The following is a 72,089-nucleotide window of genomic DNA, read 5'->3' as shown; positions in this document are numbered from 1 at the left end:
AGAACAAAATGGATCTCTTACATAACAATTGTATGAAAGGCATCAGAAGTTTTCATTCCTTAAACTTGTTACGTTTCACATCCCCTAGGAAATGTCTTCTAAGTGACAAAGGTCACTTCTTTTCTAGAATGTTATTTAAAATATTAGCATTTTTATAAAAGCTCATTTGAATTGGCAGTATTTCTTCATGAAATGTAATATAATCAAATTGCTTATCCAGATCCACACTTCATCACTCTTTTTATAATGGTGCGATAGCTGCATTCATTAGAGTTATACTAGTACAAAGGCTAGACAAAAACAGTGAGGAATCAGGACCCTATCCTCTATTAACAGATCAGGTTTTGCTGGAAACAAAGCCTGAATGTTTTCTACTTTGCATATTTTAAATTATCTGTACCAAAAAAGGGAATAATGTCTATTGCCAAGACCTATACACACTATTCATTATGTCAGGAAAGAGAGGACAGGCTTAGTTCATTAAAAAGTTGTTAAATTTTTTATTAGGCCCTGGCTAGTTAATCCATAAAAATGAAAAAAACATTTTTTCTCAAAGTTTAATAGCTTGCTTGTATCATGCTGTGAAAAACGTAAGAAGGTGCACAAGAGACAGCTCAAGTTTTGAAAAGTTTTATCTTTCCATACAGTTGCTTATCATATGAAACAGATGTAAATATATAGTAGTCTTGCTTAAGACACAGGAGTATTTTTAATGAATAACTTTTATTATGTTTAGTGTCTTTTATATATTATTTTGATCTATGATTTGTTCTGAGTGCCCTCTACTGAAAAGTAAGATGAAGTGATTAATTATTTAGCACCCAAAGATACAATGCCTACAAAACACATTAGACAGTTGTACATTATTAAAAGGCATATGTAGCGATATATGAAAGGCTTTAGAGCAAATTTACTATTTCAAAGATTAGTGCTTTGTGCATATGTGTACATACATACACTAAAAAAGTAATGTTTGTTCCTTCTGCTTCCAATTTTCTAAAAATATTTTTAAAATTATTTAGGATTATATAACAGCAGAAATCAAGTACATTTGTTGAGTAACAGGCATTTCTTGAGAGCTTGCTCCAAAAGCCCCGGAAGTCCGTAAGAATCTTCTCATTAGTTCAAGTGGCTTTGGATTGGTCCTGAGTAGGTATTGTATAATATTAATCAGTTACACAGACAACTTCAGGACTGTTCTGCTACTACAATAATACATTAAAGAAAGCAAAAGCAGCAGGTGGTTGAAATTAGGACACTGAGAAACCAGTTATAGATACATATATGGATGTTATGTGTACATATATATAAAATATGCATATATCTCTCTCTACAAGAGTTAAAATGAGATGTTCATCTTGAATGTTAATTGAATTCTTACTATTCATCAAGACTCCCATCAACTATGAACTGTCGTGGTTCCACTCAATCAAGAGTAAACAAAATTCATACTTTAAAGTGTTGTATTACTGTATTTTCTTAAGTGTTGAATGCATCATTTTGTATAGTGTTTACTTCAGTATTTTTAAAAAACTCTCAAAACCTATAGGCATATACAATGTTTTATTGGGATAGTATAGATATGCATTCCCAGTACGTGTTTTAAAGGAGCCAAGTCATCTATGATACAGCCTAACATTGCTCCCAGCCAAAGGACACACAGATTTTTGGTTGAAATGATTGATAAAACTGCGAATTATGGTGCTTCCTCAGCCTACTGTTTACTAAGTGTGGGTAAGAGTCAAAGCTATCTGGTACTGCCAATCACAATGAATGGGCTAGAGATCCTCTGCCAACAGAACGTAATCCCAAACTCTCTCCATCATACTGTAATAATTATGACATGTTACCAGCTCTTGAATCAAAACTAAATGCCTCTGAACCTTATCAGCCAACTTCATTAATTCTCTCTCTACTCAATACACTGTTCACCGATACGTGGTGTCAATTTCAGCCTCCTGTTCTAGCCAGCTTTTATACTTTAGCTCCTGTATTATAATTACCTTTTAAGCAAAGTCTGCTGCTTATTTTGGTGTTTTGGGTTTTTTACTAGTCAGAGCAGGCATAACTTCATGCATTCATTTATCTTTTATTTCCCCAGTTTACATACCTTTTCTTTGATTCTATCATTTCAAATGTTTTTTTCTTAGTTCCCCTAAAGAACTTCTTCTGGTTGGTAATTCTCACTTAAGTAGATGATTGACTGCAACTCATATTCATGCCTGTCTTTTTTCTATTTTACACTTTATTTTAATTAGATTTTAATTTTATTTGCCAAATATCACATAAGTATTGGGTATTGCAATTTTTTCTAAATATTTTATAATAGAAACTTCAAATGTCAGTCTCCATTACATCTGCATGCTGGTGTTTCCATGAAAACCACTTTCAGTTCATGAGTTTCAGCATCACTTCCACAAAAAAAGCCAGTCTAAAATGATTAGTCCACTAACTCCCAGTCTTACTGTTCTCTCTAATGAGCTCAAATTACGTTACTATTTAGAATTTATATAATGTTATCTTATTTATGATGTGGAAAAATTGCTACAAAGATAATTACTGTTTTTTTCCTCATACACAACATGTATCATATATATATAAATGCATTTGAAGTGTGCAGATACATTTGTTTTATTCTTTTATTAAGGCTGTTCCAGTCCAGCCTATTCCAGTTCATTCTTTGAACAGAGTTACCGCTTCTTAGAGGGCATCTCCATATTAATTATAAGTAATTCCACATAACCACACAGCAATACCAGCTGGATACATGGATATGCTTTGTGGGTCAGATTCTCACCTTCAGTCCGAACTGTCTGTTATTCAGGTAGCTTAACAGACTATGGAATTTCTGGTTCTTTCTAATTGCCCTAACACACTGCCATGTAAGACCATGCAACACTTAGAATAGGTTCAGGGAAAAGAACAGGCTCCCAAAGAAGATTTGCCATGCAATTACAAAGCAATGAATGGTAGGCACTCTACACATCTCAGAGCTTCCAATGTTAACATGTGCTGCCCACAGGGGCCTATGCATATGCAGGAAATTATTACTTATTGACTGTAGGCTCATGAGATCTGCATGAATCAACTGTTCATCACATAGACAGCTATTCATTGCCAGGGAGCTTTAGAAGGTTTGTGGTCTCAGTCATGTTTTGTAAGAGACCAAACCCTGGTCGTGTATGACAGATCTACCAGAGCATGTTTCCTCTTACATTAGCTCTCTCAAGCAACTTAGAGTGTGTCTGTTTCCTGGTGAGGATGGGCAGTATGCAAATACCATGTCAGGACTTAATAATCTAGTTGCTGTGTCAATCTTATGACCCACAATGTAGTCTCTGCATATTCTTTTGAGTCCCAGTCACACCCTCCTGGACTGAGGTATGGCTGCTTCAGGGGAGGGGAAGTTAGATAAAGAAAACATAAATGGTTTTAGTCCTCCCTCCCAAATCAGTCCCATTCCTACCCCATTTCCAGCCCTACCACCAATCTGCTATTCTGCCTTTCTATGGCGGTCTGCCAAAGCAGACATTGCGTGCAGAAGGTGACTGGAAGTGTTCTAGCTTCCCAGAAGATGAGTAGCTGAAGGAGGAGGTTGTGCAAGGGGCTTTAGAACTATGTTGGCCTGTGGCTTCCATCACAGGAGATGTTTATCAGGGAACAAATCCAAGCATTTCCATGAGATCAGACTGTGTGAAAAACCAGGATGCTAGTGAAAGGGAAATTGTTTTCCCCAGAACCTGTTGGCTATATAGTTTCATGGAATACTGCAACATCTTGATGCTTTCTACAGGTGCCGTTATCTTAAAAGACTGAAATTCTAAATCACTGCATTGGACTTATTGTCCTGCACTGGAATTCATATGTCTGTCTGACCAGGTCATTCCTTCACCATCAGTGGAGAAGAATAGGTATGCTAAGGGACAAATTTATCTCATCTTGAGATAAAAAAGAAGGCACAGATAAACTACAGTATGGTACCCACTTCTGTCCGTAAGCTATAAACAGATGACAGTTGACATGCATCTATACTACAGCTATCTAAATACAGGTAAGATGAACCCTACCCATAAATTCTCCTACAGTCTTCTTTTACAGGCCTAGGTCTTAAGCATTCACGAGCTGTGATTTCTATCTTTAGGTGATGGACTGGCACAATGGAGTCACAGTCTGTTAATGTATTTTTAAAAAGCTTTTAGGCTGCTCTGAAATAGACCAACCTCAAAACCTCACGAAAACCTGAACAGAGTACCGGTCTCACAACTAGACCTACAAGCAAATTATTTGCAGGCTTCTTTCCATTAAATCAAGCGATGACTAGATACAGAGAAGAGTTTGGCCATATTTTTATCTTTATATCTTTTACTGATGTCTACAGTGGCAGACTCAGAATTTGTGTAGAAGCTTTTAAGTTTATGAAAAAGCTTGCTTTTAACTTTTTCTCCTTTTGCTTTAAAACCTGAATTTTTAAAGTTCATCTTCTGAGAGTTTTCTCCCCAAGGGCATCATTCACTGTTAAGAAAGGAACACTAAACACTCAGCTTCACAGTTACTTGGCAGTGATTGTACCCTAAAACTGTGGCTTGATTTCTGAATTTTACAGTGAATGGGAGGATGCTGTAATTAGAGTACTCCAGAGGTTTTTTTCTCAGTCAGTTAATATACGACTGATTCAAATCATCATTACATTGTTTTATCATTATATTTATTGCCTTTGAGTGTGTGCATTGTAAACCACCTGGGAAAAACTTACATTTTTAAGATAAAAAGTACTAGTGACAACTAATTTGGAAAAAATGTAGGAGTCCTCTACACCCTCTGCAACTCTGTCATGTTCCTTCTGAAATAGGTATTTTGTGAATGAAATACATATTACGAAACCTTCCTGTAAGGACACAGAGACCAGATATTAGGAGAAGCTGCTTGTACAGGTTAGTGAACCACATGTTTCAGAGGCTCAGAATGTTTGGCTCTGCTCCCACCCTTTTAAATATATGCCTCACCATATATGTTCCTATATATGCACAGTGATTGAATGACAAGCTTGAAATCCTGATATGAAGTCTTTATAAGAATATTCATGATTCAGCCACATCTGAAACATGTTGGTTTACATGCTTGAATTGTTACTATGGGTATACTGTCCTATATCCTGGTCCATTCCGACATTTGCGTATGCATCACCAGACTCCATCCGTGTCATGGACTAGTGTAACAGTGTATTCAAACAAGCTGAAAAAATCAAATTTTTCCATAAATATAAAAAAAAACAAAAAACCATAGTGCATGTAAAATAAAATAGCCTTGATAAAGCCTTCACAATTACTAATAGCTGTGACCCATAGGCAGGTTCTGCTGCTGTCAGTGTCCTCAGTGCTCACACACTAGATCAAGAAATTTTAAAATATTGTACATTGCAACATGATAGTTAATTCAAGATGGGTAACCAGAGTTTTGGGTGGGATGGAAGAAATCAGCATTCCTGTCATTTATTTATGCCACTTGCAAAACCTCAGCTGGTGTATAAGGAGGAGTCCACTATGAAATCTGACTCCTCTCAGGCCAGGTGAAAGAGAAAACACAACCCTTCAAAGAGGTGCAGCGCACTTCTTCCAGTGCACCAAGCTTGCCCGTTTTGTCAGTGCTGGAAGAAAAACTGATACCATGGCCCTACCTGCTCTCTTCCCATCCCTTCTGGGAACCCACGTGCACTGCCAGCCCCCATCCCTACCAAAGCCTTCAGTCACTAGCAACTGTACCCTGCTTGCTAATGAAAGACCCTATAAACAGGTCTCTGCATGTCTTTGAGCATTATTTCTGGCTTATCCCCCTGACTGTAAACTAAAGGGAGAGCAGTGATTAAGGGTTAGGAAGAAATCCCTGAAATGAATGATTACACAAAAATGAAGTTGTGTCAATTAGAATTACCAGAGATTAGTTCTTTTCTCTCACTGAAAATAATTAAATTACAAACTATTAGAGAATAGAAAACATCCTTCTGAGCCTAATAGAATTTATTTACCATTACCTAGGTGGAAAACAGGCTGTCTCAGAATCAGCACATGATATATCACTTTAGGGTTAGGCACATTACTACGGTCCCATGGTCTAGCCAAGTATAATGCAGCAGTTGTTAAAGCACAAAAGATTTTAACAACACAGCAGGGAAAATCTGATTAATTTCAATTGCTTAAGGGGACCATTTTTGTTGATGATGGCCAAGGAGTACTGCATGTCTGCAACCACCTCCAGAACTTCAAAGAGCATACCCCACTATGCAAATAGCAAACCTGGTTTGTAGGATGTGTCAGACACCCTGTTAGGGTAGCTCTCCTTTTTCCCCAGAAGAATAAGGGCAGGTGGCAAGGAGAGGAGGAAAACAGCAGGGTGAAACTGATCCACAGTGGTGTATTGAATGGCACCCTCTCGTAAAAATTGTTTTTCTGAGTTCATTTTCCAGCATCTGTTGTGAACAGGAAAGTAAATCGTGAGCCACTGGTTAAAAGCTGAGAATTAAGCTCAGTTCTGACACAAATGGACACAATTTCTGTTGTGAGTAAATGGCATTGTACCCACTGAAGTCAAAGCTGAATTTGGCCAGTAACATATACCACGCTCAGAACTAGTGATGACAGAGATAATTAAGAAATAATGACAATGGAATAGAACAATGTCACAGGATAAAGGTCTCCTGCACTCAACAAATGCTGAAATGAGGCTCATTTGTCACAAATGTATGTCGAGGCAGAGCTGGTGTCTTTTAAAGGCACGAAGCTTTACTCTTTTGACAAGGCTGAGTAGTAATTATTTGTTTCTATTATGTGGAACTAAATGATTGATATAGATGTAATAATTTTATTCAGTGGCTATTGATAGTGTAGATGAACAGGTGTTCATTTCATAAATAGTTGATCTATTTTATTCTAATTAGCTTAGGAGATGTAGCAAGAGAGTGCGGTCCTTCAAAACAAATGTGTTTGCTGTATTTGCACTACCACAATTTATTTCAGTGAGTTTTGTACTGCTCCATTAGGACCTAATCATAAATTCATCAAATAGTGTTGCTGTCAGAGGGGGATACAACATAATGGGCCACAAAATCCTTAATTTATTAGGCTTTATAATGAAATATTTTGGAAGCAAAATTTGGAGCTGTTATAGGAGGCACTCTACCATGAAACGATCAAGTACAGAGGAACAAAACTGAAACAAAAATTATCATCAACAAACAAACTACTTCTGTCTGGGTTCAGGTTGATAATAGGTTTTGGAAATCAATAAGGCTCGTAGCCATCTCACTAGAAGGCACACAGAGGCATAAATTCATTAGATGCAGGTGAACAGCCCAAATTCATCAGTAAAATCCGGCTGCATTGAGCTATTCTAGTAGCAAAACATACCTTGTTTCACCAAAGCTTATGGTTGGCTTGTATTACCAGAAACAGAGTATTCTGAAGAAGCTGGCTTTCAGGAAAAAATCTGAAAAGTCTGCCGAGAAAGAAAAAAATCATTATTCTATTATTCTGAGTTTGTCAAACCCACCTATTTCGCAAATCATGAAATTATTTCAGCATGACTTCTTACCCACAGTTGAAGAAACCTCTCTAATGCTAGTCACAACCTCATTCCTCAGTAAGTGAAGCTAAGAGAAAGAAGTGAAGGTATTAGGAAGACAAAAGGCAACAGAGATTGTTAACTTGCTACCATTCGATAGAGTATGTCCTTTTGAGGCACAATGTCACACACACATGCTCAAGCACTTTGCTTCTCTGGGACCTTGCCTTTCTTCTGTTTCAACAAGTAGGTGAAAAATGATAAAAATGAGAGGCTATGTGATGCAGGTAATACAGCCAGCTGTCACAGAGTGGTGACAAGGAAGCCCTTCAACCGAGGAATGGCAGATATAAAAGGCTTATTAGCCTCAGAAATACTTTATTTGGTAAAAAACAATATCAGAGGAGGAAACTCTCCAGACCACTCTTCTCACCTTATCCAACATGTAATTAGCCCTCACACAACAGGAGTCACTGCTACCTTTCTGCACTGTCTGTCACCAACCCGGAGCCACCTCCTCACAGCTCAAAACATCTCCAACCACTGTCTCACCCCATTTAGGACTGAAGATTAGCCTGATGAGGTTTTCTAAGCACCCTCTACTTCTGTCTATTAATAATTATGACCTTTTATGACCAACTTGTCAGGGCCCCAAAGGTACTTCCAGGACAGACCACCCCATCATGCTCTGGAGATCCCCTCACCCTGCCCATGGCCCAGGACCCCATCTCAGCCCCCCAGGCTGTCATCCCATGCCCATCTCCAGCTCCCCAGAGCCCTGCCCTACCTGGCCATGGGCCACACAAGCTGGGCCCTGCTGTGGGGCCGTGTCCTGGCCAGGCCTCAAACCATCCCCGTCCCCAGGGAGGTGCCGTATACCCAGGTCTGGGGCTGCCCCCAGTGCCCCCCACCTGCCCTCCTCCTGACTGGGGACTGGGACAGGCCTTGGCTTTCAGGCCCTGCCCTGCTGCCACCCACATCCAGAGCCACCATCACTCCTGGCTCCATGGTCCTCAGGGAGATGCTGACCCTTCCCACAGCCTGGCAGCTGCACACTAGTTCATTTTCTGGCCATTAATCAACGAATGTTCCCAGCTCCTTTGCACTTAACTGGTTAGGTAGGCCTAAAAAGCATCATAGGGAACAAATGGTGTGCCAGGCCATCCCCAGACAGCCAAGATGAACACTCAGGATCTGCTGGCTTCCTGACCAAGTGCTTCACTATTCCGCTGAAATAGCCACAGAAAAGATCATACCACATATTTATGACTTTGCGGGGGGGTGGGGTGAGGAAGAAGTATGTTATTTAATTACCAGCTGGTAGCTGAAAAGAAAATAATTCACAGTTGATTCAGGACTCCGAGACATCAAAAACTTTCCCATTCCTCACATCACTTACAAAGCATTAGTTGGAATAAAATAGAATAGTAATCGCTTTGTTCTCTGTCCCTAATCAATTATTCTTGAGGAATTCTAACATATCTTCATAAATTATTCCATTCTATACATCTTTCAAAAAATATTTCCACAAAACTGCAAATGTTATTTGCCACTGACTCTCAGAAGTTGCTTCAGCTATCTGTGCAGGTCCTGTAGGACTCTTTTTGCTCAAATTTGTAGTCTTAAGTATCAACTACACCAAATTAAGTGTGTGTGGGGAAAAGTAATGGTTACTCACTTTTCTGATAATCATGGAAACATCTGTTTGGACCAAATGTGGGGGGCTTTCTTTACATTTTTTATTCATAGTGAATTAGAAGTAGGAAAAAGCAACCCAGATGAGGGTTCCATTGTACCAGGTACTATGAAAGTATGGAATTGAGAAGAGCAAATTGAGAAGAATGGGGAAATTTAAACTTTTTTGTCTTACTTCTAAAACTAAGAAGGTGTTCCCATTCATGCGGCCAAACCTTACGTAGGCAAGAGAAGTAAAGAATACCAGAAAGTGTTACTGTCCTCATGTTATAGTTTGTAACTCAGAGAAGTTAAAGGTCTCCATCAAAGTCACAGGGACAGCCTGAAGACTGTTGGAAAATGAAAAGGGCCCTTCATTGCTGTAGCCATGAGGCCTCAGTCATCTTCCAAGGAGGCAGTTCTGAATATTCAAAAAGCTGGAAGCTCTCTCTCAGCCTATTCAATATTCGCTCTGTTGACAAAATTGTGCCAAGCATTTACCTTTTCACGTTACAAGAGGGAAGGGTGTGATTTAATGCATTAGCCTTTCACCTCATGAGTGGAGGCCCAGTTCCGAACAATATGATCTCATCTTCATTCATTCAGAATGCAAAGAACAGCAGCATTCCCATATCCAGCTGACATAATGTTTCAGTCTGTTATTACAGGCACCTTTACATAGCTCATGGCACCCTTCCTCTCTAATTTGCTGGTTAGGAATGTTCCTCCTTGACTGTCTCCTGGATTGCTGTATAACTGTAATAATGCCTGTCAGACAGCTCTTTTTTTCTTCTTTTTTTTTTTTTTTTTTTTTTTTTTTTTGTTACATTAGAAGTGAAAGGCACTTCTTACTCAAAATTAGAGGGTTAAAAATATGCAGCTAGAGTAAAGCAATCTTTAATGTTTCCAGATTTATTTTGCTGTTTAAAATGGATTTTAATGTTAAGGAGATGCTATCAGGGAAAAAATGTATTTCTAACTGTTACAAACAAAACCTGGTTAGGCCTACCTAACCAGTTACATGCAAAGGAGCTGTGAACATTCGTTGATTTGTATTTGTAATTTGTTTCCAAAAGCTGAATGCTGAAATGTTTCTTTTCCCCTACCTCTGTTGGGTTTTTTTTGTATCCTTATTTAATTCTAAATCAAGACACCAAGGCAAAACTCTCAGCTGAAGTAAAAAGAAATACTTGAAAGTTCCACCTAAGACTAGGGTGCCACTTTACTAGAAATAGAGTAAGTGCTTATGAAAAAAAGTGAACAGGTACAATGTACAAGAAGCACAGAGGGGAGCTGTAGAAGACTGCGCAAGTGAAGAGCAAATCATGGTTCTCCCTGGGGATACCTACAAAGCCTCCATTTGGCCATGCCCAGCAGTACCCTCAGAGCCAGTCTCTCCTTGCAAGCATGGCTACAGAGACTATTTTCTTTCACAGACATCTTGGCATTGTACATTGCCACTCTAGCTGAATTTCAGACAGAAATTCACTTCAGAAAGTGGTCAAAACCTATGAACTGTGCAGTATACCATTACTACAGCTGTTCTTACACCTGCTTATCAACACCTGCAGCAAAGAGTACTTTTGACTCCATAGTCACAAGACCATCCCTTCCTCTTTTGCAAATTACTAGGTCTTCACTCATTTACATCACATAGTTTGTGGCCTTACACTTAGTAATGCAGCTTAACTCTGAAAGACATCTGAACCTTGTCTGCCTTTAGGCTATCCATATTGACTAAACTTCAGAAATCCTAACACAGCATTTGTTAAAGAATACATGTTACAAAACCAGGTATTTATCCCATGTTTTCCCAGTCCAAAGAGTAGTACCCTAATCACTGGTTGGATATTGCACAGACAATATGAGCATGTGAATACATGCAATGAATGTGAAAAAGGAAATTTTCTCCCTTAGTCAACATGAATCAAGAAAAAGCAGTCAAGCCAGTTTGAACTTGGTAATGACCAGCAGTCAGCAGAGCAAGTGTGGGTAAGCTCTGGTGTGGTCCCAGCAGCTGGAACCCACGAGGCATGAGTCTGCTGTGTCCTAACAGAACACATGCAGTGAGATAGCCTGAGAGCACTTCCAAAGGGGAAATGGTCTTTGTGGATAAAAGGGCACATGATGCAACTGCATATTCATTTAAAAACTGCCAGGCCATTGAAAATCCAGGCAGTAGGAGAAGAAGCTAGGAAAAAAACCTTTAATATCCTTTCATATGCAGAAAAAGTAGTTTTCCACTGAAAGAACACATTGGATTCTGAATTCACATTTCAGACCAAACTCCTCAAAAAAAAAAAAAAAAAAAAAAAAAAGTGAAGAATTTCCTTCATCAATAACTTGACCCCAGCAACAAAAGATATATCTGGATCTGGTTTTGGACAGAATTGTCAGCATATCTCACCAGCAGAATCATTAATCTCCTAGTGAAACTCATCTCACTGTACTTAGGATGAGAAAAAACATTCTTGTTGATGAATTAAAGTTTATATCCATGCCACTTACTGAAGAACAGGGTGATGGTGATGCATTTGATGAAGATTCAGTGATACTGCTCACTGTGGCTGGTATTTTTTGTATACCTAAAACCATTTTTTAAAGTACTCAGGACAGCTAAGAGAGATACAACCTGGGTACCTGTCTCCAGACATCTACCTGAAAATCTCAGTCTTCAATTATTTATTTTTTATTATTATTAATGTAGAATATATCTGTTTGTGCTTTTCTATGTCTATGTACTCATCAATACTATCAATAATAATATCAATAAGGTTGCATGATCTTCACTGAACTGAAGTTCTTGTGTGCAAAGGTGGCCAGTATAAGAATGCACCAAAGTCTTACTACGTAAGTAAACAAGCAGGGTAGCAAACTGATTTATGTGTAGAACTTTGACTTTTATAATAAATGGCAAAACTGCCAGTAACTTCAGAGACAAAAAGAAAAAAACTCACTCATGGACTGCATGACACATCCATGGGCACAAAGACAGTCTGTAGGAAGGTTCAGAAATAGAAGAGCTTAGGTCTTAGCCTTTAAATGAAGGCCTCACTTTCATTAAAATTAATTTCTGTTTAAGATCCTTCCTTCATCAGTCTGTACATGTATCTCCTGTTAGCTTCTGCTAGAGCTCTGAGTGTCTCAAAGATAAACAGACCGCTTAATTATTAGTTGGTGGTGCATGACAGAATTTTGGGAACAGGACTGTAAATGTCACACAAACAGTAAATATGTTCATATTTTGAAGTTTGGAAGTAAGCATCAGTAGCCTTCACTGTAAGGAAAATATGTACATACCTTTTTATTGCTAGCAAGCCTAATTTTATGAGATCATTATACAGATTTAAGTCCCTGTGAGGGTTAAATGAGTCTTCCAACAGTACTACAACACAGCTGTGTGCCCTGACTAGTTACAGTCTAAACATTCTAGGATGTGTCAGAATATTTTGCAGAAATAACACAGTTTTGACAATGCAAGTCTCAGGAAATGCACTGAATAGTGTATGATTTCTTTGGTAGCATCTTATGTTTCTGAAATACCTGCTGTATCTGTGAAAAACCTTTATGGAACACAATGTCTGTTGATGTTACAGTTTGTATACAAGAGTCTATTACTTTCCTAAGATTCTAAAAAATACATGTGCATGAATTCACATGCATAAATGCATGAGCTTTCAAAATGCCAAGAGGATGCTTTTTAGAACTATCATCTTGTGTTTTTTACAAGCATCTATACCATATGAAGTATCTAACTTCAGAATTAAAACTGGGATAAACATTTCTGTATTATTTCATAATTTACAGGTATTGATTGATGGTTACAAAGTTTTCAAATGTTCAATTTTGTGGTTTGTTAGAGAGTTATTAATTTTCAGGTAACAGATAAAAAATTCGAAATCTGGAGGAAAAAAAGCACAGCACTACACAAGTTAACTTCTCATGCTTATGAAACCAAGACACCCTGGCAGCAGACTACAGGCAGCGCTGTTAAGCAAACTGCTAGCAGACTGCCTTTCAACTATGTCTAATTAGAATGAAGCATTGGAAGACATACATATGCTGTAAAAGTAGATGCATTTTTCTTCACAAACATGAAAATGTATCAGAATTTCAGTAGGTATACGAACAAAGCAACAGCTTAAGTCTTGCTCGGCTATGCAGCTGACAATTGAAACAACCACTAGCAGTAGCATACACTACACTGAAATTTAGAAGTATGTTCACGCACACGCAGTACCCGTAAGTTTTCTATCTCAGAAAATAACCAACAAAAAACTCCAAACCAAACAAAACCAACTTTAGAGAACTTGTTGAGGAAACAGACCGGACAGTTGTAAGGTTACTCTAAGGCCTGTACAATTTACAGAAATACTCGAGGTAAACTACTCCCTAACTCCTGCGGAAAGGTGCAGTGGGGACGGTGGTTTGGCTAACGGAGTTATCCGACGTTGCTCGGCAGACCCGTACTGAAGATTGCACTGCCCAGGTCACCTCAGGAACCACGTTCCGGGAAGAACGACCGGAGCGGTGGGGAATAAACCCTGCTCCGTGCCTCCGGCGCGGTGAGCGAGCGGTGAGCCCCGCACGGAGCGCACCGCTGCTCAGCGGGGCGCGGGGCTCCTGCCGGGGGCGGAGGGCAGGACCCCGCCGGCCGGCACCCGCGCAGTCCCCGCTCTGCCTCGCTCGCCCCCGAGCAGCCCCCGACCGAGGCCGCCGCGCCGCGCTCCCGGCGGGGCCCTCACCCCGGGAGCCGTCCCGGCGCCGCCGCCCCTCGCCCGGCCGCGGGGCGGGGGAAGGAAAAGTTTCCCCGGGGGACGCGAGTCGTCTGTCCCCCCCGCGCCCGCTGCCATTGGCCGAGCCGCCTACCGAAGCCCGCTAGGCACAAAAGGCGTTGCTAAGTGGATGCTTATATCCCCCCCCCCCTTTTTTATTTTCTCCCCTCCCCCCCCCCTTTTTTGTCTTCCCCCCCCCCCCCTCCCCCTTCACTACTTCTGCGGTTCACTCGCACCGCGCCGCCGCTCCGCCCCGCTCCGCTCCCCGCGGGAGGCTGCGCGGGTCGGGCGCGGAGCCGTCCCGCGCCGGCCATGGCCTAGCGGGCGGCCGGGGCAGAAGATGAGTTTCCCCGCGGAGGACGGCGTGGGCAGCCTCTGCCACAAGGCGCTGCAGATCATCTCGGAGCTCTGCCTGGGCGGGCAGGTGGAGCGGGAGAAGTGCGCCGGCATCTTCCCCCTGGAGACCGCCCGCCAGGGCATCGGCGGCACAGGTACCGACCCCGGCCCCGCCGCCGCGGGGCTCGTCCTGCCGCCGCCGCGGGGCGGACAGCGCCGTCGTGGGCGGCCGGAGAGCGCAACTTTTTCCTTTGCCTTCCCTGCGTGCGGAGGGGGCGGAGGGGGGGCAGTCACGCAGCCCGCTTTAATATCCTCTCCCTCGCAGCCCGCGCAGGCTCCCGGGAAGCAGCGAGGGAAGCGCCGGGACCGCCGAGCCGCCGCCTGGGGTGGGGGTCAGCGAGCCGGGGGCGACGGGGCGAAACGTGGGGCCGCGGGCGGGGGTGCAGGAGTGGGGACGGGGAGATCCGGGAGGCGCCGAGGGGAGAGGAGTCGCCGCCGACGTGCGAGCTCTGCCATCGGCTGGAGCCGCGCCGCCGGAGCCGGCCCCGTTCCCCCGCTGCTCGCGCGTTTGCCCCCCGCAGCCCCGCTCCGACAAAGTTGTCCCCGCGGTGGTAGTTCTTCTGTATGCAACGCGCGGACCCCTGCTGTTGCATGCGTCTGTGGGGCCGTGCGTGCGGCGAGCGGGGCAGAGGGTTGTGCGTGGTAGTCTTGTCACGGGTGGGCAGCATTTCCGCGCGACGGGTGGCCCACGCGTGGGCTGCGCCGGCCGCCCCTCGGCTTCCCCCGGCCGCCCCAGCGCGCGGCCGGCGGGGCCGCGGCAACAGGTTGCGCGGAGGCGCGGGCGGCTCCGCGGGGGGCGGTGGGGCCGGCGGGGGGCTGCTGGGGGGCGGCCGCCGCTGCTCGGGGCGCAGCCCGGGCTCGGGGCGCAGGTCACCGAGCCCCAGGTCCGAGCAGCCCGACGATGGAACCTGACGGAGCGCCCGGCGCTCCCTGAGCAGGATTTGCGGCGTTCCGCATCCCCTCCGCTGATGCCTACGGCGGCGGGAGAGCGCTCTGCCGGGCGGTGGGAACTTGTAGAGTCAGGGCAGCCGTCCGGTCCAGGACCGTCCGGGAAAATTGCATGTGTCTCTGTGTGTGTGTGTGTGGAGTCGAAACCAAGATTTTGACTCCTAACGGTGGTACCTTTGGTCTGTGATTCCTGGCTTGTCTGGATTTCGGAACCGGCGCTGCGCCTCGGCGGAACTCGTACGGCACTCTGCACTCTTCGCTCTCCGTGGTACTTGTTTTTAGGACGGGGCTTGAAAATTAGTCCAGGTTCAGTGCTTAATTTCTGCCAGAAGGGATTGGTAGCCTGTTCTGTCTGCCCATAAATACAAATGGACAGCTTGCATTATGGCCAACAAAGAAATACCAAGCGTACAGTGCAAATTAAATACATTAACACCAAGTCCTGAAAAGCCGCAGGTCCTCAGCATGGGACCCAGCGGCGCTGTAGCTGTTGCCGCAGCTGCTGCGTTTTTTTCTTTTCCCTTTCTTCCAATGTCCACAGATGTTACGGCAAATTCCGGGTTACTTGTAGTACCTTAGAACAAAAACCTGTTGTCTGAAAGGGGAGCGATTTTTCTTTCAGACCCGGGTACCCGCACGGTTCTGCCAGGGCTTTGCGCTTGAGGCCGGAGCCGAGTTTGCAGCCGGTAAAGGCGGGCGCGGCCCGGGGCGGCAGGGCGGGGGGGAGGGGGGGGGCGGCCAGGGGGGCTCGGTCCGCCGCGGGCGCCGCTTGCCCCGCGTCCCCGCCGCCAGCGCAGACGGGGGGCGCGGGGTTTGCAGCCTGCTCCCACCGGAACGGGTCGCGGGTTTGTAAATGACGGCTACGGGGGACGTTCCGACCGCGTTGGTTGGCTTGGTCCGAATCGTAAAAGGTTGCATAGAAATAAATTGCCCTACGGAGCCTGAAAATTTGGCTCCGAAAAGATTAGTTTACCTGATTTTTAGGGAGTACTGTACAGGGAGTCAGTATTAGGTGTCATATAAAACCAAAGTTGATGTATAAGCACGTGAGGTGTGTAGGATACAGAAGAGTCCCACGAGGTAAACGAAAGTTTGCTGTTTAGAAAATGTGAATCTTCAGCACTTGCCTTGCACCATGTACAGTAACGGGAGCTTCTTTTTAAACATTTCTTCAGTCAACAATCATCTTGGTTTATTTGTAAACCCTAACGACCTTGCAATTGTTGGATTAGAAAAAAACCTGATAGTTAACAGACCGGGGGCTTGAACCACTGCATCCCACATCTCAGCTGAGTTCCTAAATCTCACTGTTTTCCCCCTTAAAAGGAAACCATTCTTAGATGACGCATGTCAACTTCATCAGCACACTCATATTAAACATTGTCTCATTAGTAACACTGCTAATAAGCATATATTAATGCTTTCTGATTCTGGAGGAAGAACACACTGTCATTGTTGATAATTTACAATATTTTAATATGTAAACACTTGGATAAACAAGATATAAATATCACTTGCCTTAATTTTATGAACTGAAAGACTGTAAATACTGTTTAGGTCGAGAGAAATGTGGTCATTGAAAGGTGAACTGTGCCATGTCTCTTCTGCTCTTCTTTTGTTCTTCAAATGCACATAGAGTTCATTTTAACATCTCTATGAATAATGTGGTCCACAGTGTTGAACATCCATAGTCCCTGTTTATCAATGGTAGAAATTTTAAGTGCTCTTCATCATCATTCTGAGTATGAAGCTACAAATGTTTGTGTTTTTCTGAAATATGTGTCTCATATGTAGGGTGGTAGTATTTGGCATGAGAATCCATGTCATGTAGCCGTATCCTTCTATGACTGAGTAAATTCTGCAAAGTTGTGGCATCGTGAAGCTGTAGCTGTATTGTAGAGAGGAGGAATGGCTAATTTAGCCCTATTGGTTCTGCTGTGTGTCCCAAACAATGATGCGGAAAGCATATGCCTACACTGGGTGATACGCATCATGGAACCAGTTCGGTTATTTCTCCCTGGGGCTCCAGCCATAGAAGTGTGCTGGGAATGAGTTCCTGCAACAAGCTCTGAAGAGTGTGAAGAAAAAACTACTGTAGTAAGTGTAAGAAGAAACTTGAGTTGTGAGGAGGACTTCTGGAAGATGTGGAGAAGCTAAAAGATTGTGAGTGGGCTATTACAGAGTAATGGTTGATCATTGTATCTTGTTATGTTGCAGAATGACAGCTAAACTTCCAATGAAAATCTAAACAGCAAATAGTCCAGGAGGCAGTATAAAGAGGAGAGAAAAGACAAAAAAAAAAAAAAAAAAGTTGACTATATAATGATAGCGTATTCTCTCTTTAAATGGTGGGTTCATTCAGTACCTAAAAGCGCCACAAAGGTAGCATAGGTAAAAATCATTATTGAGATTTCATTGGAGGAAAGACATCTAAAATATGAGGAGACCCATATTTGGAAAGGAAAGAATACCGCATGAAAAAAAATCAGAAAATAAAAGAGTATATGGTAAAAAGGAAAGCAGACCAGTTTTATTTAATATAAGAATAAAAATATGCCCTAGAAGTTGAAAACAGTAACAAGGGCAACTAAAACTGCCTGTGATGTGGTTATACTGGTGGGTGTGATGATTGCTTTCTGTTCAGCTAGACTGTGAAAAGCAGCCAAGCTTCTCAGAGGAATCAACTACTTGAGACAAAAGATGCACCACCCAGTCACAGGCTTAATGCAAAATATGAGGCAATATTGACCTTGTGACCCAAGAAGTTTCACTGGCAAGCAGAGAAGCTGGGTACTGATTTTTTTGATAGTGTCCATGTCTAGGTATGAGAATGAAGTATATATAACAAGGACAACAGAATCAAACACAAAGAAGAGGGAGCCAGAAACACAGAACAAAAAATGGAGAGCATGGCTTTGGGAAGGCAGAATGCAACAAAATGAAACAATAAAGCAGAAAGGAGAGCTTTTCAGATTTGCTGCTAACAAAATAACAACAAAAAACCCCAACCCTCCATGTGTTTGATTACTCTTATTCTCAGAGAAATTAAGAGTTTGGACATTCTTTGTGGAAAAACAGTATTACATCAAAGAAATGGCTGATTATTCAATAATTTTTTCCTTCTCAGTGTCAGTGCTGTCACCTTAGGACCCTCAATTACTGCTCACTGCTTAGGTCGAGAAGGGGTAATCATAGTTAGTGTAATGGATAATTAATCTATGGAACTCAAGCAAAGAATCTTAGTGAGGTGAACAATTTCATAAATTTCTAAGAGCTTTAGACAATTAGTGAAGATAGACATCTGCTGTTATTTTCTGTCCTGGTAATTATAAGGACTATTAATTCTCTCTTCTCAGAAGAATGCTCAAGTGAAAAGATTAGGAAGCTGTTTACATTTATGGTACCTTTATATAGTTAGATGACTATGCAAGCCTTCTTTTGAAGGGCATAACATTTATGGCAAAATGCTGAATCAGATGTGCAACTGTTGTTTCTTTTTTATTTTACACCTCCTTTATTTCCAGCAGATTTGGGCGAAATGATTAAGATGTTTGTCAACTAATAGGAAGAGTGCAGGTGGAAAATAAATGGGAGCTGGATGTGCAAGATTGCACCTAACAATTTATCTCTAATCCAAGTAAATTATTTTCTAGAAGTGTCCAAAATTCATATATGCAGCTTCGTTATACCTCTATTTTGAATCAGGTTATCTGATTAATAAATGACTCTTAATTCATTTCTGCCAGTTAAGCATCCCTCCTCATTTTCAAAGGAACCAAGCACATCAAAGTCCCAGTTGCGAGCATTTCTGAACATTAAGTGAATTGCATAAAGTGTAGTGAGAGGGTGAGAGGAGGTTTGGCATCCTGCCCTAGGGACACGTTTAAAATTCATTGCATGTCCTCTGCAAATGGTGGGCACTTTCTGCTGTCTTTGCGGGTTTTTTTAGTCCTGCTGGTCCTGCAGAACTGCACTCTCTCATTGTCAGTTCTGATGGGGAACCAGTGTTTCCAACAGAGCTGGTGTTGCTTCCCTGGCAGGAGGGTGTATTTTAGCTGTCTAGAGTGGGTAGAAAGTTCTAGAGAGTGATGTTTGCTCTTGCTCTTTTGCTTGTCAGGCAATGATTATTTTTGAAGTTGACCATGAAAAGAACATCAGCTTCTACAGGATCGTTTGTTATTCATCTAAATATTCTACTCAAATTTATTTTATTATCAAAAAAGTGTAATGTACCAAGTTTCTTACCCTACCCCTGATTGACAGTTTGCTTTAGAAGTATAGGGGTAGTAAGAAGACACTGGAGCATCCTGCACATGGCCATTCTATAATACAGTCACATTGTTCCCTGAAGAGCAATGTCTTGGGTCCTCCTGACATAGCTGGCATGAATCTACTGTTGGCTGTCAGCTGCTTTCCTGATACCTCTCAACCTGCTGGTGGTGGCTGATGGTTTACGTTTAGTCCTGGTTCCTTTAAACATGCATGTGTGCATGCACATATCACATACACACGCATGCAAACACACACACACAGAATATAACCTGCATACATTCAGGCGGGAGAAAGAACAGATTTACCCAGTAGTGTGCTTGCAAATGCTTCTCAGCTGTGCCAAAGCAAGCATGAAAGGGACCAGAAATGGCTTGAACGAATGTGAAGATTATTGTGGTCAGTGTAGGACTGTCATACAGGAAAGGACCATTTTTCTTCATGAGAAAGTATCTGCTGTGTGAAACAATCGAATGTTCTGTTACAGAGAAGTGATAAAATTAAATAATAAACATTTGAACAGTTAACAGACCAATCCAATTATTAATGTTAAAGATTATCACCTGGTCAGAACAAATTTATTATCAGAGAGAAATATGGTTTAAGAGGAAAAAGTACAGATTTACTGAAAAATATGCTTTACAAAATCAGTGTTAACGAGCTGTGAAAACCAGAAATGCATCTAATTCAGAAGTGTAAATGCAGAACAGAGGGGCAGACATACCACAGAGACCAGATTTATTTACAGTAAATGTGAACGCAGTCACAATAATGCAGAAGTGCTCAACATACAGACAGCAGCAATAACAGTAAAAAGGAGTTTTATGAAAGAATCTTCCTCCATACGCATTTTGCAAAGAAATACAGAAGAAAAATACAGAAACTTTTATAACAGCTGGAGGGCAAACCTGTAATGATGAAGATAAGGAGACACAGTGTTTTGCTGGGTCTCGTCATATGTGTGAGGTGTTCATTATATGATGCTGAGTAAGAATAAACATAACCATGACAGTTCAAAAATGATACTTGAGCTGCTTTAACTTTGTTACAGCTATGGTATGCATATGATTAATGACAGTCCAGTGGGCTTATGATATTTTAATTTTGTTTTCTTGTCTGAAAGAGGGTAATGAGGGTTTCTTGCAGATGCTCACAAAGACATCCTTGCAAGTGTGAGAGTAGTATGGGACCAAAGTTAGTTTTATGTTTAATAGAAGGCAAGGCAGGCAGACATGGGTTGAGCAGAGGTGGGAGTTACCTCCTGTTGAGGTTAAGTGAGAGTTAACAAGTAGAAAAGTAGGTAGGCTAGAAAAAGCCTTGAAAGTAGAGACAGTTTACATTTGGTGTGTTAGAAAGGAGGGGCCAATGTTCAGTGCAAAATCTTTTGCTTCCTACACTGCAGGCAAAACACAATGACCCAGTCAGGCAAAAGTGAGAGCCATCTCCTCTGGTTACATACAGCACACAAATCATGTACTAAGGCTCATGAAGAGACAGCTGTTGTGGCAAATTCCTTCTGATTTCTGGAAAGCAGAAAGTAATGTGGGCTAGGAGAAGGCTAATAAGCTTTTGGAAAATACCCTGTATCTGCTGTATGTCATGTAATCTAAAGTCCTGTACATGGCGTTTGAAATGGCAAAAGAGGGCATTCCATTTGTGGTTGGACAGATACAGATTGACAGAGGTATTGATAGATAATAATTAAGATAAAATGATTTTGAGAGATTAATATTTTATGCGCTGTAATTGCGTAGTAAATCACAGTGATACTTGAGTTCATTTGATTCCCTTACTGTCAAAAGACATGCTACCACAGAGCTCTGTTAGCATTAAGTGATGTACCAGTCAGTAGATAGTGATGGCTGTTTTGAACAAATTCTTACATCAGACTGAGAGAAGATCACATGTAGATGTTTAAGTGAAAGGCTATTTTTGCCATTTGAAATTTAAGTCGGGTGTTTTAACAGGTTCCAGTTATGAAAGAAAATACAAGACTCTGCACCTGCCACTTTGAGGCACACTAAAGCATTATATCCCCATCTGCAGGGATTTGGATGAGACAGAGGTAATTGTGGAAGATCTGCTAATGCCAAATAAAAATGAACACCAGCAACTTTTTATGTTCTTCAAATATCCCCAAGGAAAACTGAACAGCAGAAATGATGAGTTGGACCAATTAGTTCATATACATGGGGATAAGAGAGATTTATTAGACCCAGACCTTTTATTTGATAAAGCTCCTGCTTTCCTTCAAATCCTAGAAAATGAGAGACATATTAATTTATCTGATTGAGCTGACTCCAAATATTCCAGACACAAGAGTTCCCTTTACAGTGGTCATATGGAAAGGGTGAAGTTCCTTATGGCTGAAGAACAAGAGAACAAATTACAAGTTAAAGAAAAATGTGTTTGAAAAAAGTTACAGAGACATTGTACTTAACAATTTAACAGAACCAAGATCAGTTATAAACCAACAGGTGGGTCAAAAAGGAATATAACCCTCTCTTTTTCCAGGTATTCCTTTCCCCCTGTTCCTTTGCTGGCAAGAGTATGCTGTCCTTAGTGTGGTCCATATTAGATGTTTACCTGCACCTTATACACATGGGCAGCTACATCACAGCACTATGTGGTCTTTCTCCATTCAGGATCATGGGTTTGTGGAGTATACTTTTCCAAAGTTAAGCATCAAGGGGCATGGTGTCAAGCTACTGACTAAAATGTTTGTGGATGTTTGTGAATGCATTCATAGGCAGAACTGTTCTGAGGCAAGTTTCAAACAACAAATTGTTGGAAGACATAGGACAGAAACCATTGCTTAAAACATTCCCCAGCATCCAGAAAAGAAGGTGATGTTTCTGAAATACTTGCCTGATATGAAAGACTGGCTGTCAAGGAGCCTTTTATGGGGAAAACATTTCTGAGGATATTTATTAAAAATGCAGAGATATTTGGAGGTAAATAGAATTCACACACTTCCCAAATATACATGCCTTTCTCAAACGAGAAAAATAAAATTGTCCAAAATTCCATATCTTGAAAGAGTAGTTTTAAATATAAAACCATGAGGAAATAGGATACTTTCTTTCAGTTGTGAAATTTTATCAGGACTATGAAGATGACATTAAGGACAGAGGTCAGTAAAAGAAGATCATCAGGAGTGAAATGGTAACTTCATTGAAATCACTGGAAGCTTTCCCATTGATCAGAAGGAGGTGTGTGAGAAAGAGGATTTTCTTCAATTTCCTGAGTTTACCCAGCATGAGAATTGGAATGGCAAAACCATAATGCTTCATGTCCAAATGAATATTCAGAAAGATGTCCTGTTCCGTGCAAATGTGTAGCATTGAAGACAAGCTGTAATTACCAGTTCAGAAAAAGAGTTGTCAAACAAACTGCTTGTAGTTTGAGATGCTTTTTCTCTTCCTTCATACCAGAGACCAGCTAAAACATTGTTTACAATGTTGGCAATTAATGCTGTCCCAGCAGGGTGAGTATATCTCCTTCTGTCTCTAAAAACTTAGGCAGTCTTTGAATTTGTCGCCAGTTCTGCATCTTTAAATAATAGATATGTGAAGTGCAACTCTGGCCTGATAACATGTCCATCCTTCAGTACACATTTTCCTTCCCACCAGGTTTCCTTGGCAGCAGTGTGAAGAAACTCCAAGTCTGCAGAACTGTCTCTTAATGTTTTGTATTTTTAAACCAAACTTCCTATAAGAAGGTAATACAAGAGACATATCCGGTCTAACATGCAAAGAGTCTGTGAAGCTCCATTTGAATGCTCGTGTACAGATGATTTTAGTGTTCACGTGACAGCAAATCTCTTGTAATTGCTCAGCTGAGTGGCTGTCAGAAGTGACGAAATGAAGCAATATGCTTCTTATATCAATATATATGGCATACTGACTGATAGCTTTTTAGCAATTCTGGCAGTAAATGTAATTAAATACTTTTTTTCTTTAAATGAACTATTCTTTAGTTGAATTCCTGGCAATTAAAATATTTAATGATTCTGCTTAGGTATTTGTTGTATTATGAAGTACAATATGTGAGGTTGTTTAATTTATTAGTAAAATAGCAAAAATGGAGGCTATAATTTGTATAACTGTAGAATTAGATCTTTTTCTCTGCCCTTGAGACTTAAAAAGTTTCACGTGATTATTTTAAGGCTATAAAGAATATATTTTCTGTAATGATCTTGGGAGTGACTTAGAATTTGAAATAGTTTAATTGAAGTACAGAAAAAAAGCTTAGAGAAAGTTAAAGTATGGGAGTAGGTGTTGAAAGGACACACAAGTTATTTGAAGGCTTGAAGAATGTCTTGCAGTGAAACACTTAGAATTGGCTAGAAATGCTCTGATGGTATGTTTTTCAGCTGATAGTATCTATTCATCAAATTGAAACTCTGCTAGAAGGGATCAATTTTCATATTTCTAGTTTTGAAATGTTTCCAGCAGTTACAAAGTTGTTAAAACAACCAGTTTCAACATTCTTCTAATGAAAAAAAAATACAATTTCCAGTTCTAAAAGCTTTCCTCTCAAAATGTAACCTAATTATGCCAACCATCTACAAACTGAGCTGGAAATATTGCAAATTACCCAAAATTTAATTGCTTTTTGCTTCCTTTTTCTTATATCTGATAGATCATCAACATTTTAGAGAGTTCTACTTTTTTTCAGGGTTTGAGAATGGGAAAATATTTTGTCCAGCTTGATTGAAAATTTAGCTTGTTCAATTTAACAAAAAAGTTCCTTCAGTGGGGCAAGCCTCTGTATTATTATATTAAATTAATTTATGACTATGTATTGGGTTTCCATGGCAAGGTTTTGGTAGCAGGGGGGCTATGGGAGTGGCTTCTGTGAGAAGGTAGGTACTAGAAGCTTCTCCTATGTCAATTGGAGCCAATGCTAGCAGACTCCAAGATGGACCTGCTGCTGGCCAAGGCTGAGCCCATCAGTGACAGTGGTGGCATTTCTGGGATAACATACTTAAGAAGAAGCAAAAAACCTGCTGCACAACAGCAGCTGGAAGAGAGGATTGAGGCTACCTGAGAGGAACAACTCTGCATACACCCAGGTCAGTGCAGAAGGAGGCAGGAGGTGCTCCAGGTCCTGGAGCAGAGTTTCCCCTGCAGTCCGTGGTGAAGCCCATGGTGAGGCAGGCTGTCCCCTTGCAGCCCATGGAGGCTAATGGTGGAGCAGATACCCACCTGCAGCCCATGGAGGAGCCCATGGCAGAGCAGGTGGATGTGCCCAAGGGAGGCTGCGACCCCGTAGAGAGCCCACACTGGAACAGGCTTCTGGCAGGACCTGCGACCCCATGGGAGACCCACGCTGAAGCAGTCTGTGCCTGAAGGACTGCACCCTGTGGAAAGAACACATGGAAAGGACCCACATCTGAGCAGTTCATGGAGATCCGCAGCCTGTGGGAAGGACCCACGTTGGAGAACTTTGTGGAGAACTGTCTCCTGGGGGAAGGAACCCACACTGGAGCAGGGGAAGAATATGAAGGGGAAGAATGTGAGGAGGAAGGAGTGGCAGAGACAGAGTGTAACAAACTGACCACAACCCCCATTCCCCATCTCCCTGCACCACTGGCGGAGAGGAGGTAGAGAAATCAGGAGTGAAGTTAAGGCCAGGAAGAAGGGAGGGGTGGAGGCAAGGTGTTTCAAGATTTGTTTTTTATTTCTCAATGTCCTACTCTGTTTTTTTATTGGCAATTAATTTCCCCAAGCTGAGTCTGTTTTGCCCGTGATGGTAACTGATGAGTGATGTCTCCCTTTCCTTGTCTTGACCCAGGAGCCTTTTGTTATATTTTCTCTCTCTTGTCCCACTGAGGAAGTGGTGTGATAGAGCAGCTTTGGTGGCCACGTGGCATCCAGCCAGGGTCCACCCACTGCAGACCATTCTTTGGCCCTGAGGCCAGCTCACATGTAAGAACCTCTCTCCATGCTGTTAGAATCTGTCATCTGCTTAAACAAAAGGCCCTTATCCAAGGCACCTATTAAGAATGATCATTGTCCTACCCTAAATCCTGATCCATGCCCTGGAATTGGCTGGGAGGGTATGAACTGGCCCAGTTTAGAACCATTCCAGGGATTGGTATAGGTAATTGAGTTTCAAGTCATGGGTTCGTTTCCTGGCACAGTTTACTTTATGTGTATTTTGTATAGGCATGTCTTATGAAGCATATCATCTCTTTTAATCTCTCATACAAAGACATGAAAGAATAAATGCCTGCAAATTAGAACTACAAAAATACAAATCAGAAGTACAAATTTGCAAGGAAGTTATTAACCATTGAAACAAGCTGTAAACTCAACGCATCTTAGTATCTTCTCTTTTTGTCAAGATAGGACAGTCTGCTGCAGAACATGCACAAGCTAAATAAAAATTACTGGGCTCAGGAAGGATGTCAGGGTAAGCAGCAGAACAGACCAAATAGCCTAATGATCCTACTGAAGCGGAATTATCTAGAAAAATGAAATGCAAAAGTATAGTTTGCTTCTTGTGTTATGCAGCCATTCATTTTACGGAAACAACCTAAATAAGAATTTGCCATATGACTTTCTCAGTAAGCTGACATGCATATTCCAAGGGCTAGATGTTGACATTTAACTACAGACAGAAAAGGAGGACACCTTTCTCAGGTCTAGCGGGAAATGGTTGAAGAGGCATACCTCTGTTCAAGGCAGGGCAGCAACTTGTACCAAACTCTTTAAATCAAGAAGGACATCCTCTGCCAATACCAGACTATAAACATTTTCTATTTGCTTTTGCTATTCTCGTGTATCTTCACATTGAATGGGCCGTATTGTGTTTGCTGCTGAGAGATGTATCTGGATTTTATATAGTATTAAAGAAAACGTTCCCAAATTTTCTACTAGAATCTTCATCTTTCAAAGGGACCTGTGAGGTACACACTGTTCCATGGAGCTAATACATACCTAGAGGACTATTTTTCTTCCTGTGATCCTTCAGAAAAAATGTGCTCAAACTCTTGTTGCACTTTTCCACTGTTTAGTTTAGTAGCCTGGAGCTATGGATACAAAATATTAGCTGTTAAACTGTCAAAACTTGTTGTAACAAGCAGCAGCAGCCATTACCTGAGGGACATTTAGGCAGGGTTTATTGAATACTTTTAAAGTACACAGAAGGCTTTTTTCAAAAAGAAATGGATTTTTTTAGTTATATTTTGTAATATTACATAATTTTGGAAAAATCAAAGTGAAACATGTCACATAGAATAAAACTCCTAATTAGTGCTCAACTGGCATTTCTGCTGATCCACCATCTCCTAAAATATAAGTCTGTTCACAGAATTTCGTTGGTATGAATTCTGTTCTCGTATCTTTGGCCATGTTATTGGATATGCTAACTAATAGTGGCAGAAAAGGTCAGATACAGGGCAGCAGGGTAAAGTGCACCATGTGGTCTCTGTACAACTCAGGGAATTGCATAGTGTACTCTGAAGCCAACTGCGTTTTCAGAGTGGAATTTCAGATATCGATATATATGTGCTGTCTTGATCTAACACAGTCTTAGTCCAGAGCTTAAGATTTAACCTTAGAAATTTCTTATTTATGACAGACCGTATCTGTCCCTTTTTATCCCACTTAAACATTAGGATTTAACATGCTTCTGAAGCAGTTAGCACACAGACTCAAAAGCTTAGCAAGTCCTGAAGAAATTTGTGTATCATCCTGGTGGTTTAGAACTGGCCTGTCTTCATGTGCGCTTACAGAAAATGTTGACTGTGGTTTACATTTTTCAGCAGGATGTGTTCCTGGGACACCCTTTGACAGCACAATTTTGGAACCGTTTCGGTACCCCCTTCCTGAGAAGTCTGACTGAGTGCACGGGTAGTGGTATAGATACTGGCCCCTGGCCTGAACAACAATTAATGGAGCATTTGTGAAATAGGTATTAGAGAATGATAGCATTTTAAAGATACAGGTTTAGATATCAAGAAGAAAAAAAATAAATAGGACTTTAAAGCTCTATGCAAGATAATGATTGAAAAGCTTCTGTCTCGTAACCTGTGTAATTTTATTTTTTTTTTCTCCGTGTTTGTCTGTCATTATGATCTTTGTTTCTAATTCTTTGCAGACATCTCAGTCAGTCTGTTAGCAGTAGTCGTCAGCTTCTGCGGGCTCGCCTTGCTGGTAGTCTCACTTTTTGTCTTTTGGAAGTTGTGTTGGCCCTGCTGGAGAAGTAAACCTCTCACTTCCAATGCCAGTAATGTCCCTCAGAGCAACTCCAGTGCTCCTACAGAGGTTTTTGAGACCAGTGAGAAAAAGGAAGTTAAAGAAAATGGGAAACCTACAACAAAGGTACTTGAAGCTGCATTGAAAATTAGCCACACTTCACCTGATATACCAGCAGAGGTCCAGAACGCACTGAAAGAGCATTTGATCAGACATGCACGCATGCAGAGGCAGATCACTGAGCCCACATCATCATCAAGGTAAGTCAGGGGCACTCACATTTCTGGCATGTTTCCTGGGAACAAGTAGAGCCAGAACACTCTGCTGAGTATTTCCAGGATCCTGGATTATTTAAAGACTTCTTAGATATTATGGGTGAAAGAGCAGTCACATGAAGGGAAAGCCTCAGTGTCCTTTATTCTGAAATGTACAATGTACCTTCAGTTACATCAGTATTTTAACATATGAAGATCGAATCTGTGTCTTCTACTACTTCGTTAATACATATGTTGCAACTTTTAAGCATTTCCATTTTAGGTTTTGCGTATAGAAAAATCTATTTCAGGGTTATTTTTTAAAGTACTGCAAGTCTCACTTTTCACAGATATTTTTATAGATACAGCAGTTGCTTTTGCAGAGGAAAGTTTCCCTCTCCACTAAATATATGACAGATTTGTTGTTGATGGCACATTTCTTTAAGACATGGTTTGCCACTTATAAAGGAACTAAAATCCCAGCCTAAAGATGTATATTCTTATGGACTGATCTTAAAGCACTACAGATTCCATAAGATCTTTAAATAAATGACAAGCATGTAGTGCTCCTGAAGTGATTTTTTTTTTATTAAAGTGGAGGACAAACTTTTATTTTGTCATAGGTACTGCTTTATATTGAAAAGTAGTGAAGACGTGTGCAGTGACCTATAGTTTCAAAGGAGATTTTCTTCAAATACTGTCAGCAAATTTAATGCATGGAAAACAAACAATGAAGTGGAAAGTTCACTTTCTACATTAAAAAAAAAGGGAATGTTTTATAAACAAAGAATGGCAAAATGAAGGCTAAAGGAGGCACCTAAAGTATTGCATAATGCCTTAAGTTAGAATACAAATACTGTATAGGAAGTAGCTTTCCCTCAATAAACCATTTGCTAAATGAATACATGCTACTAAAGAAAAAACAAAACAAAACAAAAATACCCAAACCAAGACCCCAAAGGCTCACATTCACAATAATTTTTGGAGGCACAAGAATGGAGAAGACACGTGCTTTAAATTTAGGTGGTCACATACTTTGCTGGCCTTCTGTGAGTCCCTAATACAGCATTTTGCCAGTTCAGTGTGCTCATTGCAGTGGTGAGCGCTGAAGTGCTTTTTTCCAGCTCTTCCACAGCGTGGAACAGCCAACAGGCAACCACAGGAGGCTCCCGTAAATGACAGCACTCCAGCCAGGGGAGGTCTAACTGACTTCAGCAGCTGAACCATCTCCTGAATTACGAGACTGTACAGCTGGCTTTAAGCCACATTGCCCTGGCTATGCCTGGCTCCAGCTACTGTGTCCATCTGCTAAGACAGGGAGCACAGTATCCAAGCCACTCTGACCAAGATTTTCAAAATACTGGGATGTTATCTTTGAAATTGTAACCATCATATCAAAAAAAGAGGGACTGAGGTTGATACAGCTGAGCATGACAAGGGTATTACACAACTAACTAACAGGATATTAATTGGAAGAGTTTTGTCCATCATGTAAACCTGTAGGTAATCAGACTGTCTGACTTCCTGAACAGACAGAAGAAATAGCTGGCTGGCAAATGGACTTGAATACTCCCTGTGGTACTATAGGGGAAGAAAGACATTCCAGGGACATTATCCAGAGCTACTTCAGGTTGTGACAATATTCCCACAGACCTCTAGAGTGATTTGGACTGGGGTATAAATGCATATAAAGTATCTGTGAAGCCAAGGACAATTTTACAGAATTAAAGCCTGCCATCAATCCTACTCTTTCTGCATGTGTTTGTAACTTTGTAAGGCAGCTTTTTGTTTTTATCATCTCTAGATTATCAGGGTTAAAGCTCTCCTGAGAGGGACAGTTCCTTTGCTTTGAGTCACTCCAATTGTTCCACCTTAGCCAGTTAATAGCAGTATGTTTGGAGACATCATCTTCCTTTACAGTTTGCTGAACAGCTCTGCACCCTTGCTACAAAACATGTTTAGAATAAGATGTGTCTCTAAAATTCTCCAGAAATAGTAATTTCTGTGCTTGTAAATGCATTTTTGTCTATATCCCTGACCACCTTAAGGGAGTCTTAACCTTCTGACAGCCCATATTAATTATTGCTACCAAGAATATCATGTATGAGATGAAGGCTGGATATTTAGACATCTTTCTGGATTACTGCTCCATTGTGTTGCAGAATGTGGGTCACAAAACAACTAAAACCTGACTCCGGTGTCCTTCATTGGGGACCTCTGAATGAAGGGGAGCTATTAGCAGACACAGCAGTAGCATAACTTTCTCTTGCATCACCTTTGACACAGCACTGCTTCGTTGCACTCAGTTCTGAGTGATCCAAATGCACCATATCCTAAATGTATTCCATTGATAAAGGATCTGCAAGAAATATTTGCTGTCTGGATTGTCTCCTCTACACTGACCTCACCTGAGCTGGTGCAGATAAAAAGGTTGTAACCAGTTCTGTCATAGGTTAATGCAGCCATCAGCTGTTACTAAAAGAAATGGGCTCATATTAAGTCATTGTAATTGAAGCATAAGGATTTTAAGAAGCTGTTCACAGCAATAATAAAATGTGCCTGAACACTTTTCTAGACTGTACATTTAACATGGAGACATGTTAGTGTAGGGAAATAATGCATTTCTGCTTAATTAGAACTACATAATTTTCATAGTTCCAATAACATGAAAAGACTTGCCTATAAAAAAAAATAACAACCAAACCCCAAACTTTATGAAAATATTCTGTAATATAGTTTATTGCCTCTATGGTATTCTTTTCTTAAAATGTTCACCTGTATTTTTGAGGGACACGCTTTTTGCTCTTGAGCATTAGGTGAGAGATGGTCTTGTCATTCAGCTCTGCAAAGAGTAAGTTGGATCCCAAGAGGCACAAAAGCAAAAGTGAGGTGCTTGGGAACATTAAGGTTAAAGAAAAACAAGCAGATCTATTGACTTTATAATTGCAAGGAGGAGAAGCAGCCTCTGTTCTGTCTAAATACCACAAGTGCTGGTGTACATTCCTGGATTTGGTCCAAAAGATTGGTCTAATGTCATCTAGGAAAGCTAGACCAGAGCCACCCCTCATAAATCTCAAGTCATATCATAAATCATCATCCCATCCTTCTCTTTTGTCATACATATAGCAGTATTACTGAGTTAGAAATCAACTTCATACTATCATTCCTATGCAAGCACAATTTTATATTAGAGATTTACATACAGATTTACTGTCACTAAAAATATATGTGTTCTAAGTTATGGAAGGCATGTCTGCTATAGGAGTGCTATATATAAGAGCCAGTAGAGGCTGAAGTACCTGGACTTGCACATTAGTAGCTTTGCAGCATTTTCACAACCTGGTTGCCTGACTTCCTGGTACTTCATTATCACAGTCATTAATTCCTTTGTTATTGCAGAACAAAGGAAGATAAATATGTTACTATGACAACAGTGAAGCATCTTAATAATTAACAGACCAATTAGCTATCTTGGTGAAATGCTGTGACTCAGAGCAGATACTAGGTGCTGTGTAATTAGGACTTTGGCTTACTAGAGCAAAAGCACTGCTGGCTCCCACAGGGAACAACCAGCCATACAGCTGCACTGTTTTACTCAGTGACATCTTGCAACAGTGATGACATTCACAAGAGGATCTTACCTGCATAAAGTTTGAAAATTTGAAAGAAGGTTGGTACCTTAAAAATCATAGATTTGGGGGTTTATATGTTACTTTTACAAGTATTAACCCAAATCTTCATAAATGCAAGAGAATTCAAGGAAAAGAGAATTTGCCATGTGTCTGTTTTCACTTAGACTGGCAATGTCATACAGCTGGCTTCACTGCTTTCCCTGCACAGGCAGTTTTCTCCACTGCTTGTCTATGGCAGGGTTTGAACAGGATTATCTGGGCATCTCAGTACTACAGCTGCAGGTGTGGGGAGCACTCGGGAAAGCCTACCTGTCCGGGTTTCATTAGCGCTGGTAGAAGCAGCAGTAACATAGGTCTTCCTCAACTTCACTGAGTCAAAAATACTTAGAAAGCTAGTGCCTAAACTGCTGCATGCCGGAACATTTGCTGCCACTACCTTTTGAGTGGAGTTCATTTCCTTCCCTGTGTTTAGCACACCTGCGAGTCTGGACTTCTGAGGACAAAGGCACAGGGACAGCCCTGAAACTCCCTGAGGACAATACTGTACTTTCCTGACTAGTTAGGGCCTTCCCCCTCCTCACTCCATGCAATGTGGACATTGTATACTATGAATTCAGGGAGTTCTAGCATTTAAGAGAAAAGTAAATCTTTCAACTTGTCTGTCTGTGAAAAAAAGGTAGAATGTGTTGTGAGGGGGCTGTATTGTTCATCTAAATTTGAGATCAAAACACCTGGATTTTTTGGAGCCACTTCAAATCTAGACAATCAAGTTCTCCCTCTGCTATTCTTGTGTCATGCTAGGGTTGCTCCCTGCACCTAGCAGTACTGAAACAGCTGAAAGGGGAAATGTTCTTGTCTATTATTTAATGGCTGCAGATTACCCTTTTGTATCTCTGCCTAGCTGAACTGCAGTAGTTTTGTGCTTCATGCCTTCTGCAACCACTTCACTTACAGCAAAAAATACAAATAATATCTATGAAATGAGCCCTGGTTGCTTTCAAATGGACAATTTGCATTCCTGATTTAAGAAAAGAAACACACAGCTGTGACACCTCTTGTTTTCAGAACACAACACCACCGGGAAACCAAGCAATAAGGCAAGGCTGCATTTGGCATTAATAAGCAATTGATTGCAAAAAGCAGAGGAAATTCTGACAATTAAATTGTTTTTTAATGGCAACTAAGTATGCTCACAGGAGGAAGTAGTGAGCTTTTCCAGTACAGAATTTTGGATTAGTGAAGTACCAAGGAAACGCGGAAATGTCCAAAAATGTAAACTGGACAGTGTGATCATAATGGAATCTGCTGATGATTCATTCTATGAAGCTCTTTGACCAGTGTTTTTATACTACTGTGCAAGGCTGTATGGTGTGCCAGGGGTTTGATTGCACTTCTAGTAGGAAAGGCACAAATTTCCATTGATGTTCAGGAGTCAAGCTCATAAATACATATGCTTATGCAACACTGCATTCAGAATTACAAGGATTTAAACATTGTGTCTTGCTAGGAGTACAGGAATTAGCTTTCCAATACATTATACATCAGAGTGTGAGAACAGAAGGGAAAAACCCATCACAGAAAAATGTTAACCAAAACTTTGATGTGTATTGCAGCCAGAACAAAGTATTCTCAGTATGAGTGGAGAAAGCAGCCTGTACCTCAGTGTAGCAAATGCCAAGCAGGAGTACATAAAACATTGTAGGATGGCAAAGCACTATGCTGCAAACCCTCAGACATAGCTCTGCATGGCCTTTTCAGGCACCTTTCACAGTCATCACTGTGAAGCTTGGTAAATGTGTAATTGGAAAATCACCACAGAATGCCTCCAAAACCCAACAATTACTGATGACCGTTCTGCAAGTGATTTTTTTTTTCTGCCTGACTATACTTTACTCAGGCCCTAGCACAGTGGGACCGAGCAATGTTGGAACTGTCAACTTGTTCTGTGAAAGAACCTGAATTTGGTTTTAGCTACACAGCCTGAAAACAAGGTTATAAATATATGTATTACCAGCACACTGGTTGTCTTTAGGGCCAAGAAGTACATTTAGAATGATCATTTCCTCTCAAGGATGTTTTAATACTTGCAAAACATTTTGGGGGGATTATTTTACAATTATTTTAAAGAGAGGAACCCTTACTAATGTCATGGTCTTGTATTTCCTACTTAGTAGTAGCCAGGTCTTTTCCCAGAGATAACCGTGGCTCATTTTGTGTGTGTGTGTGTGTGTGTGTGCAGGCACAATTCTTTCAGGAGGCACTTGCCAAGGCAGATGCAAGTGTCCAGTGTTGATTTTAACATGAGGACAGATCCGATTTTGCAAAGGGGAGAGACGACAACCAGCATTGGGAGAATAAAACCAGAACTCTACAAACAGAAGTCTGTGGATTCTGATGGGCAACAAGAAGATGTGAAAACATGTGGAAAACTTAACTTCACTCTCCGGTATGATTATGAGAATGAACTTCTGGCTGTCACAATTGTCAAAGCCTTAGATCTGCCTGCTAAAGACTTCACAGGAACATCTGATCCCTACGTTAAGATTTATCTGCTTCCAGATAGGAAAAAGAAGTTCCAGACACGAGTTCACAGAAAGACATTAAATCCTGTCTTTGATGAAACCTTTCAGTTTCCTGTAGCCTATGATCAACTCAGCAACAGGAAATTGCATTTCAGTGTTTATGATTTTGACAGATTTTCTAGACATGACATGATTGGGGAAGTTATTCTTGATAACCTGTTTGAAGTCTCAGATCTCTCCAGGGAAGCCAATGTATGGAAAGACATCCACTGTGCTACCACAGTAAGTAGTGCGTTTCAAAAGCATTAATGTGATATTTTCATTTCTCTTTGTAGTTTGTGGCACAGCATCCTGTTTATCAGCAGAGTCTGGAAGAAAAGAAAAAAAAAAGTTGTCAATATTTTCCTTTGAGCATAGAGAATAAGGTGCTTAGGAAGCTATAAAATATAATAACTACAAATCTTCTGGGAACATACCATCACCCATATGGTTTACTGCAAATATAAATTAGATTTATTAATTAAATAGTAGATCATGAAGGTCACTGCTTAATAAGAACAACTAATGTTTTCCTGTTAGCAAAATACCCTCTCCTTCAAAATGACCATCTATTAAGGAGCAAGCCCCGTCCTGCTCTTGTTAGCAGGTTTTCATCGACTGGGAATTTTGTGAAGAGAGAGAGAGGCTAAAAATGCTTGAAGTCTAAAATGTTCTTTGCTGGCTGCCCTGTGCTTAGGGTCCCCAGCAGACAAATCTGTGTTGCTGCTGGTTACTAGCAAAACTCAAGAGGCACAACCAGGAGGAATTAGGAAACAGAAATTATTTGTTTGTTGTTGCAAGCAAGAAGAGGAAGCCTATGCATGGATGACAGAATGGATGACAGGCTACCAGCAGGAAAGCCATCAGTCTCCAAACATTGTCTTTATTAACCTTGAAATCCAAACTCATCTTTCCTGGCTGGAATTTGAGGGGTAAAAAAAAATGAAATTATGGGAGGTATGTGGGGGTTATTTTATCTAGTATGCTATTTATATAGAAGTTTTCCCATCCTTTGGTCTCGGGAGATATCCAAAACAACCTGAGTCATCCCTGGATTTGAGCATGGCCTCCTGACAGCCATAGTGGGGATGAACAGAGGACAGAGCGGTACTAGACACTGTTTCAGACACAGAAGCTTTATACCATCCCTTCAATAGAGCCAGAGACTTCCCATGCCTCTTTTCCCAAATATTTTCATGCTATTCATACCTGCTAGACCGGGAAGTCTAGGTCTGCATGACTAAAAGGACAAAGAGTATTTCCTCACCGGTTTGAGCATAAGCATTGTGTTTCCTGAGAAAGGAGAGCATAGTGGAGACAGTTTTTGAATGTGAATTCACAAAACCAGCTACTTATTTAACTGCCGGCTCTACCAAACTGGTCTGAGCAGCCTTCGGCACACTTCCAGAAAACCACATCTGTGGATGCTTAGTTTGATCAAGCTCAGGTAAACTTAAGCACTGTGTTCTCAAGCTTAAAATTGAATCTGTGTTTAAGGTCTTGGAATAATAGTCCAGTAATAATTTTTACAATTTCTTCTAGCTTTGATATTATCTTTAATACTTCAGTAATGATTTAAATGCTCACCGTTCCTTTGCAACAGGTATGTCTGGAGATTTTTAGCTGATAACTAGAATGGTTTCAGCAAATTAGAATCCCTGGACTGTTCACCACTTAGTTTTGAGCAGATTAAAATGCCATAGCAATTTTTGCAGCTGGGAGAGATACTAATATACTGGATTAAAATGGTTGCTATCTGGGTGCTGAATTCTCATGCGAGTTTCTTCCTCACTAAGGGTTAGTACATGCAGTCATAGTGCTTAATTCACTCTGCTGGTGTTTTACTGTGTATGAAGTTTAAGAGAAAGCATGAAGTTCTTGGATTTCAGCCTTTCAGCCAGTATATTTTGCAGTATTCAATGTGTATAAATAAGTTGTCTCCAACTAAATCACTAACAATAAACACAAAATTGAGATATCTTCTAGTATTGGGTCACCACACCAGCTTTCATAAGCCTTACACCAGTCACAGAAAATTATGTAAGAAATTGATTGAATTTATTTTTTCCTGGCAAAATAAAACCCTCTTATAAGATGTCCTGTTACTATACGTGCAATGTGCTGCCTTGTGTTTTATTTCAGCTGTTTCATGTGAATTAAAATTTTAATTGGTTAGTAATAAAGATTTCCAATTCTGCCATTTCAGAAACTGTTAAGATGAGAGAGCCAATCCTGCACAGGAATAAATAGTGCATAAGATGTTAATCAATGGGAATTATAGTCTTAAGCCCCAGATCTAAAGTTTACCAAAGTCACTAACTAGCAATTAAAACTAACTAATGTTTGTCAGAGTCAACTGAATTTGGATTAAGCCTTGGAAAAAAAGACCCAGCTGGTTCTACAGTGAGTGAAAAATAACTGTACTCCAGGCAAGCATGCTTTGGTGTTCATGAAGAACCTTTAAAAAACAAACTGGCTGTCTTAGTGGGAAGGTCCGTCCTTACACAGTAGAGCACAGGAACCAAGGTGCCGTTCTGCAAGTATATTTCTCTCATGCTTTTTCCTTCTTCACCTCCGCTCTGTTTTGTTGTATGTAATGTGGAGTTTTTCAGCCCTTGGTTCAGACATGCTTCCTAAGTGGTTTGTTCATGCTGTTGCTCAATGATAGATATCAGAAGATGGGAGAAGTAATAGATCACAGGGTTGGAGGGTTGGTCCAAAACTTAAAAAAACACAGCAACAGTAGCCTCTCCTCAGCTTTGAGTCTTTTACAACTCTTCTGTAGTCAAGAATTTTCTATTCAGAAGGTAGAGTGAGGATAAAAAACATTCCTATTGCCCACTTGGAAAGAACCTGTTTTTATGACACAAGGCTCTGCAGTGTCGAGTTGAACCACCTACTAGATAGATTTACCAAGGAAATTAACTGCAACATTTTACCAATGAAGAAAGTTACCAGAGGAGATCAGGAGTTTCTTTGCTGTGCAAAGACTCTCTGTTAGCAGTTAATGTTATTTTTAGAAGATTTGTTTGCACATCCATAAAGAGTTTTTATTTGGTATAGGAAATACACAGTCTGGAGAAAATCAGACTGGATGGTTCCACTGAGTCCTTTTGGCCATAAAACCAATGACTCTGTGGGAATCTACAGTTTGAATACTTTTTTTTTTGCTTGTAATAGTGATTCAAAACTATTTTATAGAAGTGCAGGATTGGCCCCCGCACACACTCATTTCTCATGGTTTTCAACTGTCAATATTTATTCATCTTTTGTAGTTTGTATTTTGTTCCTTTAATTTTTCATCCATATCATTGTTTCTCTGTTACATGTTATGTTGAAAACCTACAGCTATTGTATAATATGTAGCTTGTACCTGTTGTAAGTGCTAAAGCATTTTCGTTTCTCAATGTTAAATTATCAAGGTAAATTTGGTGTAAAATTGGTTGTGGAAAAGAAGTGTCCCAGGTATCTGATGATATTAATATCCCCAAATTTTCTTATACGTGGGTGATTGAATATTCAATAAATAATCCATCATTTACTTCTGTTCGTTTGATTAATTAAAAAAAAAAAAGAAAGACAAGAGGCAGCTTTGGACCACCTGTGAAGGTTGCTCAGTATATCAGAGTACTGTCACTCTTAATACACTTTAGGAAATTAATGCATAATATCAGAGGCAAACATAATATCAAATGGATTGTTTAGTCAACATATCTAGGGTCTGTTTTTGCAAAATGCTTGTGGGTTTTGCATATATTTCTGAGATTTTGTTACTATCGAAATATACTGCATACTTTAAAAAAAAGAAAACTAATTTATTGGAATTGCTAACAAGCACTTAAGTCAAATATACAGTGGTGTAAAACTGTGTAGGCAAAAAGACCACCTGTTGTGATCTAACACTTTCTGAATGTCAAAGCTTATTAACTTGCTGTTATACTTTTTTAAACAATTGATTGCTTTGGAAATCTCTGCCTCTAACATTGCCTAAAGAAAATTGGCAAGTGACTGTCACAAAACACTTTTTTTCCAAAGCTGTTCTATGAACTCTGTCAGTGTAACCAGCTATAGGAAACTATGCAGTTGGGGAAAGAAAAAATGGGGCTCGGAATTTAGATGAAAACCATTTCCAGGATAGTGATAGTCTCTTGCAGATGTTAGTCATGGAGCTATCATATATTTGTTGCCTCTTGAATTATCTCACGTAGACAGAAAGAACTTGATTTTTATTTAGTTTTCTGACACCAGGCGTGTCAGTGCTGCAGTTTTCTCATTTGTGAAGTGGGATATATAAGAAAGTTTTGTAAGAACACAGACTTCATGTGCTGCCCATGAGGTGCAACTACTGTTTCTAAAGCACTTGGAATCTAAGTGAATAGCCTTGCTGGAAAAGACAGAAGTTCTTAAATACCTTTTTTAATAAGCAGGGCAGTAACATTTGTCTCAGTTAATTTATCTCAAACACTTGCCAGAGTAAGATGTCACACATAATCCTGCTAGCCATTGGCCTGTTATGGAAAGAGGTTCTTCTGACTGATTAAATGAGAATGAAGCCCACATCTGCAGTTGACCCAGAGCTGTTGCAGGCATTATCTTTGCTTAGTTTTCTCCGTAGTTCACTATTTAATAAGTGGGCAAAAAATGGCACAATAGACCTTGCTCTGAGTAAGGCAGTAGTGGTATAGAGCTGACAAAGAATATGTCTTACAGTAGTCAAACTTTGAGGCCACATGTGAAGGATTGTCCTATTAGTGTTTAAAGAGCAGCAGTACCAGGAAATGTTTTATCTCCAGCAATGTAGTGGGCTGTGCCCTACAGTTAGCCACCCTCATCAGAATGGACATAGACTATTAGTGTTTCTGGAAATGCACATAAAAGCTTTAACATTATGTTAAACAGCTGTGATAGAGTAAAGACTTACCGGTATAGAAACATTTATCATCTCTGTAACGGGAACAGCCCCTTTAAAGCCAAGTATAGTGGGCACTTGTTATTTCTGTTCAGGGCCAGTGATGTAAAGGATTCATATGATCACTTGCTGCTGAGTAGATGAGAGAATACTCTGGGTCAGCCTTTACAGGAAAGATGTTGAGGTTCTTTATTTGGGTTTGGAACACTGCTTTAGGTCTGGGTGATAACTTGAAAAGGCGATCAGAAACAGTGCATTTCTGTCCAGTTACTGAAAACAGGGAAGGTTTGTATTATTACCAAATGTTTCTTTTCATTTGAAATGACAAACTATTTTAATATTCTGCTTTGCTAGAGGCAAACTGCTACTTTCAGCCTACCTTAAAAGTAAGAAATATTCGATGAATGAAAACTATGGTTTCCACAAGGGAAGTTAGTATCTCTGCATCCCAGTGGTACCATGGTAGCTAAACAAAGGTGCACGGCTTGACTGACCTGCTGTGCCCTAAGTGCTCTCTGAGTTTCTCACTGCAAATAATCTTTGCAGTCAATGCATTGCTGCTTCGGAAGTGCATCTTTATGTGGGAAGCCACATACGATTTGATTCGTTCACGTGCCAGTAGATGCCACGGTTAGTTCACAGAAGTACCTCTGTTCTCAGCTGTTCTGAAGCAGGAACGGGCTTGCTTTCTGCCTGGCAAGATGAAACTACTCCCCTGGTGCACAAGACAGATGGCTATGTACACAGGGAGAGACAAAAGAGGCACGGGGGAGGCTTCCCGGGGTGCTATTGAGAGCGTTCAGCCTGCTGGACCCAGTGTGCTATCTCTGGGAGTCCTCTCTATGCAATCAGGACTGCAATCAGCAGCTGCACTTACCCAGAGCAATCAGGGTGTCAGGAGAAAACGAGCATTTGGCCTCACAAGCAGAAGCCACAGTCATGATAGAGCAGCAGCCCCCACTGCTTCCATACTGTCTTCCACAGAGGCAAGAAAAAATACAAACCTCCTTGATTAACTTCCCAGGACAACAGTTCAATCAGTGGTGCTGGGAGGAAGAAAAAGAGCTGGTTTTAATATGCAAAGAATAACAGGAGAGGAAAATAAATATTAGCTGTGGGGACAAGGTTTCCAAGGTAAAGTCCCCTTGAGAGGTGGTAGAATTAGCTCTCCAGTTTGACCTTTATGTAACTTTTGACGATTTCTGTGATAGCATAAATACCATCAAATTCTAAACGCATAGATGAGAAAGCAGACTGACTGGTAGATTTCTGTATTGGTCTTTCTGATCATTCTTTTAACTCTTGGTCTATACCTTGAAACCAGAAATGTCTTAATACATTCTCAGATAACTGTCTGAGGGGACAGGTTTCCCTCTTTTCACCCAACCCCCAACATTTATCATTGTGATTTATTTTATGCCTGATTCTTGAAGCTTGAAGTCAGTCATTTTTACTGTAAAGAAGGAATATATCTATAATGTTTCTAAACAGAACAAGAAAAAAGAGAGAAATCTGTCCTTTGGGGGACTTACCTTCCTGCAGTATTCAAGTAAACCAAAGCTCTAGTTCTACCACTGCATTTTTTGTTAAATTTATGTACTGTACAGAAAAGCAATTTTCAGTGTGACTAAAGGAAGCAGTCTAGGAATGTAAATGCTTAAATAACTTCTTTGGTTTCTGGGAAATTACTGTTAGTTAGTACGGATGCTTACTCAAAATACAGCAGAAAAATGAAGAGAAAAAAGATTGTGAAGCACATGTTTAGGAATCAAATACAAAATGAATTCACACCACCCTTAGTATTTTTGCTGTGCTACTCTCACATGCAGTCTTTGAATCATCATTTAAATTACAATTAATAGGAAAGTAGTTCTGGATATTAAAATAAAGATTAAGATTTAAAATTATTACGGTGGATTATGATAATCTGAATGATAATGAAAGTAGTAACAAGAAGGCTTTGAGGGAATTTAATTTCTAATGCAGTATTAACTACACAAATACTAGTTATTTTAACCATGGAAATTAATGACACACTAATAACAATAAAAGTGTATAAATTTTTTTGTTCTAGTAACATTTAAATAGCTCATTGTAAGAATCCATAGTTAGTTGCTCTTTTAAGACTTTGCTTGAGTTGCAAAACTTGAAAAACTAAGGCAAAAGAAAAAGAAACAAACATCAGTAAAAAATGGCCCAGTGTTCATTTCACATATCAGCTGCCTATAATCTTTTCACACCTGCTAGCATAGGAAACAAGAACTTGGATCATAGGACAGAGACTACAGAAGTTCTTACATTTTTAGTATAGTTAGTAAATAATTTTTCCAGTTCAGTTCTGTGTTATGAGTTGTGATGTGAGAAGAAACTACCCTGAATGTGGAAGGATGTCTGTCTAGCTTTCTTACTGAATCTGTAGAGGTTCCTAGCTAAAAGTTGTCTCTAATGTTGAATTTAATGGAGACAATTGGAAAAATTAATTGGTTTAAGAGACAGCAAAGCTTTCACCAGCAACAATGGTTCTGAGAAAATGATCAGGCTAATCAATGTTACCCTACAAGGGATTCAAGTTCCCTCTGACATCCCTCCGCTGTTTATCCATGTTGCAAGTAGGGAGCACAGCCTCTGTAGAAATGCTGCTAACTTCTACAGGCGTAAGTGTGAAAATGAGGGCACTGGTGTCCATTGGGTCTGATGACAAAAATAATAGAATAAGCACCTTTTTCCATCTGACTTTGCCAACCCCTGAACTGATTTCCCAAAGGCCCCTAAAGCAGGGAACGCAGAAAGATCCCTGGTAACCTTACGGAAAAAATGATTGGCACGTCCATTCAGGTGTGATTGCTTGTGTAGGATGAGAACTATGCGATTTGAAGAATCTGTGTTCTTTAGCTAAAAAAACCCCAAGTTCATCTGAATAGCTGACATATGCATTTGAGATCGGTGTTTTCTTTGTTTTATTTTGTTCTAGCACCACCGTAGCAGAAAATGGATTGGATAGTGAAGTAAACTGGGAGCTATAAAAATAACTGGAGCTAGTATAGCACTTACCATCCTTTCAGTTTCGTAGTACTGTATGATGGCTTGTGTACACAACAGGGAAATAAGTGAATTAGAGATAGAGAGTCCCGCAAATGCTTCCTTTTGCATTAGCACAGCTGTGCTTAATGCTGTTTTTTCTGTACCTGTTATTGGGAGTCGGGGGGGGGGAATCATTACAAGCATCTGTAAAGCCAACTGTTAATTGAAATCTGAGTTTAATTTAAGAAGAAAAAGAAAAACTCAAAGCAGACCTAGGAAATAGATAAAATATCATGGGATGTACCTGAGTAATGTCCAGTTCTAGGCAAATATATGATACCTGTAAGGCAATCTAAAGCATAGTTAAAAATTTTCATGAATGTCAGCCACTGGGTCCAGGCTTGTGTCTTCTGAGCTGAGAAGTTTAAATACTGAGCCTTACTTTATTTGTTATCTAGGTCTGAACCTGTGTTTTCAGCTCAAAATTCATGAATCTCTAGTCCTCAAGTCAACAAAAAAAGTGTGTATGGGGGAAATGGTGATATCCCGGACATTTTATCCAATACCAAGTCTCTGATGCTAGCATATATATATACACACATGTAATTTTAATCGTAATTCTTCAAAAGAACATTTAAAAGTTCGTAAGTCTGGGGCTCCACCATGTGTGACTGATTTCCAAATAATATTTATTTTAGTGATGCTTTTTAATATCTTAATCTCCAGTTGCCCCATGACTTGTAGAAGTCCTAACAAAATATAGTCAGTTCACTCAAGTATGAAGAAAGAGCACCAGTCTCAGCAGATACTCAGAGTAGAAACTCAGTAAAAGTACTCTGACTTTCTATTACTTACTAACCAAAAAGACACTGTCTACAGAACTGTCAGAAAATGTTTCTGGATACCACAACTAGTACCAAATGGAAGTAAAAAAATAAAAGTCATCAGAGTTGTTTAAAGGATTCTGAAAGAACATGTTTTTAACTTGACCTGAGGACCGTAAGAACTCCTGGTCTGTGATGGAAATCTATGACAACCAGTTCTCTCTACCAGGAGAAGAATTAAATGGTGTCTGTGGACTAGTGCAGGGTAACAACTAATTTTATTTCTGGCCCTTTGGCCTTATAATGAGCAACTTGTAAATGTCTTTGATATAGGCAAGATGGTTTATTTGAAAGAATATCTATTCTAGCCTACTGCAGAATTTATCTATTCAAATAGTGCATAGAGTAACATGAGCGTTATTCCACAATAAGAAATTCAGACCTGTCAGGACAACACAAGCCACATTTTTTCCAGATATAGAACATAGGCATCATAAAGTGCCTGCATAAACAGTGGAATGGAAGAGAGCTTTTCCCCAATCCTAAAACCATCATTTACCAGTTCAAACTGATTAGTCATTACAGTCATTACAGTGCTCTGGTATCTTCAGTACATCTGCCCTTTGGACAGTCTGCTGTGTGAAGCAAAAAGATTCCCCTCATTTGTTGTCTAAGCATTTCTGTTTGCATTAAGGCATCTTGCCTATTCATTGCATAATCAAAAAAAAAAATGGGGTTTGATTGCAGGGGATTTTCCAAGCTCTTTTTCAATATAACTTTAGTACATGGTGTTCAGAAAGGAAAGAAAAAAGACTGAGCATAAGCTTCAAATGGTTGCCATTTTGTTAAACACTGATGTTTTTCTCTGCTTTTCCAAAAAGTACTGGAGAGTAACCACCATATGGAGTTTTGCAAGTATTTTGAGCAATGCTTCTTTTAAAGTATTTAAGTCATGGTAAATAGTCCTGTCTGTATTCTTATCCTCTGAGCTCACCAAACCTTTGAGTGTGTATCTAATTTATCTTCAAAAACAAATAACACAATACTCAAGTTCACAGTCCCATCTTGCAAAAAATGGTTTTTTTCTCTATTCACCTATACAAATCTCTCGGAAGATGGAAGAATTAGTCCTTTTCACAAGCTGCCCAGTGTGTTTGATGATCCAACCCATCTTCATCATCTCTCTCAACAGAGACATTAAACTTTGAAGTACTGGATGTGGGGGATGTATATTTGCTTTTCAAACAAAAGACTGAGATCTCTTTGACATATGGATATGAGGAACAACAATCAGACTCTGAATTCAGAAAGTAATGCTAGTAACAGAAGCTGTGCTTAAAACAGATTTCAGATATGACAAAAGCTAAAATATAACAGAGCGCACTTGCTACTTTAACAAATGAGTGACAAGAATAACACTTCATTTGTTCAAGTTTTATTTATTTCTTCTGAAATAAAAAAGTGAGTTTGTTAATGTACTCTGTGGCACAAAATTCTGTGCTCTGTGTGGTAAAGTAAGGGCTTGGGCTAAGGAGATGTCAGATAGCTTTATTTATCTTATGTGGACTGAATGAGCTAAATAATTTTGAAATCCCAAGAAATCTGAAATACTGAAATACTGACAAGCATGAAATTTCCCCACAGTGCATGTTCACATGCTTATCAATCTATTAATTCTCAGAACAGAATCCCAGCAAAACGACTGAACATGTGAATTCACCAACCTACACAAACGTCAATATTTTATTAACAGTGTAACAGAGAATTTAAAGCTATTCTAAAACTACATTCTTCAATCTAAAATCTGCAATGCAGGGGAAAAAAACAAACACACAAACAAACCCCTGAAGCATGTGGTTAAGTCCATCTTTACTCAAGAAGGATCTGAAGTACCTATTTCAATTTAGGCAGAGTATTAACCTGAGGGAAGTCAATATAACTGTTCATATCAGAACTGAAAAATGTGAACAAGAAGCCTTAGTCTGTCTAATAACTATAAGCAATGTAAGTCGTCTACACTGCAGTCATTATTTTAGTATGTATAATTTAAAAATATATCATGCTTGCCCAGCTGATGCTAGAACAGCTGTACCATAAAGCCAGCAGTTCTCAAAGAAATTTTTACTCTCAGGGTAGCTGTAGGTTTGACAGATAAAATGTTGAAGCTGAGATATTAAAAATAAGCTTTTTAGCAACAGTCAAAAAAGTCCTTTGAGATCGCATGAGCATGCTTGAGAGTGGCTGCCTTACAGAAGTAACTTCCTTACAAGCTCATTACAAGCTCATATTTGAAACTTCTGAGTTGTTCTTAATATGCAGCTTTCTTTGGGCCTTTTTTGGGGGTGTATTTAAAATTTTAGAAGAGGAACAATTCAGAACATAACATCTCAACAACTAAGCTTTTGTGGTGTTAAATAATTAAATGACTGAGAAAAGAAAAAATAAGAACTGATGGAACCTGTCTTCCTTAGATTACATTTCTCAAGTGTTGTAGCATCTGAACTGTATCACAACATCATATTACATGAATCCACAGCACATCGTCTCAACATAGAAACTATCTTTGTGAGGATTATTAAGTTCCATATGGACCTCATCTATCTTTCTGAGTATATTACCCTCCAAAAATCTGCTGTTGAGACAAGTTGTTGGTACAACTCCTTTACTTTGCTTTTCTTCTAGAATAGAACAACCTCTCAAAGCACAGTAAGAGCAATAAAGCTAGCAACTTTTACAAGCACATTCTTCTTTTCAAAGCACTTAAGATAAACTTTTCATATGCATACATGTGTGCAGAAATAAATTTCCTATGTAAATTCCAGCAGCTAAAAGTCATGTAAATGTGTGTGACCTAAATATCCCACCAGAGTTCTTTCTACTGTGGTTGATGGAGTCTGAGTATTTTCAAGAGCAGAACTTAGCATTCTACATTCAGCACCTTTCCATTTGTATGAATGCAACACAAACATATCAGGAATCCAGAGATTTTGGCTCTGCTTTTGTTCTAATTTCTCAGTTTTGTAATTCAAGATCCTGTAGCTAAAATATTATCCTGTTGGTATCCTTTCTGTATTTTAGGATAAATCTAAATTTTTGCATGATCTGAATGAATTGTTGGCAGTATGATCAGATTTCTAATCATTGCTTTTCTTTTTCAGGAAAGCATAGATTTGGGTGAGATCATGTTTTCCCTTTGTTATTTGCCTACTGCTGGGAGAATGACATTAACAGTCATCAAATGTAGGAATCTCAAAGCAATGGATATAACTGGCGCATCAGGTGAATCTACTTATTTTTAAATAACAGGGCAGAGTCTACTCAGGAAGGGGACAAATAGGAACTCAGGGTTTTTTTCTGTGTTTAATATGGTTGTGAAATGGAAGTAGCAGGAGAATGGGTATAGGCCCTGTTCAGATCCACTGGCTACCTTTGGTCTGGCAGACGGTATGACTGTTTAGAAGGCCCATACCTTTCCTTTGCATTGACAGTGTATTGAAAGCAGTGTTTGCCAGAGTCACTGAAATCTTTGTAATATATTTTTTTCTTAGCAATGACATTCCTACAAAAAATATTGCTTTTGTGTTACACATTTGAATGACTTTGAATCCAAATACACACAACTGATTATCTGTTACTCAGATCCATATGTCAAAGTGTCACTGATGTGTGAGGGCCGAAGACTGAAAAAGCGGAAAACGACCACAAAAAAGAACACGCTCAATCCCATTTATAATGAGGCCATCATCTTTGATATCCCTCCAGAGAATGTGGACCAGGTCAGCCTCTCCATTGCAGTCATGGATTACGATCGGTAAGCACAGTTTGCTTTCTGACCTTTAAACTTCAGGGAGAAGTTACATGATCATTGCAAGCAACTACTTTCTACCTCCTTGAACTTTCAAGTAGGTTCAGTGTCACAAAAGATAAAGCCCTGGGGTCTTTTCCTGAAGAAGTTTAAAGCTTCCACACCTTTTACAGCTCAGACCATTTCATCTGTGTCACCAGTAACTGTGATGAGGAAGAAACATGGCTCAATCTTCTTAGGGGTTACTAGTCTTGGTATATATTTCTGTCCCCATCTGGTTGCTGGACTATGTAAAAGCTTTATAAATCAGGTATGTCTCCCAGTTTAAAAAAGGCCTTCACACCTCTGGTTTCTATTTAAATGGTAGTTATTTCAAAGCAAAGAAAATTTGGATGACTAAAAAAGAATTAGATGCTAATTACCTCATTGAATTAAGTCATAATTAATTCTTTGGTTGACTCAATAAAGAAGCTTTGTAACCTTTGGGTTCAGCCCTCGCTGATAACATATCTAAGCCTCAATTATCTATGTCCTCACCAAGAACTGACAGGAAAAGACTCCTACTTGGAGTGGCTCAAGGACTGCAGGTTAAACCAAACAGTGACTGAAGAATCATGCCTGAGCCAAGTTTGATTCATTTAAGTGCTATTAATAATAAGCTCTTGAGACTGCAGGGCAAATAAAAAGTAAAAGTCAAATTTAGTAACACAAAAATTCAGATTGTTTTTCTTTGCCATCAGATTTCTGATTGTCCTCCAACTTCTGCCAGGAAGACTTTCTCAGTCAGATGTGAAAGGGACACTATGGTGCCGTTAAGGTTGCACACTTTCAATCCTCTTCAGCTGCTCCTTTCGAAGTGTTTGCTAAGAGGAAGTTAGGAAACATTATTCTAAGGCACATATAAGGAGTTCTGGAGTCCCTCAGAAAGTCTATGGCATTGCCTGCAGTATGAACTATTAAGGTATAGCCTATTACAGCTATGGATCTTTTCTTTCACAATTTTGGCTGAAGTTCCAATGACCACAACAATTAAAGCTGGGAAATATAGTATGAAATGATGTCTGAAGGATTTGCAGCAGGAAATGTATGCCCTTCCATTTTCCTTCACCTTCTTCTCCCACAAAATTGAAGCATTCCTTCTAGATCATTTGGTATATTATGGTCCTTTTCTGTCCTTGTGTCTTTTGGACTGTAACCTTTTAATGGCAAGGGTTAAGTCTTCATTACTAATTTTATAGCTGTTAGAAGCACTCTGGTAGTGGCTGGAGGTTTTTGATGCTAGCATTACAGAACTTAATATTACTATATTACCACTAAAACTAATATCTGTAAAAAATAATGTGAAAACTTTGGGCATGTATTCTGTGCTGCACTAAACCAGTAAACAGAATTATAAATAAAATGTTATTAAAACTATTTTTTTAAAAAAATTTCTGCCTCTCTGCAATTCTTAGAGTAGGGCACAATGAGGTCATTGGGGTATGTCGGACAGGAATTGACGCTGAAGGGCTTGGAAGAGATCATTGGAATGAAATGCTGGCTTACCCCCGTAAACCAATAACTCACTGGCATCCACTAGTAGAGGTAAGAAGTAGCGAAATTTCCTCCTTCTCAGTATATTGTATGTTTTTGTCTTCCTCAGACTTTATGTGGTTCTGAGAATCATGAAAATCAGTGCAGCATCTGTGGAACAGCTAAAAGATCCTTACCACAATCTAAATCTAGTTGCAATGGTTTATTGATTACTTAAATGTGCCATTTCAAAAGTTTCCATGATGCGCTGGTGGATATTGTAAGATTAAATTAAGACATTCAAAATTCCTAGAGATTATGATAAAGGAGCTTACATCCACTTAAAAGAGATCATTTGCAAGTAATTCAAAAGCAATCATTTCCTATTCAAAAATCTTTAGCTTGAACAGTTATGTTGCTAAAACATTAATCTGAAACTGGCCTGCTAATTAGGCTAAATTGAGGCATCATACCAGCAGCTACCTACAGAGTTACCCAAACAGACACTTATTGGAAGCTTATGCAAATGCACAGGTGATTATACCTACAAGTCCCTGGGCTTCCCTCTTCAAGATGCTGCAGCCACCTCACTGGTTTTCTGTATGTAAAATGCTCACAGCTTTGGGCTCAGAAAAATTCATATTGAAGCCTCAAGAAGCCACAGGCCCTGTTTTGGGACACAGAGGACGCACTGTTTAGACCTTCCCAAAAGCAGACTCTGTAGAATAATGAGTTGCTCTCTGAGGAGTCACACACCACTTGGTTTCCCCACTGTGTAGGACATGGCTGCACAGCGTGTCTGGTGACAAGTAGGAAAAGCCCAACAGCAAGGCCTCAGGAGAACACCTGCTAGAAGAGTGTGAGGGCAGAGCAACAGAGTCAGTGCAGTAGAGAAGCCTCTTTTCAGGGGTTCGTGGCTCTCCCTGGATCATGTAAGTTTGGAGACAGAGGTACCACCCCTGCTTGGTGAAATGAACCCACTCCTGTGAAATGAGCCAGAGGCATTTTTAGGAGATCACTTGAGGAATTTTCTTTCCATTATTAGTTCTGCTGGAGACTTTGATCCGGAAAGGGTCTAGGTGCGATTTGGGTTCTTTGAGGGAGTCTCTCATCCTCTGAAATAAGTGTGATGCACAGCCACATGTGATCACATTTGTAAAACTAACACTTTTCTTGCAGTTACCTGGCCGAGCAACCAGTTTTGATAGCCAGGGATCTTGTTCATCACCAAAACCACCGCTTACGCCCTAGGGAACAGGAATGGATTCACCATGTCCAGTGTCCAAAGCTCCCTTGTAGCTCATATCTACGTAAACAGAAGGTTCGGCTTCCGCAGATGAACTGTATCCATATTTTTTTATTCAAATACATTTTTCCTATTCTAAGTCTTATATTACAGTTTATAATCATTTCTTAATGTATGAATGAAGTTGACTTGAGCCAAATATAACCCTTCCTCATACAAATTCATTCACTTGTTTTCTCACTGGCATATATCCAGTGTCATATCCAAGTAGTATTTTGATATGACCTCTATCTTTGCATAGACAAAGAAAAAAAAAATCCCCAATAAATCCCTTAAGCAATTCAAAACACTGCAGCTTGTAATGCCTAATTCTTTTGCAGGAGAGCAAATAGTCATACATAGCTCATGCAGTGAGTTTCTTCTAAATTGCACTAAATCCTCTATGACTTCTCAAGAAAACACTTCAAGCTGAATGTTGCATGAAAAAACAACTGTTGTCATGTTTTGGGCGTTTGGAAAATCAGTTCATTCCTTGGGCAGGGAGGAAGGGTTGATCAAAAGCCCACTGAAGCCAATGAGAAGGACCCTACTGGCTTCACTGGGTTTTAGTTCAGCCTTTATGAAACAGGTCTCACAACTGGATCTATGCAGTTATAATCTTCCAGCAATCGAGATGCCGGCTGCCCCTACAGGAACTCTTTGTCCTGTCCGGGAAAACAACCAGGCACGTGCAGCCAGGCAAGTGGCTGTACCTCAGCAGCTGGTTTGCTTCAACGACCCACCGGCTGATGAAGAGCTAGCTCAGATGTCTCTGCATGGCACTGGACAGCGCGTGTACAGGTATCGTTGTGGAAAGCTAATGTTGCTGCAGTGAGTTGTGTAGAAGTGGATGTAGCTCCACAGAGGTGTAGCTGTCTCCTGATGAGGTGCATCCAGCCCCTTCAAAGTAGCCCATTTGCTGCTGGCATCATGCAGTCTTTACTTGGTCTTCACACAGGTCAAACTGTAGATGAGAGAATGCTCTGAAGTAAAGGAACTGATTTAATATGTTTAAGCTGTTAAAAAAAAAAAGATAAAAACCTGCAGTTATGCACAACATTTTTCTGATTCTTGATTTAACATGACAATATTAGATTTCTTTGAAGATATTTTGAGTAAGTGCATAACTCACATGAAATAGTTCCTGGTCCCTGACTGGATATCTCTAGGATTATCATGCTAAATATGATTTTGAGATATGTTTTCTGTCAATATATGGAGAGAGAAATTGAAATGTAACAATTTTATAAACTAGTAAACTCATGTATTAGAATACACAGTGACAGCAGATGCAAAAATTATTGGCTGAAGTGAGCTGCTTTAAAAACAAGAAGAGAACTACATATTATTTTGTGCATTTAGCTCTTTTTAACACTGCAGTTGACCTCAGTCCATTATTTTTTTTTTTCTGTTTTTCTTTTTTCTTTCTGCGAAGAACGTGTCAAAGACTGCATGACTGGGACTGAGATTAAGTTGAACTGCAACTAGGAAAAAGTTGAGGTGGTGGCTCTTTTTGTATGTTTGTAATGTATAAAGAAAACTAAGAAGATAATGTTTTCCAAAATAGTGTTTTTACAGAAGTGTCATACATGAGAAAAACGCTAATGGAAGTTTGATTTATGATAATGGAAGCATTTCTGAGAATTAATCTATTTTTGAAATGAAAAGGCAGTTTACACAGACTTCTGAAGAACCATTTTGGCTTGATTACTTTGGCCTGGTAGATACAGAATATGTTTATGAAGATCCAGTCCCTCCATTCCATTAACTAATCTCTAAGACAGTCAGATATGCCTTGATGTGTCTTAACTGCTCCAGTAAAGGGAGGCTGGTCTTCACATTACAGTGTTTCTAAGGCAAAAAAAGGAGGCAGGTTTCATACCTTGCTTTCTGTGCCTACAAACACAGCAAGCAAGCAAGCAAATAAATACATCTTTCAGACATTCTTTACAAACTAAAAAGAAAAAAAAAAAAGGCTCCAGCCCAACGTTTTGAATGTCTGTTCCAGGTTGCTATTCATGGCTTCTGGTCAGAAATAGTTTTTCACAGAGAGGGTTAGTAACGCTGAACACTGATCCTCCCTGCTCAAGATTGTATTTTCATAACCATAAATACAGAGCAGCCTTGCAGAATTTCATTTCTTTGCTCTGGGTGAGTAATTTTTTAAATAGGAGATCAAGCTCTCCTCTGTGGGTGTTTTTTCCTCCCATCATTGTTGTCATCATGAGATTCTGTGGCCTAGATAATTTTCATCATGATTTTGCAAGGTTGATATAGAAACAGAGATATATGTATGTGGAAATGGAAAAATATTTTGTGTATACATTTATCTTAATATAAATTATATCAGCAGTGGCCTTTGTGGCCTAGAAAATACTTTTTGTAATGTGGTACTGTAACAGTTAACTAAATATTCTTTGCACTTTTTTGCACCTAATATCCAAAAAGCTAACAATTTCACAATCAAATGTAGCATAAGTGTTCAGCAATGAGCAACACCTTTTTAACTATTTCATTGTTCTCTATGAGTATCCTGTATGTTTCATTATAAGTAGTAAGGTATTTCAAGATTCATTTTCTTGAATTTAAATTGTTGTCAAACACCAAAGGAATAATAGCTCAGTTTGTGCCCTCTTGTTGTGTTATTTTTCGTATTGTTAATAACAATAGTGAATTACTTCTGTATCTAAACTTGATTCATGGGTGCTCTGCATCTAGGAAAAAACAGGTTGCAAAATTATAAGGACATCAAACTTCCAAAATGATCTGCTAGTTAATTATTTTTAGTCCTGTATCAGTGATTAATAGAATTAAAGCAAAAACTTCTATTTTTAACTTTTTTTCCCCACTGCTTTCTTAGCTATCTCACAAGGCAGGGTATAGATTTAGTATGACCAACCCATTGGCTTACAGAGCCTGGTTCATAAGTTACTCTCTGAGTGTATTCACAGAAGCACCAAGTAAAAACTTAGCACAGTGAATATGTTGCTTTTTGTATCTCTTTATTAGGATATTGAAAATATTGTCATTTGGAGAAGTTGTAAGCTCCCTGCTTCCTTCCTGATTTTTATTTATTTATTTATATTTTTTTTTGCTTACTCACATTTCTGCCATATCACAAAAATTAGCCTAATTTGAGCAAAATCAAATCTGGCAAATGCTTGGCGTAAAATACATTATAGAAATTTTATAACAGTTTGAAAAACTCACATTCCTAAAAGCCTGATTTATTTTTATTGAAATGATTTACTGGAAACAGTAACAGTACTTAAAAAGAATTGCATTTTGCACTGCAGAGCTTTTTTATACTTTCACACTGCAGACAGTAGCGTAGGTGAGCACATGCTCAGTTGGATGTAAGTCACGTATTGCCCTCCGTGATCTCAACTTTAGAGCACTGTATTGCATACACCTGCCGGTATGGCCCTTCCTCTCACTCTCCCAGCACACAACCATCTTTTTCCCCACCACCTTTTGTCTATATTGGGCTTCTGCTCAAGCAGTAGAGACCTGACCCTTACTTTTCTCTGCAGCACCGAAAGCTGCCTCCTGGCCTTACAAAAATAGTAACATGAAACTTGTGGGGTCTTTATCAAAAGGTGTAGCTACATCGCTCATTTTCATTCTATGAAGAGTTGTCAGGGAAGTAACTTCCCATCTCCACAGTCCCTTATAATAATCAGACATTCAGAAATCAGTAGTCCTGTCCTGGGTTTTTTGGCTTCTAGCAAGCACTGAAAGAGCAATATACATATCTCAGGGATACGTATATTGGTCAGGGACAGAGAAAGTGGCAAGAACCAATAAGATAAGACAAAACTTTGTCTATCAGGACAAAAGTTCCCATCCAAATTTTCTTCTTTAATATATTGAATTGTTTTGACTTCTTATGTTTAAGTAATAAAACCGTACATTTTTCTTAATGAATCACAACTCCATTCAATATTTTTGAAGAAAATGTTGAGCAGACATGGAATGTCTTCACTGGGTTGATTTTATTCCAAGGGAAAAAGCAAATACTTCCTAATTTCTTTCTATGGATGCATTTTTTGAGCAATACTAAGAAAACTTTAAGTTCCAAAAAAAGGCTTTTCTTGTCCCATTGTCCTGTTTCTCAGTTTTTTAACTGGCATCAATGTAATCCTTTTGAAAGTTTTAACATGATGATGCAAAACAAATACATGGTAGCCTAGTTCCAAGATTATTTTGCTCTGTCTTTTTAATCAGCTAATTGTTTGTATCTTATAAACTTTTAATGTACTAACTTTTTATTACACTCCATTAATTTAACAAGCTTTATACATCTGAAATCAAATTTGGCTATATTTTTTAAGTGTGTAAACATTCAAAAGAAAGGTGAGTAACAATTGTAGAACTGTTATAGAATTCATCTCTTACTAAAAATGTCATATTTTTCAGAGACCCATAAATGTGCCTGCAAAATTTGAAAACCACCTTGTTAGAGCATGCAAAAGCCTAGATTCACACATACAAGTATTTGCACTTGCAAAATGTATAACCATTATTATTTAGCACTTCTATTACAACAGAACTCCTGTGCCTAATCAGAAATATGTTTTGGTTTGTGATAAATACTGGACAAATCTGTACAGCGTGACAGCTCTTTGACCTGAAAAGTTCATATGGCTTTATTTCTACAAATGAATATGCTTGAAAATTCTGTCATTTTTTTAGTATGACTTATATGTTAATTAGACAGTGAGACAAAACTCATATAATATCTGTTAGACCATCCAAAAAATAGATGTATAGTATATATGATAGGACTATTAGTGCATGTTTTGGTGGAAAACTTTCTCTCTCATTCACACTACAGCTGAGTGCCAGTTTAATCCTTTGCTCAGGATTCACTTTCACTTAGCTTCTGAGGCTTTTCAGTCTAAACTGAGCTCTCTGGTGTCAGAAAATCATGGCGCAGAGCTGAGAAAGACAAAGGAAAATGTGACAGTAGTCACAGAACTACTCAAGGCAACTGCAAACAGTTTGAAATGAAAAACCTCCTTTCAAAATTGATAATCATTACAAAATTGATATCTCTTGTCCTTTCTATACTGTAAAGCGGGAAGAGAGATGTTCTTGAAGAAGAGTCAGCATTAGGCATAGGAGTTAATTGAGGTGCTGGTCTCAATCATTTGACATTTCCAAGGCAAATAATACCTTAGCTTCAAAAAGTATCTTTCATTTACTCATCCAAATGAATAAATATCTCCTGCACAATTCCCCTTTTCCTTAGCCCCAGCTGGAAACTGGCAGTTTTTTAACAGCACGCAAGAAACCAAGAGCTGAAACTCAGAGAAAGTGAAGCTGCAGGTGGGATTTAAATAGCACAGCGGAATCTGGCCAGGAAAATGGAACTAACACCTTCAATCTTGTGCTGTGTGCTAGGGGATGCTTGATGATAACAAGTGCTCAGGGCTGTGATTTTATGTTTTATCTGATAGTACCTCTAGAATTTTGCTGTTGCTGGGAAACCTCTTCTTTAGTGGCTTAGAGAGGAGAAAGCCTCTGGTATTGCTATGTAAAAATTTTCCACCTGAATATAGACTGTAACTCTTATGTTACATGGGACTTAGTCCTCTGGAAGGGGATGTTGAATTTGCAGGACAGGAAAAATCAAGGCTTTGCACTGTACCGTCATGAAGTACCACTCGCTTTGTTGATACTAAGGACAAGCATTGGTGCCTTACTGAGCCAAGGGAGGTCATTTGGGACAGTACTCTATTGCTAAGCCTGTGTTGGTGAACCATGTTAGCACAGTTGAAGACCCTCGGTACCAACATTGTCAAAATGTAACTAATACATATAAATACAGGTTATATAGGTTATCAGAGTACCAAAGCTCTTTCCAGTGGGAAAGACCTACCAACTCCCTGATACATAAGACAATGTGCTCTGAAAGTTGGATCTGCAGGAAGTCACGTAGCTGCTGTGATGAAAGTGGAGCTGCTCTGTAATAATTTATGAATACAAGATGTTGACTTGGCTATTGGTTTCAAATTAGGCGAGTTCCTTAAGTAGGCCTTCTGGGAAAAAAGAACAGTAGGCAGAAAATGTTTGATGAGGGAATGCCTTTTAGAAGAAAATTATATTTGCAGAACTTTAATGTCCATCCTGGTGGCCCAGGAGATTCTACCAATGCTACAGCCAGCGTGAAAAATGTATCTCATCTAAAACAGTGAAAACCCAAGCAGGCATAGGAAAAAAAAAACCATAGGAAAGATCAAGAGATCTGTTTCAGAACAGACAATATTTATGTCTGATCAGGCTGGGATGCAAGATGTTGCTATAGTTTACAAAGAGAACAGTCTGGGTTACTCTCGCATTAATGGATGGGAAAATTTGAGGCCGGACAGTTATACATATAAGACTGTTATTTTCAAATCCATTTATTTGAAATATTTAGGTTTATATTTTAAGCTTAGATATTTAAATAGTATTCTATTTTTAATTAAATGGAGTATTCACAGATTCCCTGAAAGAAAAGTTGCAAATCCATTCAGACTGTCTGGGTTGACACAGCATAACTTAGGAGAATTTTGAGATCCTGCCTCTCCCCTGGATAAGTGAAGTCAGGAAGCTTGACATGAAAAGAGAACTCGAGACAGCCAAGGAAAGGAGGAGGGTACAGCTATTTCGTGACAACTTCAGAGCTCACGGAGAGCTTTGCCACACACTTATTACACAGGGCATAGCAAGAGTGCCAGCAACATGTTTTCATGACAGCAGCCTACCCTGTATACAGTTTTCCTCTCCCTCAAAATACAATCATATAAATGTTTTTGAGATATTTCTTCTTGGGATCTTATCATACCTTAGAAATTCAAACCCGTGAAGTAAAGCAAGTCTATTTGTACATCTACCCATGAGGAAATTAAAAGGGTGGGGAAATCAAAACCTCAGTAAAAATCAAGAGAGCTCTAGAACATAGCTAAAGTTGCCTTCCTGTATAGAATAATGGTATAGGGTTGAGACCTGTTATCTTGAAACCTCTTCGGGCTGAAAGGAAAGGCTGTGTTTCCTATTATAAAACAGTATTTTTCTGCAGGTACAGAATTCCTACTTGCCTAGGCCCTAATTAGATTCCTAATATCAGAGATGTTCTAACAAATGCTTGTTAACATAACAGGCATTTTAGGCACTTAAGATTAACATCGCTAGAAAGGAGTTTGGTTTTTTTTGCGATGGTTTCTAGGTTAACTTCACAGAGGAGCAGTTGTGGGCTGTTAGCTGGTTTTGTGAAGCAGATACATTACAGTCTGCAAAAGGAGAGAAATAAAGGTTAGAGTCGTGTGGGTTTTTTTCCAATATACTATGAGTTGAGATTGATAATTGCAACAGAAGTGAAGAGGACAACAAGATGTTTAATTTTTTTTGTGGCACCTGAGCCATGAACATGAGAGAAGTGAGAAGGGGAAACACTGAGCATATAAAAAGCTCTTTAGAAAAGAACTGTTAAAAAGTGGAAAGCATAAGAAGAGGGTGAATTTACAGTATTTTCAATAGTCAAAAATGTCTGTGTAGCAAACAAACAAAAAAAAAAGGTGATTTTTTTATGTAATCCCCAACTTCATATCTTGTATAGCCATTTGCATGCCTACGAGGGTATCGGCAGCCACGTTACAGAACTTGGGTCTGTTCTTAAAATAAAAACCAGCCCTCCACCCCACAGAACCCAATCCCACAGGATTTACAATGCAAAGAGCACTGGTAGTTGCTCACAGCACATCCTGCCCCTCCAATCTTTCTCTTGCATCATAAGTGAGGCAAAAAAGGCACATTGCTGGCACATGCCCAGGCACATTCCTCTCCAGATGCTGTAATGGTCTCCTGTTTATTCGCACCTGGCATAGGCTGGAAAATCTCCAACAGGTGAAAATCATTTTTATATAATGTCGCCTCTTCACATTTTCAAAGCTTCTGACAATCAGTACTTGAATTGCCAACACGAAACACCTCTGAAAATGCTGCTGTGATACACAAGGTACTGGGGTACTGGTTTTATTTACAAGTTAAGCCTAAACTAAAGTCACACAATGGGGGACGAATTATTGGGCTGTTGCAGGTGCTAATTCTCTGATGACTCACAAAACTGAAGTCATAATTATGGTGTATTTCTCACTTAATATCCCACAGGTCTTTGTGTGTGAATAGGGTCCTGGAACTGATGTTGCAGACAAATTCCCTCTCCTCCTGCTCTATCTGTTCATGGAGGTTCAGCTGAATAATGAATTTTTACTCCTTTGTCCTAAATTGTCACACAGTACTGAGTGTACTGTGATTGTTTCACCCTGGGAGTGGCTGCCTCTAACTGAAAATCAGAGAGATCAATAGAGGACCATTACTTCCCTCGCTAGGGTTTTCTGAGGCTTAATTGCAAAATAACAGTTATGAGAGAAATGACTGCATAGCTGAACAATACGTAGAATTGCCAGCTGTAATTATTTTTGGCAAATGGGTATGTGTGGATGGGTGTGTCTTTCTTCTTTAAGTAAATTGAGATTTGGCTACCACAGAAAATGAACGAGGACATTTCATAGACTCACCAAAAAGCACTTTACACTCATATTTGTTCCTTTCAGGCTTTATGTACTGTAAGTGTTTAATGATCTTAATTATCCTTATAGCACAAGAACTTGATTCATTTATTTAAACCTTCAACCTTTTCAGTTCTTAGTTCATCAAGGTAACTTTGGGCCAGAGAATCAAACTCACTAAGGAAAAGGTACAGCTTTATCTTAGCCAGCAACTGAATCTGCACAGCTCGACCTTTTCCATATTCCCCTGAAAGGGAGCCTGGCACTGTTGCACTTTAGCTACTTGCTAGTAGCCGACAGACAATTGTAGGTCATAGCCAAGTGTCAGAGAAGCTCTGAGGATTAACCTCTAAAATCCTGGATCCGATTCTGCATGCCCTCCAGAAACAGGGCAGCCTGTGAAGTCAAAGAGCAGCCCTACCTAAAGAGGGCTTGATAATGAGCAATCTGTGCTGAGAAAAGAGAGTTCATTCAAATTGTTCCAAGGCATCTTTTAGATTTTTTTTTTTGCCTTGTTTTCTGTACTGGTGTTAAAAATGAACTTTTTCTCAAGACAACTTTAATCTCTAGCAGGGCAAAAAGTGGTACTAAAGTACCAATCTACTCACGCACTGAAATGATTTTCACGCAAAAAAAAAAATTAAAATGCCTTTTATAAAAGATATCTGTGGCAGCAAACCAGGAAGATGCTGAAAAAAATACATTTTGCTTTTTCTGTGATTTTTTTTTTTTAATAGACTACTTCGCTTTCCTTTTTTTGAGCTATCTCAAGAAAAATACAAAATGGTAAACGTCTCTAATGTAGCTTTAATATTTATTGAAATAATATAGCACAAAAAAGTGATACAATTCAGCCTTTTCAAATGTAGTTTTAACAATACACATTTATATATTTTACATTGCTACAATCCTTACCGAAATCTATTCATTACCTTATTGCCAATATACAAGAACTGTAAAAATCTTTCGAAAGGAATTTTCTTTTAGGTCTGTATCTGGCTACTTTATATGGCAATTGTTCTTCTGTTAATTAAAATGAAAATATTTTTTTAATGTCATGGCAATAGACCATTAAATATATCCAGCAAAATTACTCTGTAAGTCTTTTTAATATGTCAATCCATTTCAAAGCACAGCATTACCTACTTGATCAGCCCACCGCTGAAATCGAGCAGAAACACTGCTGTTGATTTCAGTTGGCTTTGCATCAGGTTGCATGTGATGATGTACTATAGCATCTTATGAAATGAACCCAATAAGGAGTCTCAAGGCAAGTGAATGAATTCTCTCATATCCACCATGGATGTTTGTGGCTTGTTGACAGTTTGGACTACATTAAAAGTCTTCAGTGCATCTCTAGGGTATGAACTATTATTGAAAATGCTGATTTACTAATAATAGCAAGAAATATGAGCCTCCGCTGCCTGATTTGGTAAATAAAAATGTCTGGTCTCTGTAGTCAGGCATGGAGGTCAGGTGTATTTTTACTGGATTTTTTCCTTTTTAATAGTGGCCTACAGTTTTCCACATGATGCCATCTTGCTATTAAAGCTCAGAGGGTGTCTGTATAGGTTAAACCTTTAATAAGTAACATTTAGATAGTCCTGTTGCACATCAGATATAAAGCATTTCTTTTCACTCTATATTTCTATGGAAAAATATAGAACAAAATTTACTTTTGTTAAATAAATAGAAAACTATTTCTCAAGAAAAGGAAAAAAAGTTTCGATATATATTTCATATTGTTTCTTGTTTCTTTTTCTTCCAAGTGTGAGTCTAAATTCTTTCCATTCTCCGTTTCGGTGAGTAGTTTCAGTAGGATATTGGACTTAAATGCAGATGTCTAAGGATGGGATATGGCTAGCTCTCTACCCTACAAGTGGGCACTGCTGGTGTCCTGATTTGGAGACAAGCTTCTGACTTGTGCTTTCTCCCACTTCTGGTGGAGATCATGAGGGCCTTTGTTCAGCAAACCATGTGAAATATTTTTTAAATATGACCTGCAAATCAAATCCCTGTGAATTCACGACAGCTCGGACACACGCCCTGAGCAGATCAGCCGCTCAGGTGCTTTGCTGGCTAGGAACGGAGTGATGCAGGGAGTCTCATGGCTCATTTATGCTAAAAGCCTGTCTCAGCTCCCTCCACGCTAGTGTAGCCATGCTAGCCAGGGTGAGAGTGGGCAAAGCCAAACTGCATTTCTTCATTGTCCTGCTCTGCCCAGTCCTCACCACCTTGGGCAGCAGGACCGCAGCGCTGGCTCCTCTGCACACCAGCCAGGCGCTCCTCTAGCCACTGCAAGGGGAGTCCCAGAAAGCTTCTGCTTTCTTCTCATGAGCTTGTAGTCACACCACGTTCAAGACAACTGGCTTCAGTACGCTCCTCATGAGAACTGAAGTGAGGGGAGTAGAATACAGAAATTAGCCACATATTTTCTTCAGCACACAACATTATGTTTTTCAAGTATATGCTTGTTTGTGGGGAAGGCATTCTCCAGAGTGTATGCTTCAAAAGGTAGGAAGTTAAATTGGAGTTCCTGGCCATAGGAAGCACTGACAGCTAAAAAGAAACGCCACTCAATATTTAAACGGTATTTTGGAATATTCAAAGGAATCACCCAAGACAATGCCTGTCAGAATAAGCGTCTGCTGTGACAGTGTGGGGTTCTGGATTAGGCCCTAACTGGCCCAAACTCTAACAGAACTCCCTACCTTTAAAATAATCTTTATGATTAGATCAGAAATGTTGCCAAGTCTATGTAGCTTACAAAGAACTGCAGAGTTCTTCTAAGATTTTGTCTCTTCTTGCTATGTGGTGTTGGCTGACCAAGATCTAATATTAAATACCTGACTGCTTTAGTACCCTTTATTCAGTGTTCATGATGTGACTTTTTAAATGAAGTCTGTGGTTTGATACCTAGCCATTGTTCAGGTCAATATCCTTGGCTTCTGCGTTATAGAGACAAGAAAACAAAACTTTTTGAACTTGTGTTGCTGGCTTTTTGTATGCGCTAAATGGCCATTTGTGAAACTTGACAGCATAAAATTGTACTACTGATAGTAAATGTCTTTTTTTGCACTAGCCTTTGAGAGCTGTAACACATTTCAGTATTTTTACAATGTATTCTCTAGAAAGTGTGAATCTCTTTGTCAGTTCTGAAAAATATATGTAACAATGAAACCTCAAAAGATGTTATGAAGTGTACAGTTTGTGATAATTTTATATTTAAAAAGACAAGAAAAAGAACTCATTTGAAATAATTTTATTCTAATTGTTTCATATGTATTTTGAACAAGAAATAAAGTGATTAAAATCATTAATGCTTTTGCTTTCTTACAAGGGTAAACTTTTCAAAAGCAAATAGTGATCAGTTGGTTATAATTGCAGAGATCATCTTTTCCTATTTATTCTCTCCCTTTCCCATGCTGGAATTAATTCTTTGTGTACCTGCAGCATATTCCCATTGACCTGATGTCTTAAGATCAACTCAACCTCCAAATCAGTTCATTTTCATTTCCATGGGTGGGAAGATCAGCCTTCGTAACCTTTTGGCTTCAGGTTGAGCACTCCTGTATCCAAGTATCATTACAAAATGTGTTATTCTCATGAATCTGTTACTTTAAAATTCTACACCATGAAGAGGTACAGGCCATTTTTGCCACCAGGTTTGCAGGGCTGGAGACAAAATGTCTTAGAATGAAAACAATTAAATCAAGCAGCTCCATTATTAACTAGTACTTTGTGTAATGCTTTTCACATTATCTTCCATTTCCTGCTATGATATTGTTTACTGTAATCTTCAAAGTCATTAATCCATATTTTAAATAATGGGTTAATTATTCAATTTAAGGCTTTTAAAGTATTCAAGATTATTGAAGCAGTTCACTTAAGAGACACAAGCCTGATTTCCACCTTCCTTGTTCCTAGTTACCTAGTCATTTAGATCAAACAGAAAAGAACCCTACCACCATGAAAAGGATAAAAAAGGCAGATTTGGGCAGGCTTAACTTATGTTTAAGTTGAATTGGTGCTAATGACAAGACGTTATGAAGCAATGATAATCCATGGTAGACAGGCTCAAGCATGTCAGATAATTTGTTGGCACTGAGCCGGACAGCACTGCTTAAAAACAGGAAACCTAAGCTGCAAGTGTTCAGTTTCAGCTGGTTGTGACCTCTTTTCATTCTACCAGCTGCTTAATTCCATCTGATTAAAGCTGGGGGGAAATCACCACTGTAGTATATCTGCAGCACTGGAGAATATTGTCTGAACAAAAATAGTATCCAAGTTCAACATACAAGCAATTGTCCCTTGGCAGGCTTTTGTAATTTTCCTGAAGTGAAATGAGATCTATAGTATTGAGGTTCCAATCCTGTTTCTGATCTCTGCTGGCTGAACATTAATCTAAAGTCAAATTTCTGTGAAGATATAAATGCAGTTCTGTTCTCTGCTTCAATACAGGGCCTTGGTTTACATCTGTGATTGAAAGATTCAGTTTTCTTTGAAAAACTGCTTGATTTTATCTAGCAAAGGTAATGTATTTCTAGTTTGCCATTATCTCTAATCTTACTATTTCCTTTAATATATAAAATACTCATTTTCATTAGAGGGATGGGTTCTGATAGTTATGAGTAGTATAGTTAATTTTGGAAAATTAGCTGTAATTTGTGTAGAAGCAATACCACCTTCTTTAAGACTTCGTTGCAGTCTGTGCAATATAATTTCCTCTTAAAGTCCTAATTCTTCTATTTCACTCATTCCTGAATGTTTCTGCATTCCTTACAATAAGCAAATTTACTAGCCCACAGAGGAGCTGGAGAACATGCAGCTTAATAGGGTGCAAGAACCAGAAGGGAAACCAGGAGCAGATTTTTCAGAAGAAAAGAAAGGAGGGCAAACAGCTCTCAGAGATTTAGCCTTTGTATTAGTTCTGCTCCAACCAATAAGCAAGAAATGGGTATTCTCCAAGGCAGTGTGGTGGCTTCTCCCCAGCTCCCCAGTGCAGGTTGTGTGGGGAGGGTTGTCGGGCTGGGGTTGCAGGTGTCCCCCTCTTCTGCAGTGCCACGTCCCCAGCCTGGCCCCAGCGCAAGGCTCAGGTCAGGCTGCATGGTGGGAGGCTTTGCCCCTTACCCCTCTCCTGCACCTGCTTCTGCAAGTTGAAAGGGCTCAGGATGCACCATGTTGTTTCCAGACTTCCACGTGGTTTTGGACAACCTTATGGTTTGGGGAAACTTTTGGTGGCTTTCCAGCTTGCCTCAGAAAAACACTAAAACAGTTCTGTCCGATTGACCTCAGGAGAGGAGAATGGCTCCTGTAAAAATCCACACTGCTCTACTCTCTAGACCACTGAAAAATAAATACTATATTACACTGCTCTACTCTCTAGACCACTGAAAAATAAATACTATATTATTTCACAAATTATTAAATGTTCTTACATGCAGAGAAGGGTACTGTCTCAGCCAGTGCACACTTATTATGACAACATTAAAAGTGATGCAGAGAAAATCAGGGATCAGAACTGAATCCAGATCTCCTGTCTTCTAGGTCACTACCATTTCTCTAAGTGGATTTGTACTTTGAACGAATTACATGAGAGTCTCCCAAAGGAAAAGTTATGCATAGGGAGGCAGAAAATTAATTTTAAAAAAATTATTTATATAGTGTCCTCTTATCCTGCTAAAACACATTGGTTCAGATAAGGAAGCAGAAATATTTTCTCACAGTAGTGCCTACTATGTCATTCTGAAAGTTGAATAAAAGCCCTCCTGCTGCTACTGTTGTAGATAACAGAACTGGGTTTTTAACTCAAATGACAGACACATGTATTTTTAGAACAAAAGGTCCTGCATGAACTTCATTCTCTGTGCTGCTTCTATGCAGTTTGGCTGATTGCAATGCTGGTTACAGTCATACAAAACAGATTTTTTAAAACCTTTAAGACTATGGCAGTATAAAGACAGAAATCTTTATCACTTGTCACAATCTGAAGGTGGCATTTTAGGAGCAGTGCAAGTGCTCTGATTTGCACATGCACTGATTTTGCTTAACATGTCCACCGTGCTTAAATTGCTCAATTACTCTCCCCTTTGGAATTTCAGAATGCAGCAATCACAGCCTAAGCTTTTGTGCTGAAGTGGTGAGCATACTCCCACTCAGGTGCTTTTTTGCCTTCTCCAGCATGTGCCTTTTATGTCCTCAGGCTTCATAATACACCTCTTGAAAAAACAGCCGTTGTCTTTGTGTCAGTGTCATACACCACACAGAGTAGTGCATTTCCAGTTAAGATGACTAGTCACAGTTTCCCATAGCTTTCATAGCTTTTCAAAGTAAATTCTCTTTGCTCTAGTGCTGCTTCTTAAGGGAAATGGTGAAGAAAATTGCTCTGGTCCAAAGAGTAAGTGAGATTGACAAGATTTTGTTGCCTGTCCCAACTCTAACAGAATTTGAAACATAGAGTCTTTGAGGATCAAAATTTTCTTTGAGTGACTGAAGACAACTTTCTGTAAGGTTGGCTGTTATGAAGCACTCACTGAAATTCAAGAATCAAGTCAAGACCTGAGATTTTACATACTAAATACCATCTGTGATGTTACATAAACCCAAAGTATTCGTAAAGTCTTTGCAAAGTAGAATTGGATAGATGTTTTATGCAAAGCTGATTGTGCTTTACTCAATAGTACATAAAAATCCCCAAAATATTGAAATATGACAATGGTTTTATACTTAAATATAGATGAAACTAAAAAAGCAGAAGTATGGCTCACATATTCAGATTTATTGGACTTAGAATTTACATTTGGAAATTCTTGACATTTGAACTCTTCATTTCTGGGCTCTTTGTCCATTAAGTCCCCAGAGAAACCTGCCTAATAAGCTTCTCTGCCTTTAGCCTTGTTCTTTAGGATATGTTAAAGCCAGCTTGTTAAAACAAAATCATAACTATCAGTTTCAGACATCCCCGAATTAAAAGCCATGAAATATTTTTTGTTAAGGAAACATCCTACTAAAATGCCTCTGATACCAAGTCAGACTAAAATGAACTAGCAAACCATCTTAGACAGATCGATAGTTGTCCACGACCTTCCTCATCATTAACAAATTGCAGCGAAGGAGAAAAGTACCTGTGTCCAGCTCCTTATGGCCAGAGCCCTGACCAACACATCAGCCAAATCCCAGACCTGGAAGGTGTCCAGAGAGGCAGCATCAAGCAATTCCTTACTGATTTTCCTTTGTGGATTGTGCTTCTGGCTTAAATGTGCTGAGATTTAGACAAATAATGTCAGGCCTTTTAACTGGTTGGTGAGGTGGGTGTTGGAAACACTTGGCTGGAGAGCATTGCCTCCAGCAGCTCACTAGCACAGGGGTTGGTGGTTCAGTTCTTTCTGTGCATATAGTCAGAAGTGTTTCACAGGAGGACGCTGGAGCAAAACTTTGGTTTGGATTTGTGGCTGCTGGCTGAAAGTGAATGTGGATGTTCTAGGAAATGTATGTCTGGGTTTTTTTCCTGAAACTTCATTTCTAAACTGTTGATCAGTTCTTTATTCCTAAAACCTGATAAAATCAATCCAATAATTAGTGGTTGGAAACCAAACCTGTCATGCAAACACACAACAGTGGCAAGCACCAGAAAAAATATCCCCTCCTCTTCTTCCCAACTTCCATGAAATCATTTATGTATTCAGAATGACCATCCACGGCAATAACACAGGAGATCATTCTCATCTCACAAACATTTTCTTTGGCAGCAAAAACCGGTTCACATGCTTTAACTGTGGCACAAATGCGCTTTAACGAGATCAGCATAACCATAAATTCAACCTCTATTCAGGATGTTTCAGAGAAGAAGCCTTTTGGGTGAGACAGAAGGAAGAAATCCAGGATAGATAAGAATAATAAAAAAAATAAATGTATTGTCAAACTACACAATGTTTAGTTGCTCTCAGCTGGCTCCCATTAGTTCTCTTGGCCTGGTTTTAAAGTGACTTTACATAAATATCTCTAGCAGAAAAACAAATGTCAGTCATGCAGATAGAACCATTTATCTGAATAGCTGTAGAGCCTGGTTTCTAATTCTTTCAAATGAGAGAAGGAAAGCTGTCTGGCACTACCCATCCATGGTGCCACACGAGGTCTTGGCCAGCTGATTGTGATAACCTGCCTGCAGTGTGGTAATACAAGCTAATTTTGGTATTCGCATAAAGAACTCACATACTCGTATAGACTCTGATTGTCTCCCAGGTGCAGTGAATTATGTGTAATTTTGACTGACATTGTTGTCTGGTAATACTTATCTGTGTGCTTGCCTGCTAGTAATAATTGGATTTCAATATTTACATTGAGTCCTAATTGAATTTGGATATTTAAGTTATATTATGCAGACAAACACAGGCTGCATAGTCAAGTACAATGATATCAAGCATAGCTTTCAGAAATCTAATAGAAAATCTGCAACAAATGTTTTAAAAGTGCACGCTGTACAAATGACAAAGCATATTATGAAATTAAATTCCTTTAAAGTGTTTATTTTTTTTCCTCCTACCTCGGGAATAGTACACGTGGCTAGGAGGGTCACATCTAGATTCTTTCCTGTTCACCAATGAATGTAAACTATTTTGTTTCATCTGGAGACCCTACCACAGCGAGCTGTGGGATTGTACTGAAAGGAAATATTGTTACTGTTCCCTTTCAGGCATGTCACCCAAAAGCCTTCTGCACCGTCCAGGCAGCTCCTTTCCTGTACCCATCATGGTTGATATTTAGGTGACTGCATTAAGCCTCACCTCTCCTCATGGGCAGAACTTACAAAATCCAGGATCAGCTCGGGGAAGTAAGTGTAATCTCCATGGCTTCTCTTTTTGCTTCAGGATTGAAAGCACATGAGACGACTCCCCTTATAACAAGTCCTTCTCTCCTCAGTTCAGGCCGTTTCCATTTGAAACGATACTTTGAATAAAGCTTAGCCCTTTTCCTATCTTCTCTACACCCCTACCTGCATGCAGAGGAAGAACATGACACCCCCCCCCCACTTTACTCTGAATTACTGCAGCCCTGACATACAGCAGTTGTAGAAAATCGTGTGGGAGGGTGATCTATCTTCCTCCACTGCATAAGCAAGACCATGTCCTGTCCTCAGAGCAACTGGCTACATCCAACACCTCTGTTCCACGCAAAAGCGGAGTCCTACCAGCACAGCCCAGAAATATGTTGTTTCCCACCAGCATAATTTTCAGTTGCCAGGGCGACTATCTGCCTTGCCCATCAGTATCTGCTCTTGTTAAACAATACTTCCAACCTAAGAAGGATGCTGAGGAGGCAGCAAAAAAGGCGAAGGGGGAGAGAAAGGGAAGAAAATGGAACATACTAAATTCTAGTGAAAAATATGCAGTTTTGCTTCTGTAAGTGTACCACAGCTGGTGTTGCTTGGTTTTGTTCATACAACTTGATGTGCTCAACCCTGCAGACCGGCAGATATTTCTAAATTACTAGTTTGTCCAAAGAAGTTGAATTAAGAAATTGAGCTATTCTGATTGTGCAAGGTGAGATGCTAAAGAGTAAGAATATATTGTTCCATATCTTCAAAAGCTTTCAGAGTTACAGCTGATTGTCTGGTGAGTGATGACTCTTGCCAAGTGCTGGCTGCAGTCCTAGGTCAGAAGAAATCCACTAAAAATGTTGCTCTATTTTGAATTCAGGCTGCATGCTGCTGGCAGCATCGGATTAGTCACCAGAATATGTTATTCTTCTTTTGGGCCATTGGCACAGGGCTTGATGATGTCAACATTAATCAGAATGTCCTATGACAGGAATAGAGGAACACAGACACATTTCCTTCAGCTGTTTACCTAGGAAACAGAAAAACTAGATGAGTTTTATCATCCATCTTCAGTATCAATGCTTGGTGACAGCAGTCAAAGAGATTACTTTGAGTGTTTAGTGTCACTTTGTATCATTTAGATTTAATAAAGCAAGGAAACTTCTTATTTTGGAACAAACATTCAAATTGCAAGCATTTTGATTCAAGCATAACTATACATTCTGGAGAAACAAATGAGATATACAAACAGGTATAACATCTCTCTACATACAAAGGTGTGTTTTCCCCTGGAAGAGGAATGTTCCTGTTCCCTGCATCCAAAGAAGAGTTTCTGCATATGCAGGTGGGTTCATTACAAGTCACAGTCCTGACTGCTTCTGAAATAATCCTGTTGCTCTCTGTGATGAGTAAGACCAAGCTGACATTGCTCAGTTCTGGCTTCTGAGCAGCACTGGTGCACTGGCGTACAGCACTGGCTGCTGTATACAGTCTGTAAAGGGTTTTCAAACTGGTAAATTTAATTATTGTCTATCAAGATTACTGCAGCCTTTGTTTTAACCTTGGTATAGGGCTTTTGCCTGTACAAGGTACAAATGAAAACACAGACCTGGTCCTTTTGAACTGGGAGTGGTAAGATATCTCGGGTTTCTTAAGAATACTACAGGATTTGTTCTGAGGTGGTTTTTGTTGGTTTTTTTTCATTTTTTTTTCCCAAAACTTCAGCCTTTGGCCCCACAAGAAGGTGCTGGGTTTTAAGCTTTTATTAAAGCAGATGTTACTATTGTGCTGTAAATTTGAGAGTGCAACTGAAGCATACCTGGAAGACTACAAATTCAGATACATGTAAATGTTGACATTCACTACCCACAGTACACACCACATAGGTTTTTGAATAGTTCTGTGAATTTGTGACTATTTGAATTGAGATTATTCCATTTACACTCCTGAAAACTGTAGATTCCTTCACTTTTGAAGTAATACAGCAACTAAAGCTAAGGATTTGTTGGGTGGATTACTGGAGAGATCATGTGCAAGAGTTTGCAGGATCGTTCCTTCTTTATGAAAGGCAGAATCAAGCTTAGAATTAAGCTTCATGAGCTGTAGAGAGTGTGAGCAGAGCCAAGTTATCTTATTTGTTTCCTGTCCTACCCACCTACGTGAACAAATCGTTCCTGTTCTGCTCATCCCTAAAAGGCTGAAATTATTTGTCATAGTGATGGCCCCTCAGTCCCCCTCTGTCTCCCTCAGCTGCATCAATCTAATATTCCTTAACCTGCTGAGCATTTATTTAAGAAATATAAAAGTATTGTCTTCCCCTTTGGTCACAGAAAAAGGAAAAATTTCTCTTTCTTTTTGCTCCATCTTCCCTTATACCCAACCTCAGAACACTACAAAGACAGGGCTGGATCTTCTGTACATTTCTCGTGTCCTACAGTTGCCTGAACAGGCATATGTAGACGAAGGTAACTTGTGCCATGCTGTAACTAGGATGAAGAAATCATTCCTTCAGTTTTGGAGTGTATTTGTGTAAAATCAAACCATCACCGTAGCTAGTGACTAGATTTTCCTCTACTTATCCCCACACTTTGATAACGTTGAGCATTACATTTGGATTTCTGAATGTGTGATACTTATATCCCATGTTCTCTGTGACCTCTGGCTGTTTAAAAGATTGTTTAATTTGTGACATCTGAACAAACACCACAGCTGAACAAACTCTTTCAAACTCCTTTATTCTGTCTCATTTAACATAATGACAAACTGCTTATTACTAATAAATAACCGTGTTCATTTCACACATACCTGCTTAGAATGATCTGTTTCTTTTCATTAAAATGATTCTGAAGTTTCCTATACAGTAAATCTTAGAAGATTGGACATGAAAATTGTAGACCTGACTATTACAAACATGGTTTTTCTTCTGGATTTCTACTAGTCTCTTCCCCAGTGACTCTCATCACTGAGTGTTACAGGATGGAGTAGAGAATACCTCATTCTTAGCTGACACATTCTGACCCTTGGCACCCCACCACTGGCTGCCACCACCATGTTCATGTTCATAATCATGTTCATGATCTGCTTGTCTCAAAAGGTCTTGAACCTTTGGAGTATTCACAGTGAATAACAGATTGTTTATGCTTAAGTTACTCCTACATTCTTGTGGCTAAGCTACTCCCCAATTCTAAGGGGCTAACTAAACCTCGTCTACTTATGTTGACTCTGTTGTCAACTAGGCTTAACTTATGCTAACTCCTATACTCACAGGCATACTTCAACAATTTTGAATACTTTTTCTTATTTCTTAGAGTTTTTGAGTTTTCACTAAATTTTTCACTGTAAAAGTATCCTGCAAAAAGATTGAATTCAAGTTTAGCTTAAAAATAAGCTTGTGAGGGCAACACATAGCACGGAACTAGTTGCCAGCTGGTATACCTGGGGACACCTCCACCAGCTCAAACAGCAGTGGTCAATTTCACCGGTTAAGTTGCACCAAAACAACTATATGTGGAAGTAGCGTAGATTACAAATTATAAGATGATCATTTTAGGCAGCTGAAGCAGAAAAAGTAACCAACACCAACAACTCCCCACCCCACCCCCACCCCCTCAACAACCCCCAAAACCTTAAACCAGCACAATTTAATACTAGCCACGGATAACATGCAATTTGGTAATGTGGCATCATAACAATTACTTGAGATTTACTCATGTGTAACTTTAGAAAGTTCAAAAGTAATTTTATAGGCTTAAAAAAAAATAGAGAAAGCAAAAAACCTCCTTCATCCCACCTCTTGTATTAAAGTTTGTGCAGACATTTTTATATATATATATACATATACACACAAAACACCCACCCATCTCTGACTATAGTATAAAAGATTTTGTGTCATCCCAAAGATGTTCTGGGACAAAGAAGTGGGGTGATCAGCTTGAATATGAACAGACCCCAGTGACAGTACCCAAATCAATTATTTCAGGAGAGCACCCATCATGTCATGCTTTTCCAGGACACAAGGACTATGTATAGTTGAACACATCATAATATTCAGATAAAGTCATAATACTTTTGTACATATCAGTAGTGAAAAACTGAACAGTTCACAGTGGCTACCTGGGCTGGGAACAAGAGTATAATGGTAATCCAGATGCAGGATTAATTCATGAATGAACAAGAAGAACATTCGCAGTAGTGAGAATCTGGAAGCATGCAGTACTCCTACTGCCAATTTATAAAGCATAAACTGTAGCAGAGACCCAAAAAAGAATCAAAATAAACACAGCAGGAGGAGAGTAGTTCTTGAGAAATAAAAAAGCATGTGATCCTTTCTGAAGAGAATTTTTCCCCTGAAGAGGATTAAATTTCCCCTGTAGCTCCTCTTTACATATAAACTGTAATTCCACCTTCAACTCTTCAGTTCTATGTCTGTTTCTCCACAAAAGATAGTATTATCTTTGCCAGCAAGAACTAGTTAATGACACAGAGAGATTTCCAACAGAAGTCTGGTCCAAGAACACTGTATCTAAGACTATTGAAGTTCAGTTTGATGTAGTCTGATTTTATAAATAACATCAAAATGCGCCTTCTGACAAAGAGCTAAACTAATTTTATGCCTTTTCAGAGACTTAGGAAAAGTAAACATCTCTCCTGGAGACTTTCTTCAGGCCCCCAGATACATACCCAGGGTTTATTTATGTAATTAATAGTAGATGCCAGTATTATGCTGCTTTAGCTATTTTCTACAATTAGGCTTTGGTTACCTGCCTACAGTAGTAATCTTGATAATCACAGCAGCCATTTAGCTGTGCACCTAAAATCAGATTATTTTTTTCTAGCTGAAAAAAAATATAATCTCTGCATTCCTGAATGTAGAAGTGTTTGATAGGTCTTTCCTATCACTTCGTCTATAGTGACTTTTATCTAAGATGAGCATCTTGTAAAAGGTGATATGCACGTTTTATAGCCATGGACAAACGTCAAGGCCTCTGTATCAACAGTGCTAGTTTAGCAATAAGCACCCCTATGCACAAGGGTCTGCTATCCAGTTGTGACCTTACCCTTATAGAGACTCATCTAGTGAGTGTTGATGGATA

The 72,089-nt window shown here is 39.5% G+C and overlaps 1 protein-coding gene across 1 annotated transcript; it reads left to right on the top strand.

Moving 5' to 3' along the window:
* Positions 1 to 14,198: 14,198 nt before the first annotated feature.
* On the top strand, positions 14,199 to 63,158 carry SYT10 (synaptotagmin 10). Its single transcript, XM_080391478.1, has 7 exons — positions 14,199 to 14,494; positions 27,726 to 28,083; positions 33,949 to 34,513; positions 46,183 to 46,303; positions 46,664 to 46,835; positions 48,284 to 48,413; positions 49,521 to 63,158. The coding sequence occupies exons 1-7, from the start codon at positions 14,344 to 14,346 to the stop codon at positions 49,590 to 49,592; spliced, it is 1,569 nt and encodes a 522-aa protein (XP_080247604.1). The 5' UTR covers positions 14,199 to 14,343; the 3' UTR covers positions 49,593 to 63,158.
* Positions 63,159 to 72,089: the final 8,931 nt, after the last annotated feature.

The sequence above is a fragment of the Falco punctatus genome (assembly GCF_963210335.1).
Source record: "Falco punctatus genome assembly, chromosome: 6".
Lineage (NCBI taxonomy): Eukaryota > Metazoa > Chordata > Aves > Falconiformes > Falconidae > Falco > Falco punctatus.
Note: the sequence above shows the minus strand (reverse complement) of the source record. Positions and strands in the feature narration are given on the sequence as shown.

Coding starts and splice junctions, on each gene's coding strand:
- SYT10 (XM_080391478.1), top strand. CDS start 14,344: ATGAGTTTCCCCGCGGAGGACGGCGTGGGCAGCCTCTGCCACAAGGCG. Junction 46,304..46,663: donor GGATATAACTGGCGCATCAG/GTGAATCTACTT, acceptor TCTGTTACTCAG/ATCCATATGTCAAAGTGTCA. Junction 48,414..49,520: donor ACTGGCATCCACTAGTAGAG/GTAAGAAGTAGC, acceptor CTTTTCTTGCAG/TTACCTGGCCGAGCAACCAG.